At 39.6% G+C, this 72089-nt stretch overlaps 4 protein-coding genes and 1 pseudogene across 5 annotated transcripts; 1 reads left to right on the top strand and 4 right to left on the bottom strand.

Annotated features, from left to right (window-relative positions):
* Positions 1-39134: 39134 nt before the first annotated feature.
* LOC145806061 (uncharacterized) lies at positions 39135-41027 on the bottom strand. Its single transcript, XM_082901718.1, has 2 exons — positions 40824-41027; positions 39135-40742 (listed from the first exon to the last, which is right to left on the bottom strand). The coding sequence occupies exons 1-2, from the start codon at positions 41025-41027 to the stop codon at positions 40089-40091; spliced, it is 858 nt and encodes a 285-aa protein (XP_082757844.1). The 3' UTR covers positions 39135-40088.
* A 77-nt stretch (positions 41028-41104) lies between these two features.
* Positions 41105-41969, bottom strand: LOC145806062 (uncharacterized). The gene is made up of 2 exons (XM_082901719.1): positions 41593-41969; positions 41105-41518 (listed from the first exon to the last, which is right to left on the bottom strand). The coding sequence occupies exons 1-2, from the start codon at positions 41839-41841 to the stop codon at positions 41105-41107; spliced, it is 663 nt and encodes a 220-aa protein (XP_082757845.1). The 5' UTR covers positions 41842-41969.
* A 3676-nt stretch (positions 41970-45645) lies between these two features.
* Positions 45646-49219, bottom strand: LOC145805246 (protein FAR1-RELATED SEQUENCE 5-like). The gene is made up of 3 exons (XM_082900343.1): positions 48830-49219; positions 47030-48553; positions 45646-45799 (listed from the first exon to the last, which is right to left on the bottom strand). The coding sequence occupies exons 1-3, from the start codon at positions 48832-48834 to the stop codon at positions 45646-45648; spliced, it is 1683 nt and encodes a 560-aa protein (XP_082756469.1). The 5' UTR covers positions 48835-49219.
* A 3451-nt stretch (positions 49220-52670) lies between these two features.
* On the top strand, positions 52671-56193 carry LOC145805245 (nuclear poly(A) polymerase 4-like; annotated as a pseudogene). Its single transcript, XR_014347827.1, has 9 exons — positions 52671-52703; positions 52822-52842; positions 52932-53039; positions 53704-53766; positions 53831-53992; positions 54611-54724; positions 54805-54867; positions 54963-55230; positions 55321-56193. The product of XR_014347827.1 is annotated as a nuclear poly(A) polymerase 4-like (transcript).
* Positions 56194-65032: 8839 nt separating this feature from the next.
* LOC114315350 (uncharacterized) lies at positions 65033-69097 on the bottom strand. Its single transcript, XM_028261965.2, has 2 exons — positions 66297-69097; positions 65033-65794 (listed from the first exon to the last, which is right to left on the bottom strand). The coding sequence occupies exons 1-2, from the start codon at positions 68935-68937 to the stop codon at positions 65358-65360; spliced, it is 3078 nt and encodes a 1025-aa protein (XP_028117766.2). The 5' UTR covers positions 68938-69097; the 3' UTR covers positions 65033-65357.
* Positions 69098-72089: the final 2992 nt, after the last annotated feature.

The raw sequence follows: 72089 nt of genomic DNA, 5'->3' as shown, positions 1-72089 counted from the left end.
AGAGTATATAAGCACAAAAGTATAAATGTCATGCCAAAAATTCTTACACAAAAGGAGTAACTTTTCAAAAATGGTGTAAGTATTTTCAGTAAAAAGTGTAAGCTTAATCAAAAGGTGCAAAATTAATGATTTTTTTTTTCACAAAAGGTATAAGTGACTTCCGAAATAGGTTTAAGTTGGGCTTTCACAAAAGGTGTCAGTTCGAAGAAAAAGTCCAAAGTATAAATCTTATGCCAACAATTCTTACACAAAAGCAGTAACTTTTCCAAAATGGTGTAAATATTTTAATGAAGGAGTAACATTTCAAAGCGTTGATAACCAGAAAAGGAGTAACAAAGGGTTCATTTCAAAATGTTCGTAAACACAGAAGGAGTAACATATGTTCATCTCAGAGTGGTAAACACAGAAGGAGTAACATTTCGAATTGTTCATAAACCAATTGAGAGAACCACTGAACAAATCAAAGGGTTCGTGACCCCCGCTGACCACCCAAGCGCGGTGGGCTCCGGTGCTCACAGCCTTCTGAGATCGGCAACTCCACTTGCACCGACGCCGCAAATCAAAGAATTTTTGAAAGATTGGCTATCGATCTTGGACTCTCTGTGTCGATGTCGGTCTCCCTCTGTCGATCCCTGTTTATCTCGGTCTGTCTCCAGCGATCTTGGTCTGTCGGTGTCCATGTGGGTGTCTTCTCTGTCGATCTCTGTCGATCTCGGTCCCTCTCTCGATCAGTGTCCATCTAGGTCTCTATGTCTGTTGATCTCAGTCTATCTCTCTCTCTCTCTCTCTCTGTCCGTTGCTCTATATTAAAAACGGTTCTCTTTTACATTGACATACTTGGTTGGATTTGGACTCGGAGTCGCTATTGGAAGCCTTCCCAGACTCGTCTTGTATGAAACGGAGTTCTACTGGGAGAAAGGCCAAGCCCTCCGAAACGCCCTTCTCTCTCACATTGCCATTATCTGAACAAGACAAATACAGTGTGATTGGATTTTAGGAACTTGCAAAAAAAACGGAACTTGGACGTTTCGCGAAGTTACTTACATCTCTTTGTGGCATAGATCTATACGTTTTCTCCGAACTTACACCTTTTGTGAAAGTCCAACTTAAAGCTTTTTTGGAAGTCAGTTATACCATTTGTGAAAAAATAAATTCATCAAATTTACACCTTTTGCTTAAGCTTATACCTTTTCGTGGAAGTGCTTATATTTTTTTGGAAAAGTTACTCCTTTTGTGTAAGAATTTTTGGCATAAGATTTATACCTTTTCTTCGAACTTACACCGTTTGTGGAAGGCCAACTTAAACCCATTTCGGAAGTCACTTATACCTTTTGTGAAAAGATAAATTCATCAAATTTACACCTTTTGCTTAAGCTTACACCTTTCGTGGAAGTGCTTATATTTTTTTCGAAAAGTTACTCTTTTTGTGTAAGAATTTTTGGCATAAGATTTATACCTTTTTTCGAACTTACACCGTTTGTGGAAGGCCAACTTAAACCTTTTTTGGAAGTCAATTATACCTTTTATGAAAAGATAAATTCATCAAATTTACACCTTTTGCTTAAGCTTACACCTTTCGTGGAAGTGCTTATATTTTTTTCGAAAAGTTACTCCTTTTGTGTAAGAATTTTTGGCATAAGATTTATACCTTTTCTTCGAACTTACACCGTTTGTGGAAGGCCAACTTAAACCCATTTCGGAAGTCACTTATACCTTTTGTGAAAAGATAAATTCATCAAATTTACACCTTTTGCGTAAGCTTACACCTTTCGTGGAAGTGCTTATATTTTTTTCGAAAAGTTACTCTTTTTGTGTAAGAATTTTTGGCATAAGATTTATACCTTTTTTCGAACTTACACCGTTTGTGGAAGGCCAACTTAAACCTTTTTCGGAAGTCAATTATACCTTTTTGTGAAAAGATAAATTCATCAAATTTACACCTTTTGCTTAGGCTTATACCTTTTCGTGGAAGTGCTTATATTTTTTTGAAAAGTTACTCCTTTTGTGTAACAATTTTTGGCATAACTTTTATACCTTTTGTTCGAACTTACACCGTTTGTGGAAGGCCAACTTAAAGCTTTGTCGGAAGTCACTTATACCTTTTGTGAAAAGATAAATTCATCAAATTTACACATTTTGACCCTCTCGTGGAAGTGCTTATATTTTTTTTGAAAAGTTACTCCTTTGTGAAATAATTTTTGTCATAAGATTTATACTTTATCTTCAAACTTACACCTCTTGTGAAAGAGTATATAACCACAATAGTATAAACTTGATGCCACAAATTCTTACACAAAAGGAGTAAATTTAAAAAAAAAATATAAGCACTACCACGAAAAGGAATAAGGTTAAGAAAAAGGTGTAAATTTGATGATTTTTTTTTTCCACAAAAGGTATAAGTGACTTCCGAAATAGGTTTAAGTTGGCCTTTCACAAAAGGTGTAAGTTCGAAGAAAAAGTATAAATCTCATGCCAACAATTCTTACACAAAAGCAGTAACTTTTCAAAAATGGTGTAAACATTTTCACGAAAAGTATGAAGGAGTAACATTTCAAAGCGTTGATAACCAGAAAAGGAGTAACAAAGGGTTCATTTCAAAATGTTCGTAAACACAGAAGGAGTAACATATGTTCATCTCAGAGTAGTAAACACAGAAGGAGTAACATTTCGAAGTGTTCATAAACCCAATTGAGACAACCACTGAACAAATCAAAGGGTCGTGACCACCGCTGACCACCCAAGCGTCGGTGGGCTCCGGTGCTCACACCCTTCTGAGATCGGCACCTCCACTGGCACCGCCGCCGCAAATCAAAGGTTTTTTGAAAGATTGGCTATCGATCTTGGTCTCTCTGTGTCGATGTTGGTCTCTCTCTGTCGATCCCTGTTTATCTCGGTCTGTCTCCAGCGATCTTGGTCTGTCGGTGTCCATGTGGGTCTCTTCTCTGTCGATCTCTGTCGATCTCAGTCCCTCTGTCGATCAGTGTCCATCTAGGTCTCTATGTCTGTCGATCTCAGTCTATCTCTCTCTCTCTCTCTCTCTCTCTCTGTCCGTTGCGCTATATTAAAAACGGTTCTCTTTTACATTGACATACTTGGTTGGATTTGGGGTCGGAGTCGCTATTCCAAGCCCTCACAGACTCGTCTTCTCTGAAACGGAGTTCTACTGGGACAAAGGCCAAGCCCTCCGAAACGCCCTTGTCTCTCACATTGCCATTATCTGAACAAGACAAATACAGTGTGATTGGATTTTAGGAACTTACAAAAAAAACGGAACTTGGACGTTTTGCGAAGTTACTTACATCTCTTTGTGGCATAGATCTATACGTTTTCTCCGAACTTACACCTTTTGTGAAAGTCCAACTTAAAGCTTTTTTGGAAGTCAGTTATACCATTTCTGAAAAAATAAATTCATCAAATTTACACCTTTTGCTTAAGCTTATACCTTTTCGTGGAAGTGCTTATATTTTTTTGGAAAAGTTACTCCTTTTGTGTAAGAATTTTTGGCATAAGATTTATACCTTTTCTTCGAACTTACACCGTTTGTGGAAGGCCAACTTAAACCCTTTTCGGAAGTCACTTATACCTTTTGTGAGAAGATAAATTCATCAAATATATACCTTTTGCTTAAGCTTACACCTTTCGTGGAAGTGCTTATATATTTTTCGAAAAGTTACTCCTTCTGTGTAAGAATTTTTGGCATAAGATTTATACCTTTTCTTCGAACTTACACCTTTTGTGGAAGCCCAACTTAAAGGTTTTTCGGAAGTCAGTTATACCCTTTGTGAAAAAATAAATTCATCAAATTTACACATTTTGCCTAAGCTTATACCTTTTCGTGGAAGTGCTTATATTTTTTTTGAAAAGTTACTCCTTTTGTGTAAGAATTTTTGGCATGAGATTTATACCTTTTCTTCGAACTTACACCGTTTGTGTAAGGCCAACTTAAACCTTTTTCGGAAGTCAATTATACCGTTTGTGAAAAGATAAATTCATCAAATTTACACCTTTTGCTTAAGCTTATACCTTTTCGTGGAAGTGCTTATATTTTTTTGAAAAGTTACTCCTTTTGTGTAACAATTTTTGGCATAACTTTTATACCTTTTGTTCGAACTTACACCGTTTGTGGAAGGCCAACTTAAAGCTTTGTCTGAAGTCACTTATACCTTTTGTGAAAAGATAAATTCATCAAATTTACACATTTTGACCCTCTCGTGGAAGTGCTTATATTTTTTTTGAAAAGTTACTACTTTTGTGAAATAATTTTTGTCATAAGATTTATACTTTTTTTCAAACTTACACCTCTTGTGAAAGAGTATATAACCAGAAAAGTATAAACTTGATGCCAAAAATTCTTACACAAAAGGAGTAACTTTTAAAAAAAAATATAAGCACTTCCACGAAAAGGTATAAGGTTAAGAAAAAGGTGTAAATTTGATGATTTTTTTTTTTCCACAAAAGGTATAAGTGACTTCCGAAATAGGTTTAAGTTGGCCTTTCACAAAAGGTGTAAGTTCGAAGAAAAAGTATAAATCTCATGCCAACAATTCTTACACAAAAGCAGTAACATTTCAAAAATGGTGTAAACATTTTCACGAAAAGTATGAAGGAGTAACATTTCAAAGCGTTGATAACCAGAAAAGGAGTAACAAAGGGTTCATTTCAAAATGTTCGTAAACACAGAAGGAGTAACATATGTTCATCTCAGAGTAGTAAACACAGAAGGAGTAACATTTCGAAGTGTTCATAAACCCAATTGAGACAACCACTGAACAAATGAAAGGGTCGTCACCACCGTTGACCACACAAGCGTCGGTGGGCTCCGGTGCTCACAGCCTTCTGAGATCGGCACCTCCACTGGCACCGCCGCCGCAAATCAAAGGTTTTTTGAAAGATTGGCTATCGATCTTGGTCTCTCTGTGTCGATGTCGGTCTCTCTCTGTCGATCCCTGTTTATCTCGGTCTGTCTCCAGCGATCTTGGTCTGTCGGTGTCCATGTGGGTCTCTTCTCTGTCGATCTCTGTCGATCTCGGTCCCTCTGTCGATCAGTGTCCATCTAGGTCTCTATGTCTGTCGATCTCAGTCTATCTCTCTCTCTCTCTCTCTCTGTCCGTTGCGCTATATTAAAAACGGTTCTCTTTTACATTGACATACTTGGTTGGATTTGGGGTCGGAGTCGCTATTCCAAGCCCTCACAGACTCGTCTTCTCTGAAACGGAGTTCTACTGGGACAAAGGCCAAGCCCTCCGAAACGCCCTTGTCTCTCACATTGCCATTATCTGAACAAGACAAATACAGTGTGATTGGATTTTAGGAACTTACAAAAAAAACGGAACTTGGACGTTTTGCGAAGTTACTTACATCTCTTTGTGGCATAGATCTATACGTTTTCTCCGAACTTACACCTTTTGTGAAAGTCCAACTTAAAGCTTTTTTGGAAGTCAGTTATACCATTTCTGAAAAAATAAATTCATCAAATTTACAACTTTTGCTTAAGCTTATACCTTTTCGTGGAAGTGCTTATATTTTTTTGGAAAAGTTACTCCTTTTGTGTAAGAATTTTTGGCATAAGATTTATACCTTTTCTTCGAGCTTACACCGTTTGTGGAAGGCCAACTTAAACCCATTTCGGAAGTCACTTATACCTTTTGTGAAAAGATAAATTCATCAAATTTACACCTTTTGCTTAAGCTTACACCTTTCGTGGAAGTGCTTATATATTTTTCGAAAAGTTACTCCTTTTGTGTAAGAATTTTTGGCATAAGATTTATACCTTTTCTTCGAACTTACACCTTTTGTGGAAGCCCAACTTAAAGGTTTTTCGGAATTCAGTTATACCGTTTGTGGAAAAATAAAATCATCAAATTTACACCTTTTGCCTAAGCTTATACCTTTTCGTGGAAGTGCTTATAATTTTTTTTGAAAAGTTACTCCTTTTGTGTAAGAATTTTTGGCATAGGATTTATACCTTTTTTCGAACTTACACCGTTTGTGGAAGGCCAACTTAAACCTTTTTCGCAAGTCACTTATACCTTTTCGTGGAAGTGCATATATTTATTTTAAAAAGTTACTCCTTTTCTGTAAAAATATTTGGCATAACTTTTATAGCTTTTCTTCGAACTTACACCTTTGTGGATGCCCAACTTAAAGCTTTTTCGCAAGTCAGTTATACCTTTTGTGAAAAAATAAATTCATCAAATTTACACCTTTTGCATCGGCTTATACCTTTTCATGAAACTGCTTATATTTTTCTTGAAAAGTTACTCCTTTATGAAATAATTTTTCTCATAAGATTTATACTTTTTCTTCAAACTTACACCTTCTGTGAAAGAGTATATAAGCCCAAAAGTATAAATGTTATGCCAAAAATTCTTACACAAAAGGAGTAACTTTTCAAAAATTGTGTAAGTATTTTCAGGAAAAAGTGTAAGCATAAGCAAAAGGTGCAAAATTAATGAATTTTTTTTTTCACAAAAGGTATAAGTGACTTCCGAAATAGGTTTAAGTTCGGCTTTCAGAAAAACTGTCAGTTCGAAGAAAAAGTATAAATCTTATGCCAACAATTCTTACACAAAAGGAGTAACTTTTCCAAAATGGTGTAAATATATTAACGAAGGAGTAACTTTTCAAAGTGTTGATAACCAGAAAAGGAGTAACAAAGGGTTCATTTCAAAATGTTCGTAAACACAGAAGGAGTAACATATGTTCATCTCAAAGTAGTAAACACAAAAGGAGTAACATTTCGAAGTGTTCATAAACCAATTGACACAACCACTGAACAAATCAAAGGGTTCGTGACCCCCGCTGACCACCCAAGCGTCGGTGGGCTCCGGTCCTCACAGCCTTCTGAGATCGGCAACTCCACTTGCACCGCCGCCGCAAAGCAAAGATTTTTTGAAAGATTGCCTATCGATCTTGGACTCTCTGTGTCGATGTCGGTCTGTCTCTGTCGATCCCTGTTTATCTCGGTCTGTCTCCAGCGTGGGTCTCTTCTCTGTCGATCTCTGTCGATTTCGGTCCCTCTGTCGATAAGTGTTCATCTAGGTCTCTATGTCTGTTGACCTCAGTCTATCAACGGTTCTCTTTTACATTGACATACTTGGTTGGATTTGGACTCGGAGTCGCTATTGGAATCCTTCCCAGACTCGTCTTGTATGAAACAGAGTTCTACTGGGAGAAAGGCCAAGCCCTCCGAAACGCCCTTCTCTCTCACATTGCCATTATCTGAAGAAGACAAATACAGTGTGATTCGATTTTAGGAACTTACAGGTTTTCGGGGGAAAAAACCGAACTTAGACGTTTTGCGAAGTTACTGACATTTCTTTGTGGCATAAGATTTATACTTTTTCTTCGAACTTACACCGTTTGTGAAAGCCCAACTTAAACCTTTTGTGTAACAATTTTTTTCATAAGATTTATACTTTTGCTCCGAAGTTACACCTTTTGTGGAAAAAAAAATTCATCAAATTTACACATTTTCCTTAAGCTTTCACCTTTTCGTGGAAGTACTTACACCATTTTTCAAAAGTTACTCAGTTGGTGTAATAACTTTTGGCATAACATTTATACTTTGTCTTCGAACTTACACCTTATGGGAAAGCCCAACTTAGAGCTTCGTCGGAAGTCACTTATACCATTTGTGAAAAAAAAAATTCATAAAATTTAGACATTTTGCTTAAGCTTACACCTTTTTGGGAACATATTTACACCATTTTTGAAAAGGTACTCCTTTTGTGTAAGAATTTTTGGCATAACACTTATACTTTTTCTTCCAACTTACACCTTTTGTGAAAGACCAAGTTAAAGCATCTTCGGAAGTCACTTATACTTTTTCTTCCAACTTACACCTTTTGTGAAAGACCAAGTTAAAGCATCTTCGGAAGTCACTTATACCTTTTGTGAAAAACAAAATTAATGAAATTTACACCTTTTGCTTAAGCTTACACCTTTTTGGGAAGATAGTTACACCATTTTTGAAAATGTACTCCTTTTGTGTAAGAATTTTTGTCATAACATTTACTCTGTGCTTATACAATCTTTCACAGAAGGTGTAAGTTGGAAGAAAAAGTATAAATGTTATGCCAAAAATTCTTACACAAAAGGAGTACGTTTTCAAAAATGGTGTAAGTATTTTCTCGAAAAGGTGTAAGCTTAAGAAAAAGGTGTAAATTTGATGATTTTTTTTTTTCCCAAAAGGTGTAAGTGACTTCCGAATAAAGCTTTAAGTTGGGGTTTCACAAAAGGTGTAAGTTGGAAGTTAAAGTATAAATGTTATGAAAAAAATTCTTACACAAAAGGAGTAACTTTTCAAAAATGGTGTAAGCCCTGCCACGAAAAGGTGTAAGCATAAGCTAAATGTGTAAATTTTTTGTTTTTTTTTATCACAAATGCTATAAGTGACTTCTGACGAAGCTTTAAGTTGCCGCTCACAAACTTAAAGGAGTAACTTTTCAAAAATGGTGTAAGTATTTTCACGAAAAGTATGAAGGAGTAACATTTCAAAGTGTTCAAAACCACAAATGGAGTAACAAAGCGTTCATTTCAAAATATTCGTAAACACAGAAGGAGTAAAATTTCTGTTTATATTTACAAAAATTTAAAAAACTCAAATAAAAACTTGTTTGGCAAAATTTTTGATTTATAAATCAGTGGTCTCAGTTTATAAATTTGGCCAAAAAATAAAAACACAAAAAATGTGTTTCCATTTTGAGCTTTCAGTTTTTTTTTTTTTTACCACCCAACACTAGCCACCACCCGCCACCATTTTCCACCACCGTCTTCCGCCTCCGCCACCACCACCCACCCCCACCCCCACCCCCACCACCACCACTACTGCCCACCACCCACCACCCACCACCTACCTGCCATCCAACCGCCACCACCCACCACTTGCCATTACCATCCACCGCTCGCCACCACCACCTACTTGCCACCACCCACCTGCCACCACTAGCCACCCACCACCACCTGCCACTCACCTGCCACCACCACCACCCACCACCCACCACCACCATCACCTATCACCCACCTGCCACCACCACCCGCCACCACCACCACCCAGTCGTTACCACCTATCACCCGCCACCGTCACCCACCCACCCACCCACCCACCACCACCACCACCACCATCCGTCACCTACCCGCCACCACCCACCACCACCCGCCATCTGCCACCCACATGCCACCACCACCCGCCGCCACCACCACCCGCCACCATCACCGACTCACCCACCATCACCACCCGCCACCACTCGCTATCCGCCACCCACCTGCCACCACCACCCACCACCCGCCACCATCACCACCACCACCTATTCGTTACTACCCACCACCCGCCGCTGTCACCCACCCACCCACCCACCCACCCACCATCACCACTCGCCACCACCTAGCACCTACCACCACCCGCCATCCGCCACCCACCTGCCACCACCACCCACTTGCTACCACCCACCACCCGTCACCGTTACCCATCCACTCACCACCACCACCCGTCACCTACCCGCTACCACCCGCCACCACCCGCCACCACCACCACCACCACCACCACCACCCACTCGCTACCACCTGCCATCATCACCCACCCACCACCACCACCACCACCACCCACCACTCACCGTCACCACTTTCCACCACCGTCTTCCGCTGCCACTTGCCACCACTCGCCATTTCTCACTCTCTTTTATATTTTAAATTTTTTTAAAACATTTTGTCAATTACGAAACGCGTTTGTAGTTTATGTTTTTCAAAAAATAAACAAAAACTAGTTTATAAATTTTTTGTAAATATAAACTGAAAACGTAAACGTTACCAAACACACCAAGAAATTATTTGACAAAAGGTATAACCTTTTCAAATATGGTGTATGTTTGTCCGTAGAAGGTGTAAATGACCATAGAAAAGATGTAAGTTTTGTTTTTCACTAAAGGTGTAACTTGAAATAATAAGTGTAAATTTTACGAAAAAGGTTTTTCCACAAAATGTGTCATTTTTCAAGAAGTTGTAAATATTTCCGAGAGGAGGTGTAAATTTTTAGGAAAGGTGTAAACTTTAGGAATAGTTGTAAACTTTGTGATTTTTTACAAAAGGTACAAGTTCCCAAATAAGAGCAACCATCGAAGCTGAATGTTTCGTTTTTACAAAAGATATAAGTTCCCAAAGAAGACCAATCCGAATTAAAGCTGAATGTTTCGTTTTTGGAAAAGATCCAAGGTGTAACTTTTACTAAGAAAATTAATGTAATGTAAAGATAAAGTTCCAAGGTGTAACTTTTATGAAGAAAATTAATTTATAAATGATGTCAGTTTTCATTAAAAGGTGTAGGTTGTCAGAACAAGTATAAAACTTAAAAAATTGCCGAAGTGTTCAGAAGAGGTGTAAGTTCCGTCGGCCCGTCCGTCTCTCTTCCATCTCGGACCTCTCTCTTTGTTTGTCTTTCTGTCTGCCCGTCTCTCCGTTGTTCCATTTCCCCGTAGCTGTAGGGTTTTACAGAGAACAATATTTGAGTGCTGAGCTTAAGTTCTTGGGAAGGCTAGCCATGGAAGTGGATGCGTAAATACTTTTTTTGAGTTGATTTTTGTCGGTGGAGCACAACCGCAAGGGTTAATCGAGCACCACCGTCGGTTCGTCTGATCCGGTTGGTATTTCCTTTATTTCGTGCTGGTACATTATCTGTCTCCTTGTTTGTCTTCTATCATTCGCATATACCTTCACACCCAACCCGAAATCGACCCAATAGGAACTGTTCTGTACTCCATTTTGGTATTTTGTGCTATTCGAATAGGAACTCTTCCCTCTGCTAACCGAAATGAACCCAATAGGAACTGTTCTGTACTCGATTTTTTGTATTTTCTCCCTTCCGAATAAGAAGTCTTCCCTCTGCTATCAGTGCTGCAAGTTGAACATAGGTATGATAGTAGTTAGCAACAAGCATAAAAGGTGTTCTGCATTTACATGGCGAACTTGTTATGTTGGGTTATATATAACGAAAGAAGACTTTAAAAGAAATTTGTGTAATGTTGGCACGGGAAAAACAATTTTTTTTTTTCTTTTCGAGTAGCCAAAAAAGCAAAAATAAGAAACTCGATAAACAAACAATGACTAATCTTGTTTCCGCAACAGGTAGCACACTCGGTTGAATTGTGCTTTAAATTTTGTTGTACTCGGTGATTTTATATTGCCGGAACTTATGTTTAGAAACAATCTGTGGTACACGGACTCTTCAAAATAGATCAAATACCCGTGTCGGACACCTGAGAGTCGGACAAGGGTATGGGATATGTGTCGGATACTTTTCAACGGACACTTCTTATATAATTGTATAAAACACAATTATTATATGTGCAAATTATTGTGAAATTACTATAAATGTGATTTTGACACCGTGAGTTACATATAGTACCATTTTATGGCACATATTAGATTAAAAATATGATATTTTTTCCCCACACCGTGTACCATTGAATGTAGGGTTAAGATATAATGAGTCGGACCTGTACATGCATACCGCACCTGGGACCCGTACCCGAGTCCGTGTAACACAGTAAACAACTCTTTCTTTCAGTGCTGAAGTTCATGCATAGTTGACGGTATTCAACTTAAAACATAGGAAAGCCAATTGAAAGAGTTGAAATGAGGATGACGATTTCCAAATTTTGTAGAGAGCTATTCGTTCCCACACCCAATTCTGAATCAAGAGTTGAAGCATTCACTTTCATGGCTAGCCTTTCCAACAACTTAAGTGGCCGGAGACGATGGCTGAAAACCAATACCTTCTCCCCACCTGAGTCGGAGAACCCTAACAGATTAAGGAAGAAGTTTGCCTTCAGTCCTTGTCTAATATCCAACTTTTCTAAGATGTGGTCCATCCGGGCATCGTCAATGCCCTCTGTTTCTGTGGTTGACGTGTCTGTAGGTGAAATCTTTAGGAGGGATCTCAACTGTGCGTGCACATACAGTGTGCTCCCATCGCAAGTGATGTTCAACTGCTTAACGAAGTTGTTCAGTTCTTCAACTTCACGAACTGTCGTAAGGGTGAGGTGAAGAAATTCAGAGAAGTCAACAAGCCCAGGCAATTCACGAAGAAAATCTAATTTGTAGAAATGGACAACCTTGCCTGTCATTGCACGCAACTTTTGAATGACGGTTACCTTTCTGTTGAAGTTATCATCTTGCATATATATACAGCAGTTACATTTGAAGAGGAAGGTAGCTGTCATTCATGAGTTGCGGGCTGTTTGAACTTCATTGAGCGTAGAAATGAAATGCGTACTCTCATTTGTCTTTTTTATGACCTTCGTGCAGAATGAGAATGGATGGGTACGTTAGTAATATTTTTTGGCAGGCAGTGGCAGTCTTGCTTGTTTCATTGTCGCATACAATTGATGAAACTTGTTTGTCAACCACAGAAAAGTATTCTTCTCTGATCTGCCCACTGTCTGAGCACCCAAAGGTAATGGAGCACGGGCCACGATGCAGCCACCTCGATTCTCTGCAACCAAGTTGCTCAGTAGGAAATTGAAGCCCTCAACTTGATGGCTGGCCTTGCCAACAACTTAAGTGGCCGGAGACGATGGCTGAAAACCAATACCTTCTCCCCATCTGAGTCGGAGAACCCTAACAGATTAAGGAAGAAGTTTGCCTTCAGTCCTTGTCTAATATCCAACTTTTCTAAGATGTGGTCCATCCGGGCATCGTCAATGCCCTCTGTTTCTGTGGTTGACGTGTCTGTAGGTGAACTCTTTAGGAGGGATCTAAACTGTGCGTGCACATACAGTGTGCACGCACTCTCCGGCCGCTTAAGTTGTTGGCAAGGCCAGCCATCAAGTTGAGGGCTTCAATTTCCTACTGAGCAACTTGGTTGCAGAGAATCGAGGTGGCTGCATCCTGGCCCGTGCTCCATTACCTTCGGGTGCTCAGACAGTGGGCAGATCAGAGAAGAATACTTTTCTGTGGTTGACAAACAAGTTTCATCAATTGTATGCGACAATGAAACAAGCAAGACTGCCACTGCCTGCCAAAAAATATTACTAACGTACCCATCCATTCTCATTCTGCACGAAGGTCATAAAAAAGACAAATGAGAGTACGCATTTCATTTCTACGCTCAATGAAGTTCAAACAGCCCGCAACTCATGAATGACAGCTACCTTCCTCATCAAATGTAACTGCTATATATATATGCAAGATGATAACTTCAACAGAAAGGTAACCGTCATTCAAAAGTTGCGTGCAATGACAGGCAAGGTTGTCCATTTCTACAAATTAGATTTTCTTCGTGAATTGCCTGGGCTTGTTGACTTCTCTGAATTTCTTCACCTCACCCTTACGACAGTCCGTGAAGTTGAAGAACTGAACAACTTCGTTAAGCAGTTGAACATCACCTGCGATGGGAGCACACTGTATGTGCACGCACAGTTGAGATCCCTCCTAAAGATTTCACCTACAGACACGTCAACCACAGAAAAGTATTCTTCTCTGATCTGCCCACTGTCTGACCACCCAAAGGTAATGGAGCACGGGCCACGATGCAGCCACCTCGATTCTCTGCAACCAAGTTGCTCAGTAGGAAATTGAAGCCCTCAACTTGATGGATGGGGTTTCATCTGGTTTTTGTGCCTAGGATGAGCACCAATTTCTGTCACAGAAGAATCGTGTCCTGATTGTTTAACCCCGTCATGAAATAGTTCAGTTGCTTCTTTGTCATTTGTAGGCGGGCCTTCATAAAAGTATGTGCGTGTAGTCCTTCAGCCCTAAATGAAAAACACAATGTAGTCCTTCCTCTTGAATATTTGTGAAATTATGCATTTATCGCTTGTACACATAATTGTTTTAATTGTAAGCTGTGTGAAAGAAATGCAAAATTTCCATGTGTGCCCTTTCTTTTGTCTGTTTCAAAATCTGTATGTGTTGGGAAATTCTGCGTGTTGTTGTCTGTGTTTACGCAAAATTTTAAGGTTAACAGCCACATGTTGCAGCCGTTTGTTTGTGTTCCTGTAAATATTGATTGCAATACTTTGCAGGAGTTGTCGTCATTGCATCTGATGGATATTGGTCACCTCGCACCAACAATGTTAGTTTTCTCCTTAAAGACTTGCTACCAGTTGGTTTCGTACATATGTTTGTAAACAAACGAAATCCATCACCAAGGAATACGCTGATTTTTTTCCGGATCAATTCTTACAGCAGCCCTTGTACTTTTGTGTTTGTGTTATTTGTTTTGCACAAATTTTGAATGGCCTCGCTTTGCACCATCAATTTTGAACTTTTGTTTCAATTACGTCCATTTGATTTCAACTCTTCACTGTTTTGTATCAGAAAATATGCATATACGTGGCAACTGTATTTTTTGTTGTAGTCAACTTATAACTTTACTGAACTTACATAATCTGAATCAATTGACATTACAATCTTTGTTTTAAAAATGAAAAACGGCATTAGCAATTTGACCGAAAATGTCCACGAAATTTGAAATGGACTGTCACAATTTAGGTAGTTTAAAGTGCATCGATCGAAATTAGACGACGGACAAAATGTGTACACCACCCCTGTAATTTTTCCTTCAATCTAATTTGTATGATTTGCTCTTTCATAAGGGGAAGGAAAAGATTGAAGACAATTGCCGAACAACATATCCAAATGTCTGACACTATCGCTGGCTCTTGTCGAAAGCGGCCAGTTGCACCATTCATTTGTTACAGGTACTAGTTCTTTATTTTGACAATCTGGAATTACATATTTCGTACTGAAATTACGCGCCTCGTCGAAGTTCAGTTTGTGATGTTTCAAATTGGTTTTGTTCCGCATGTCTGAAAATGTTTAACTTGGTGTCGATTCAGTCCCGGATGTACGAAAGCTGTCTTATGCCGATTTCAGGGCCAGCGTGACATAAAAACTTGCATATATATATATATATATATGTATTCATATTTCACATTTAGTGATGATAAGCTTGACGATGCTTACATGCAGCCAGCAACAATTCAAGGAAATGCAAGGGCCAGACAACACTCGACGAAAAATGGTGAGTGTTGAAATCTGTATTCTCTATAATACAGTATGATGGAAACACATCGCTGGGTTGCTATCCACACGTTGTATTGAATGGTCGTAGTGGGCTTGTGATTGTTTCGCGTTTGTAGGATTGTAGCATGTAATAATGTCACCTTCCTATTGTTTTTGTAAATTTCAATTCGTTGTAAAAGTCCAACTACGTTTCGTCGCTGACTTTTTGCTGCAACTGTTATTTGTATTTGCAATCTTATTTAATTAGCAACAATGCACACGGATTGCGTTTGGCATAAAGTTGTAGTTACAGTAATTTCGGACTCATAGTTGTTACTTGTCTTGTACGTCTGTCATTTTCTTGGTTAAAGACTAGAAAGGAGATTGGGGAAAGGTGGAAGGCACTCCCCTCTGATGAGAAAAAGAGGTTTGTCGAAATGGCTAAGGCGAGCGCTGAGGAACACGCCAAAGTAGTACCATGTGCACCGAAGTCTGAAAAGGTCATTACGTACTTCATGTTTTCGTAAATGCATTTGCCTAGGTCCTGCTTTGCTGACATTGTTGGTTGTATTTTTTTATTAATTTAAGGGTAAAAAATGTGCAGGGTAAAAGGCAACTCCGCATATCATTGAAGTCAATTGTTAAGCTAGTTAACCGGTTCAACGAAGCACAAAAGCAGGCAGTCATTGACATTGGGTTTGCTGGCCTCCTGGGGATGAAGTGTACACGTATAGATCACGACTTGTGCGCATGGTTGGTACAGAACTTCGATCCTGACAGTAGTTCATTGAATGTCCATGGTTGTCAAGTCAGGCTCACGTGTAAGGCAGTTAATGTTTTATTGGGAATACGGTGTGAAGGCGATGACGTGCAGTTGGCTGGGTCATTGGAAGCATATCCCAATATCTACGATGAGGTTGGAGTTGTTAACGGAGTCATTCCTTTGAACAAGTTGAGACTTTATCTGACCGAGACTGCTGGTGCGGAGGACGAGTTTCGGCGGAAATTTGCGCTGTACGTGTTGGGGGCCATGTTGTGTCCTACCACAATGACCGGGTTGAAGCCATCGTTCATTCATGCCGTGAAGGACGTGAATCGTATGCGAGCTTGTAATTGGGCAAAGTTGACACTGCAATTCCTTCACAACGGTGTTCGCAAGTATAAAGGTCATCGCGGTGCAACTGGATGTGTTTTCCTGCTAATGGTATGCCAATACCTTGAATTTTTTTTCCATTCCCCCCTTCATGTGTTTCATGCATTGTTCTGTCATGGTTCAACAAATTGGCCTTGATTGGGACATACAATGGTACCTGCTTTGTGAGTACGACAAACAGCACTCTTCCTGACCAAGTATGGTACTTGCAGAAATAAATTTTGTGTGACTACCGTCATGAATTTATGAACAAAGAGTACAGGGCAAAAAGTATGCTGAACCTCAATGGAGGAACCAATTAAAACTACGTTGCGAAGAGGGGAACATGTACATAAAAAATTTTTCTTGGTTTCATCAATAAAGTCCTTGGTGTGCTGTACAATTTTTTCCCCAAAAAACATTGCATGATATGTGCCTATAAAGTTGACAGCATCCTCAACAAAATCGGTATGCTATGTACGTCCCACTGCAAAATTGAGAATAATGAATGTCATTGTTACTGAATATAGTTCATTTCTGTGGGAAGAACAACTTAATTATGGTATGCCCCTTAATGTCCACAGCTGTTGTACCTTGATTGTGTTTGTCTGAGCTCGACTACGACGCGGTCCACACCTCGGCTTCATTATTGGGGTGATACCCAACTACGGGAGACGCTGCGACGTATCAGAAGGAAGCAAAATTTCCCAACAATTGCGGTAAGCACTCCTACCACTGTGCACATTTCACACCATCGACCCACTTGTCTTCAACATACAATGTCAGACTTCATTTATGCGTTTCTATGATTAGGTGGAGTTTGATTACAGTAACGCCGATGATGCTGACATGGATGCATGCCATGTCGAGAACCAACAAACAGGACAGTACAATGAAGTCCGTATGAGCAATTTGGAGTCCGACATTCGTGAACTGAAGGAAATGATGAAGCAAGTTCTCCACAACCAAACAGATTTAATGGAGATGTTGCGACATTTCGAAGGCAAGCAAGTTGTTCGCAATGACAAGGTAATCCATCCAAGCATTACGCAATTTTCACACAGTTGAGCCACATCATTTGAAGATGGTTTGTAAGACTAAGTTCACGAATGTGTATGTATAATTAGGTGGAAGGCAATGATGTGTGTATCATTAACCTCTCCTCCAATGTTGCTCAACTGAAGGACATGCTGAAGCAACTGCTTCAACGTTTCAGTTTGGGCTGCAACGAATCGTTCACTGAACAAACCAATTTACGTGAACTGAAGCAAATGCTACACCACCTCATCGAAGGTATATTCTCTACACCGCAACCGGCAGGCGTGGCCAAACAGGGTGTGGACCCTGCTGTTGGAGTCGAGGCGCATGAGGATGGCGTGGTCAAACCATCGGACGAAGTTAACCCAATGGAGTGTAATATTTCAGATGTACAAGGGGTGGATCACCAACAACATATTTTGAAGGGAACCTTGGCAAGGGACAAAAGTCATTTGCATGATGGGCACAAGCTGAACATCGAAGAAGGTGGCGACAACAACAAGAAGGGAGGCCTTCAGTCAGGGGAAACATATGAAACTGAAGATAAATACAGTCCTGACCTTCAGTCAGTGGGCGTGAAGAACGTGGCGTGCGATGTGCATACTTCTCCTACTAAGCTTGGCAAACCATTGGGAGCAACTGGAATCGTTAGAAGAAGTGCAAAGGGAAGACGAAAAGGAAAAGGAAAAGGAAAAATGTGCGGAAGTGGAGTTCAAGCCACTGAGGTCGGGGATATGCAATTGTGCATCGATAGCAAAACAAATAGTGGAGTTGACGACAGCAGTTCACCTGTGGATGTTGATGGTGTGGACAACGTGAACAAGGTACAAATACTGCCTTTAATGCCCCACAAGTTGTGAATACCCAATTCATGCCCACATCAATAATGTGAATCAGTAATTTTACAATCATTTGTGTTGTATTGTACTAGTTGTCAAAGAATTGCATGTTTGCAGTTATGACTGCTGCCATATGTTAGTACACATTTCTAACAAACTCCGCACCAAACATCACAAGTTGGGAAAACTCTGGGGCTCACAGTTTTTACATCATTTCACGTTTTTTTTATGACTACAGACCTTGTAATATAAGCTTCAATACTTTTATGAAATGTGTACTGTTAGTTGGCTGTTTATTTTTGTAGGACTCGTTGACGATGTTGGACAGCGAAGGGTTGTTATCGGCGGAGGAACAAAAACTTCTTCACTATGTATTTGACGATAGCAAAAATGAAATGTATTGTTTCATTTACTACTTGCAAATTTTCAATGACAGTCCACTGTGAAATAACTATCGTTCTAAGGATCATTTATTGCTTGTAGGGACATTGTTGTTTCCATGAATCTTCATGGACGGGCATGTGAAGTTGGCACCCGGCGTGACATGCGCACGCTCAAACCAGGGTCGTGGCTATCCGACACTGTAAGTGTTGGCTGCACAAATATGAATCTGCGTTTTTCAGTACCCCTAACTCAGAAACCTTTCTAATCAACTTGCCTTGTGTCTTGCATACAATATTCCAGCCAATCAACTTGGTGGTGGTGCAATTGACTAATCGACAGAGGGATTTACACAATGACGGGAAGCACACTGATTGGTTCTTTCCCGTATATCTGTCGGTAAGTAAGTGTTTAAAGCTACGTTGTGTATTGTGTATGACATATTTTGACAAATGTTTCCGTCAATGACCTTTACGCATTACACATGCAGACTATGATTCTAAATAAAGATATGCAACCTCTGGACCATGAACATATCGTCACATCATTTTTCGGACATGACAGATACACTGGTGCGATTGATGCATGCCAGAGGGTAATATCAATGTTCATCCCGTTATATTAAAACGAAAATATGAAAGCCATTACATGTTTGCATGGCCTCTAAACAAGGTCTGCCGTTGTGTTTTCGTGTAGATTTACGTGCCTTTCAATTACAGAGGAGTGCATTGGTTGTGCGTTAAAATTGATATGGTGGACCGTGTAGCCTACCTATTCGACTCAGTCCCATCCAACCGACCGAACAAAAGGAAGCTAAATGCAGCTAAAATTTTGGTATGTCCTTCTGGTGCATTTCTGAACACTACAAAAAACTTGAACATCCTTTACGTAAACCAACTTCAACCTTGTGGAACAGGTTGAAACTATGCACGACTTGCTGCAACTACACTTTGGAAATGATTATGTTACAGACGTGCGTACCTTCCACCGCTGCATGTTAGACGAGAGGCCAGTACAACAACTGGACGAGTAATCCACAATCCCTCCCTCACATTAATGTCTAAGCTGCATGACTGACTTAATGAACCTATTACGTATTGACGACAACTTTAATGTGAAATTATTTTTGTAGCACATTTGACTGTGGGATGTTCGTCATCAAATTCATGCAGCAACCTGATTTAAGCCCCGGTCCACACAAGGTACATTCTACTCCTTAATTTCCATTTGTCAATCAAATCCTTCCTCGTACGTCCTCCAATTTTAACTGATTTGTCTTACGATTTTTGTGGACAAAGTTCGCTCCCTCTGTGCGTCATAAGTTGTTGGTTGACATCGTTATGGATGTCAATAATGCAAAGATCGCAGAGTACCGGGACTGCCTTCATATGAGCAATGCCACAAGCTAGGCCAGTGATGGGAATGGGCTGCCAGTACGCCACTAATTTGGGTGGCAATAGGACTTTAACTAATTTTTTATTCTTTGATTTCAATATGGATGTTAATTATGGGTCCCCAGTATTGTTTTTGCTGGACGATGTAAATATGGACCAACTGTAAACATGGATCAAACATGTCGATGTAAACATGGATCAAACATGTCGACGTGGCTGCTGACTTAGTACTGTTTTGTTTACGCATGTTTCTTGTTCGGATGAATGCGACTGTAACTGTATATAATTTACGGCTGCTTTTGTTACCGAAGTTAATTTATAATTTAATTACAAAAAAGGCAAAATTAATTTTCAAAAATGAAAGAAACCACATTATGAATGAAAACTCAATACTCTTCGTAGGTAAGTTATATATCAGCCCATTAGCACATATGACTCCAGCCAAAAAAAAACTTTCATGGCTTACAGGGAAGGATAAAAAAAAAATAAATCAAATCTACATATCTGCTGCATCATCAGCAGCGTCTTCTGAAGAGTTGTCCGTACTGTCTGACTGACTGTCCTCATCCATTGTCTTATCAGACTTCGCTTCGTCCGCCGCCAATTTGTCATCGGTCAGCCAATCAACGTTCTGCTTGATAGCGCCGACTTGCCGCTCCAAACTTGACAACCGTGTGTCCACTTCATTCAGCCTTTCGTAGATAGCTTGCAACTGCTGGAATACAGGAGCAACATGAGCTTCAACAATAGCTTCAATCTTGTTCGAATCGGACATTTTGTAGGAATATGTGTATGGTTTATTTTACTGACTACTTTTTTAAAGGAATGTACAGATTCATAATATTACACAACACTATGCTGTAAGTATTTGTAATATATGGTACATGACTTGTATGTTTGCAGAAGACCTCATGCATTGTGACATACATCGTATTAATTTCTCAAACTGGCCGAATTCATCTTGCAAAAATTCGTTCCTTCTTGCATGCACCAAGTCATCCGTTCAGTACCCCTGATCGTCCATTATTTGGCATTTCCAACACACATGCATTGTACCTTCCATCAGTACTATCCCACTGTCATTGATTTCCATACCCACAGTTCATCATACAGTCACATTCGTCATTTGTATTTGTGCCCCAAGCCAATTACATGTCTACTCATCCATAAAGGTTAGCAAAATTGCTCTTATCAGATACATATGCCGTTCCAATTGCACCGAACCTTTAAATGCAATACCCGCAGTCATTAAGTTGCTTTTACGCAGTTTGGGTAGTTGTTGCCACCAAACAACAATAAGTGTGTTCACGTCTTTAAACCTACCACCAACGTATTAATGACTATGGGTTGAAGGTAATTTAACATTTACAACCAACCACAAAAAGGTTGCAACCAGTGTTGTTTCCTTTGCATTTGGGTTTGTTTTTGCGTCCATATATTCTTCGTGAACCTGCGAAAACAAAGTTGGACTCAATCAAGAAGCTTCACACCTATGGATGCACACCACGGTAAACGTGGTCGTGGACAATCACTTGCAACGGCTGGCAGCTCCCGACCGAAGTCACCAGAATTGGATTATGCAGGTGGGTATATTGATTCCTTCGGTGATCGACGTTTCTTTGAAACAGGGTTCCCACTGTGGAGTTTTGAACCTCTACGGGATTACAACTGCACCCCAATACAAGATGCTTGCCTGGGGAAGTATTTTGGAATTCCAGTTTCACTGTTTGCCAAACGAGTTCAGTGTGAACACCACTGTCGATGTGCTTTCCTGAAGGTCACAAAAGCCCGATCGGTTGAAATGCAGCGACAATTCCCTTATGTCAGCGACTCCCAACTTAGGCATCGTTTGCAAAGTGAGGTTGATCAAATGACTCGTCGACTCATTAGGAACTCACAGATAGAGGACGCAAAGGCAGAGTCGAAGATACATGGATCGAACCCGGCATCTGCGATAAAGGCTATAATGGAGGATCCTGCACTGGTGTCGGACCCTGACCTTTCAGATTACTCAGACTCCGAAGTTGTTGATTTGAGCGAGGATTAGCAGACCTGGACATGTGTATGACATAGTAAGCGTAGTCTTGTGAGATGGCATCGTCGCGCGAAAATAAACGACTTAGAAACTAACAGACCGTCATACTCTGCTAACCATTGCAACGGTGCATGCATTAACGTCTTCATCAAAATGATTTGTTGAAGGTATTTTTTTGGGTCACCGTCCTCGACTAAAATCTGTCTTATGATTTTTGTTGGTACGATGACAAGGTAATATTTTTGTAATGTCAATGACCGATATCAGAAACTATCATTAACCTACGTTTTGTTGATTACTTCATGTTTGTGAATCGTTCAATATGGACAACAAGGTTTAAGTGTCGGAATCATTGCCTGGAATCACAAGCTGTAATTGCAAACAAAAATTGTGCACAACCAGCCAACGGTCTCATACACTCTTACCATCAATATGGGCACAAAATGTTTTGTTTTTTCAAAGACGACGGTTGTGTGGAAGCATACCCCATGGGGTCAACCTGTGCATTACCAATTTTTCTCCCATTGTGTATTGTTATGAACTAATCAGCTCCCCTTCAAACAAAAAAATATACAATAGACCATGCAGAAACAGAGTATTGATATTCATTAATGAAGAAGTCAGCACGATGGTGAAGAAATGTACCACGCATCCTACATCTGCTTTCAACTTGCTAACAGATAATAGTTGAGGCCACAGATAAGTGACAAACAGATACTAGTTGACAGATAACAGATTTGCCAAATCTGTTAATTACAAACAAACCTGCAACACATAACAGAAGTTGTTCATTACAACCAAAATTGATGCACCCAGATAAGAGAACCTGCAACAGAAAACAGGCCACAGATAAGTGACAATGCACCGAAAAAATTCAGTCATCCACAAAGCATCCACAAAATTCATCCACAGAGCATCCACAAAAATGAATCCACATACCATCCACAAAATTCGTCCACAGATCTGCCAAATAGCATCCACAAAGCTCTTACAATGACACCAATGTTTCCCAAAATTCATTACAGACTAACATTATAAGTCACATCATAATAACTTATAAAATTCATTCCGTACATTCATTCCATAATAAAATTCATTCCACAAAGCTATTAAGTAAGTTACATAAGTTACATCATAATAAAATTCATTCCATAAACATTACTTACATAATGAAGTACAATACAACAAAAACTGGTACAAACTTCCATTCAATTTCCCAAAATACAAACAAGTACGAAAGTTACATGATCAAGTACAAAATGATAGAAGGGTTGTGCTACATCCCCCGAAAAATCAGAACAAGGCAAAAAAAAAAACATGCCCAAAACGACGTTGCTTTGGGCATTAGGGGGATTAGGGGGGGCATTTTTAGGGGGACAAATCATTTCTCAATGATAGAAAATAGGAAAATGATTTGTCCCCCTAAAAATGCCCCCCCCCTAATCCCCCTAATGCCCCAAACGACGTGGTTTTGGGCAAATTTTTTTTTTTTTTTTTTTTTTTTTTTTTTTTTACCGTTTTTTTTTTTTTTTGCCTTGGTTTGAAATTTAGGGGGATTAGGGGGCCAAAAATTAGGGGCATGTAGCAAGGCCCTAGAAAAAATAATGAAATACACCATCGCTTTGATTATATTTTCTATCCTTTCAAGCCTTCGACCATGGTCATTTCCCAAGTCATGAAGCCTCGTCCTTACATCGTTGAAGTGTTCTACTGTTAAAGCATCACCAGCTCTAGTGTTGGAAGGGATTGTGGACATAACGCCTTCATCATCTTCAGCCACGAAGTTGAAGTAATTGCAATGGGGAGTGGGAGTGGTACTCTACAATGCATGACAATCAGTTAGTTGAATACGACAAATATTACTGTGACTACTAAAGGATTAAAATTTCCAATACATACTTACATATTTTGATGGGCAAACAAAGCACAAACGCCCTTCATTTCCATTCTTATTGTTCTGACAATACGTATGGCAGCGGTTCTTCCACAATTGCACAGCCTCGTTTGTAATCTTATGTTGCTAATGTTAGAAGAAGAAGCCATTTTTAAAATCCGCATACATGAGAAATTTGTAGTGGTCTGCTATGCTTCTGTTTGATGGGGTTAATAGCAGGTCTAGGTTAATTTGAGGGACAGAGTGTGTCTTTACTGAAAACATCTATTTGTTCAAACTGCCATGTTTAATAGCATTTGCACAGAGGTTACACAGACTAAACTGTTAATAGCATTTGAACAAACATCGCAGCTCAATGTACACACGTAGCATTTTGAAACTGAACAAATACAGCAGTTTCAAACATAGCATTTGTGATTAATTACACACATGTTACACACATAGCATTTTCAATCTGAACAAACATGGCAGTTTTACAAACATATCAGGTCAATGTCAAGTAAATTATCAATCACACATGTTAAACAACTATTATCAACAAATCATGCTGAAGTGAAATGATTAGGGGCAGATTGTTGGAGACTGTGATTCAGTAGTTATCAAACTGAAATAGTTATCAACAAATGACACATGTGATTTTCAACAAAGCACACTGAAATACTTATCAACAAATCAGTAATAGTTATGAACATTTAAGTTCAGTTTGATAATAGTTACCAATGTTGATAATAGTTAATTCAAGTCACGCAGCTAACACATTAGTTGATAGCAGTTCATTACAACAATTCATGCGTGATTGACAACAAATTCAGCAAAATCACATTATCAATCACACATTGAAAATTACACAACTATATGCATTCGTTCAACTAATTATCAATCTGCATAATCATACTATGTTCTGCAAAGATGTGATCCTTTCATTTTATGTTGGATCAGTTTCTGCGTATTCATACTACGTTCTGCAAAATTTATACTTTAACTCTAAAAGGTAAATGCATAAATGTTCGTCACAATATGTGCCGCATTTTTCAAGCATACCATTTATCTATTTGCATAACAGTAATTTTCAAATATATTTTGTGAATCACAACCCTAACTTTTTTATTTCAGCGTTTGGAGGACGAACCTGGTTCATCTATGGCCTAAAAGCCCACGTTATCGTCAACAAATTCCTTCTCTACAGCCGATGGTGGTCGCGGTCGAGCTATGGTTCGCGAAGCAGAGAAAATGAGGGCTACAGCGGTGGGTTGGGTTTACGAGTGGGTGGCCGTCGGGAGTGGTCGCCGGTGAGGCTGGGTTCGGTGGAGGAGGAGTGATTCGGTGGAGGAGGAGTGAGTGTGACAGTGAGGGGGAGTGAGAATGAGATTGAGGTGTATACTCTGTATAACCTGTATAGCAGAGCCGGAAAACGGAAATTTATGTTTGATTTGCATTTGGGAGACGAGTTTTAAAGAAAAAAATTTCTAAAAAATTGTTTGGTTTTAGTTTTTGTAAAAAAAATTTCAAAATCACTTTCTCTCACTTACATATCAATCAATCACTTTTTCTCTCTCCTCTCTCCTTTCCAATCACTTTTTCTCTCACACACATCTACTCAAATTCTCCCAAAATATCAAATCATTCCAAACTCCCAAAAAAACAACTCTCCCAAAATACACAACCATTGTTAACATAAATTTCAGAACATAAACCTTACACTTTTGATCATTTACCATGTGTATTATCAAGAAATCAAGACAAAATGACATACCTGAATCCATTGATGAACGGTTAAACGGAAGCGTGATTATCAATGAACTCTTTGTTATTGATTATGTTATTGCCTTCTAATCCTTTCCCCTTTGGTGCCTTATGTTTTTCCTTGAGAGGATTTAGAAAATAAAATGGCAGTGTTCTTCTTTTTTCACCTTTTTCACTTGGGAAGGAATATGGACCATAACCTTTTAAAGGTTGTAATTGGTTTTCAAAACTGAAAGGTTGTGGAAGTTAAAAATGAATGAAAACCAACTTTAACCATTATTGGTTTTAATTTCTATTTATTGGTTTTCAAAACTGAAAGGTTGTGGAAGTTCAAAAGGAATGAAAACCAATTTTAACCAATATGTTTTAATTTCTATTTCTGCCTGTCATAGAAATAGAAATTATACAACTAGCTAGTATCTACACATTAGGTCCATAACACATATACCCTTAAGCCTATTAACTAAATTGAATCACTTAAATTGTAGGCTTCTTATAAATGATAACACCACATTTAATTATGTGGTCCCATTGAGACATTATCTAACAATCTCCCACTGGACCACATATGTATCCTGAAAAATGTGCTTAACTTTACTGAGCTCAGAAATTTGTTATCATAACTTGAGGGTATCCAAACAATCTTGTCCATTAACTATATTAATATAGGATCAAAGCGGTCTTCATTACATCAATCGTAACTCGACCCACCAATGGTCACGTATACTAATACAGCTAAATGACATAGATCAATCATGGATGCGTAGCATGGAAATTACATGTGATGTGATCCATACATGCCTATTTCCAACTGGTCCTACTTAACTTTATTGAGATCAATACTTCACAATACGTAACAGAGCGTAATAAACAGAATATTTCATTTCTGCAGAAATTAATCCAATTACATAGATAAAACTCGAGGCTGACATAAAGCAGTAATATAAATACAAACTCCCACTAAACCAGAATGTTCTCAAATAGAACAACACCCATCTGAGCAGTGTGCTCATGAAAAACCTTGGGTGGTAGTCCCTTCGTAAGTGGATCCGCTATCATGGAGTTTGTCCCAATGTGCTCTATGGAAATCTGTTCACTCTGCACTCTTTCTTTTACAACTAGGAACTTGATATCAATATGCTTTGATTTTGTCGAGCTCCTGTTGTTATTTAAAAGAACAAACCTAAAAATTTTTAAACTCTCTCCCCAAATTTTTTTTCAAAAACAACTCTCCCAAAAACAAACCAAACAGTCTTCATTTTAATTTTTAGTCCATAAGCCAAAAAATCACTAACAAAAGACAGAATGAATTAAGACTGGGACCCCCTTTCCCCGTACAAGGATCCTCTCCTTGCAAGCCCCTCCTTGTGCCCGTCCTTGCAGAGCCGTCGGGCCTACTTTTAGGCCCAATTTTGATAATCCAAACCGTTCAAATTTTCTGATTTATTCAGTATATCATACCTGTAAAAAATCAAGTTGATTTATTCACTGTAACGCCCTAAAAATTTACCCATTATATATATATCAATGACAAGCATTATTTAAAGAAAACACTTCAATAATTCATTATAATATTCATCAGAGTCTTACTAAACAAAAACATTACATGTAACATCAAATTTAATGCCCTAACGGCTTACATCTTTCCAAGCCAACACTTGGACACAAAAGTATGAGTTCTAACTCAAATATAAATAAAGCCCTAGGCTTGAGTGTTTACATGTACTAACAATAAAATAAAACAAATAACTAGAAATAGTCTTCAAAGTCCAAGTCCTTCCAAGCTAAGTCCTTGGAGGTAGCTTATCACCTGAACCTGAAAATGATGTTCCCATAAAGGGTGAGCCACAGCCCAGTAGAAATATACTAAACCACATATAAGCAATGAATAAAGCAATAGCGTTCAACAGATGGTTAACCAAGATAATCAATTACTTCATTTTACAGTCTCATGACACTATTGTCTAAGATACGTTTTACTTTCCAACTTTATCAACATGGCTCAGAACCTGGCCAAACTTACAACAGTGAATTATATATATCATATTCACATTCTTCCAATATCAACAAACAAATGAGACTCAAGCTCAAATCAAAACACTTCATACTTCCAGATTGATACACATTTTAGTGTTGTATCAATAAAACACTTCTATATAAATAAGCACACATAAAAGTGATGCTAATGGAGTCCATCCCTTATCTCCTCCCAAACAAAATCCGGTTTAGAGGTCCATCCCCTATCTTCCCCTAAACCGTGGAGTACATCCCCTATCTCCTCCCACACAAAACAATGTATGCAAATGCAATGCTCAATCAATACACGTATTTTCTGTATCAATGCAATAGTCAAAAATTAATGACTTAACCAATGTGATTAGTTTCAGTTATTCCTAATCCACATGCAATGTCTACAACAATCACGACTATCCTCCACCGATAGCCCAAAACAGTTATTTCTAGACTGCAAATAAATATATCAATATCAACAATTCAATAGGTGAGTGATTTAAATTACACAACTACTCCATTTAATCAATGAATTCCTGAATTTCATGAATTTAACAAAATTCCCCAATCTCCTGAAATTAATTATACAAATTAATTTATTATTACAACTAGGGTTTTTCCCAAAATTACCAAAGCATTTCCAACATATCAAAATACCAAAACTTAGAACAAAACTTATAAGATGGAGTAGGAAATCCCTACCCTTGAAGAAAATAACTGGAATGAAAAAGATGACGAAAACCAAGGTGCTCCAAACCCACGATTGTTCAGATTAAACGGAAGCCCTTGACCCTCTCTATCTTTTTAACAAAGGACTTAGGGTAGAAATACACTCTAAGTAGATCAAACCTAAGAGAGAAGGTGTGTAGGGAGAGGGAGAAGACGGTTCTAGGGTTTTAAAATCAAAAAGGAGATGAAAAATGATACAGAAAGTCAGATCTCGGATTTTTATACCAGTCGCCCCGCTCGAGCGTGGAAACCCCCGCTCGAGCGCCACTCACAGACTCCCGCTCGAGCGGCCAAACTCCCGCTCGAGCGGCGAATGCACACTCGCAGAAGTTTTTGCAGACATGTCCCCGCTCGAGCTCCCAACTCCCCGCTCGAGCGTTATTCACGACTTCCCGCTCGAGCGTCTAATCCCCCACTCGAGCGGCCAACACTACACAGGACATACTGGATGGGTGTATTCCCCGCTCGAGCGTCCAAACCCCCGCTCGAGCGGACAAGCCAAAATCTGGGCAACCAGACTGGGTTCCTAAGCTCAACCAACCTACTCCAAATCTTCCCAACACAACCCAAGACTGAAAATAAGGATTAAAGGGTGCAAACAACATACTCTCAACAATCAGCTCCACAGAACCTAAGTCTATATATAACAAGTAAAGAAAAGGGAAACCGGGATCGCTATATTCACTCTCTCTGCTTCCAAGTCCCTATGGAGCCTCCCTTTCTCTTCCCTGCCTTGGCGCGCTCGCCCTCCAATTCCCTCTAGAGATCGCCTACTCTGCTATCCACCTCGTCCTTCTGCCTGACCAGCTCCTCATTATTGCTCATAGCCTCTTCATGTCGCTCGACCGCGGCGGCACAGGCTCTTTGGGCCTCGTCGATCTTCTTCTGCTCGCCAGCAAGTTGGAACTCGAGCGACACAACCTGGTGGCGTGTGTCCTCCAGCTCCGCCTGAACCGTTTGCAGCTCAGTGTGGGCACTCTCCCAACTTGCACTCTTCTCCTTCAACTTTGCAAGCTGGGCCTTGGCTTCATCTGCCTTGAGTTTGCCACCCCCCGCCTTCCTCAGCAGGGCCCCTGCTAAGGTGGTTACCTCCATTTGAGCGAAGTATAACCCCCTTAGCAGCTCAGCCTTGTTGAATCTGGAGGCCGAGCGCAAGGCTGCCTCTTCTACAATCCCTACAAGGCGATCTGCCCCTGCTCTGGCTGGGCCTTCTTCTCCCTCCAGCCGCCCTGCGGTCCTACCGACTCCTCCTTCTTGAGGTAGAAGACCCCCCTGAGGCTGTCCCTCCCTCCTTGGCCCAGGGCCAACAGCCTCATCCTCCACTTGCCTTTCGGGGACGACCTTTGCGCCCCCTACGGCGATCGCCGCCACCACTGGCACCACCTCCATGACCTTTGAGGCAAGCATTTATTACGACAACACCTCTCCGTCGGAACAGGACCCCCTTACCCTGAGCAAGGTAAGGTACAACATAGGCTTTCGGCAAGGAGAGCAGGTCGGAAGGGACAACGAAATGATGAGAAAAGGATATAAGCAAATGTTGTAGACAAGAAAAAGGTTAAGTTCTCTATTTGGAATCCTCTCCCATATACTCTGCTTCTTTCCAACAACTTGCTCGTCCGAGAGTTCGCTGGGGGACTACTCCGTTCCCCGTTGAACTTGCCTGCAGGTTATCTGGTGGGCTTGATCATTTGGACACGGCCTGGAGGAGCTTAGACCTGTCTGATCCATACACTGGGACGAACAACATTAACACATAATCAGTGCAAATTTCCTGTCACAAACATCATATCCAAGTACAACAAAATCTATTACTTTGAAAACACAAAAAATTAAATTTAAAAAATATGAAAATACTAAAATAACATAAAAATAGCAACTTCCTAACCACCTTTTAGGGCTGGTTTGGCATGTTTACAAAAAGCCAAAAGTCAAAAAGTCAATATTTTTACTTTGATCACATTATTTTAAGTCACATCACCTGTCACACACATCATTTCAACCCCTAACCCAAACGGAACTCATATTTCACAAAAAGTGAAAAAATACATTTATTTATATTTAAAAAGTGAGGAAAAAATTGGACTAAAAAAGTGCAATTTTTGTCTTTGTGGATGAAAAAAATGTGGATGTTTGGGTTAACTTTTTGACTTTTATAAAAAAATGTGTATTAAAAAATTGTATAAATTAATGTGTAAGGCAAAATTAGAATTCGGAATTGTGTAGGCCTAATTTTTGACTTCCTGTGAATAGTAATAACTTTTTGACTTTTTGGTTTTTTTTCCCAACTTGCCAAACTTGGCCTTAATATGTAGTGTCACGTACGTTTCCGTTTCCCTCCCAAATTTGGAACAAAAACCAAAGTCGGCAGACAGCGCTTTTGAAATCCCACAGACGCAGTACTTTTCATGATGACACACATGCCGTAGCCTTTCTAATCTCACCAACTCATTTCCATTTCCCATACAAATTTCGGCTACTTTGCTGTCCCTCCTTCTCTCTCCATTTCGGTTTTGCTGTCCACCTCCAGTAACACACTCTCTCTCTGTGTCTCCATTTCGACTGCGCCAGGTCGCCGACGGTAACAGTCACCATTTTCTCCGGCATGTGTGAGTCTGTCTATTTTTTATTTCGGAGCACATTATTATTATGACCTACTGTGTTCCACTCGCACGACATTACCATTTATGAACTATGAAACTGTTCCTCCTTAGGTAATTGAAACCATACGTACGATTAGGTATACAACCTACACGGGTGACAAACTGATATTGCCATTGAGGAGTTCCAAACTGACAGACGGTCTTCGTTGAGCAGTGTAGTCGGGTTTTTATTTCTCTGCATGAAGGTAAGTTGCGTATGGGTGCTGTTGGGTTGAATGTCCGATGTGGCCCTGTTTCAAGTGTGCGCATTGGTTGTTGATTCGGGCTTCAAGTCGTAAATACTATAAAACGAGTACAACATATGGCCAATTAATTTTCGTAAAACAGTGGCATGCCATATCTGCATAAATTAACGACAACATATCGTAGTTGAAAATAAACGAAAAGTACCACTCGTACAATGCACGTACGACTCAATGGTCCGTTGATTGTAAGTTGTTAACAGTCAATTTCGTTTTGTTACAATGTGGGAGTAACGTTCTTTCTGCATCCTTATGAATATTGCATGCAATTCTTTGCAGGAATTATCGTAATTGGATATGGGCGACATGTCAGACAATGCGAAGCAACTGTGAGTTTATGTCGTTCAGTATTTGATACATTTAGGTTTGCAAGGTTATGTTTCCTGTACCTACTAAATACCACGGTCTGTTCGTGTATGGCATATTGTGCCGTTATGTACTGCCATCAGGAGGTTGTGCGATTTGAGTTTGACACATTTGCGATAGCCTCAAATTGCACCATGAATTTCGTGTAATGGATTAAAACTGTGTCGATTTCTTACCAGAATATGTGCACATACGGCACATGTCGCGTATTCTGCGGAGAGCATTTGTGAAATCCATAATTCACTGAGTTATACTAAACCACTTCGGTTCATCATTTTCGGTGACAACGGAAAACGACGTTACCAATTTCACGAAAATGGCACAACTTTTGAAATGGGAAGGCAAGATTGACTAACTTGAAAGTTAACCGACGAAGATGATAGGATGCACAAAACGTACATACCACCGATGTAATTTGGCCTTGAACAAAATTTCATTTACGCTGATATTTGTTACAGGCAAAGGAAAACATTGAAGGCAAGTGGCAAAGGTTCAGGAATGGAAAGGGTTGACATTACCGAGCCCCCTCGTCGAAAGCGGCCACTTGGGCCATTTATTTTTTACAGGTTCGATCCGTGTCCTTCAAAGCGGCTCACAGTACGAATCCCTCTCGTCAGAAACATGTGACAGTATTTTTGCACAATTCTGCATTACATATTTTGAACTCATAGCTTGCGCCTGTGCAGATTTCAGTTTGTACTCACAAGAAATTAAGATTTTAGAGACCAAAAGTAAGGGCCAAAATAATTTGGACCATTTATAATTTTTGTTGCAGAAATGATGTGGTTATTATATTTTTAGCAACCAAAATTGGACATTACGGATGCATTATTATGTAGTTGGGACCAAATTTGTTTGTGTCACAAATTGTGTACGTATATGTATATATATCCATCCATATCTAACATATACTTGCGCCGAAATTGACAATGGTTGCAGCCAGGAACAATTCAAGGAAAGACGAGAAGCAGACAACCCCGGACCGAATATGGTTAGTGTGCAGACATGTAGTAAGTAGAGTACCGTGATGGAAACACGTGACTGCTGTGATAGCAAAGTATGGACTTCTATTCCATGCGCGCACCAGTCATGTGCTTCCATTGTGTCGCATTCAGCGATTTCCAGCAGTCATAGAAGCCATATTGCATGTTCTTATAAACTCCGATTATTTGTAAAATTCCATGTCCGTTTTTATTTCAACTGTGTGCGAAATAGTAATTTGTATGTGCAAACATATGTAAATACCAGAAAATGTGCACACATTGCGAGTGATACAACTTTTGCTGACAATTATTTTGGACTTACAGCTCCTATTTGTCCTGTATGTGCGTCACGTTGGTGTAACACTTACAGAGCCGAAAGGATATTGGGGAAAGGTGGAAGGAACTCCCCTGTGATGAGAAGAAGAGGTTTCAGGACATGGCTAAGGCAAGTGCCAAGGAACTGGGCGAAGAAGTTGCAAAGAAATCTGCAAAGGTACTTACGTGCTTAGTGTTTTCGTAACTGCATTTGGGGAGGACCTGCTATCGACACAATGTTGGTTACTTTTTTGTATTAATGTTCACGTTAATCACATTGCAGAGTAAAATGCAAGTCCGCATATCATTGAAGGCAATTTTTGATATCGTGAACCGGTGTAACGAAGCACAAAAGCAGGCAGTCATTGATATTGGGTTCGGTGGCCTCCTGGGGTTAAAGTGTACCCGTATAGATCACAACATGTGCCAATGGTTGGTACAGAACTTCGATCCCGACACGTGTTCGTTGACTGTTCATGGCCGTCACCTGAGGCTCACCTGTGAGGAAGTGCATGTCTTATTGGGTATACGGTCAGACGGCAATGACGTGCAGTTCACTGGTTCAATAGACGCATATCCCAATATCTACGAAGAGGTTGGAGCTGTTAAAGGAATCATTCCTTTGAACCAGTTGAGAGTTTATCTGACTGAGAGTGATGGTGCGGATGACGAGTTTCGGCGGAAGTTTGCGCTGTACGTGTTGGGGGCCATGTTGTGTCCTACCACAATGACCGCGTTGAGCCTGTCGTTCGTTCATGCCGTGAAGGACGTGACCGGTATGGGGGCATGTAATTGGGCAAAGGTGACACTGCAATTCCTTGTGAAAGGTGTTCGGAAGTATAAGATGAAACTTCAGCGCCAGGCAACTGGATGTGTTTTCCTTCTAATGGTAACGTAATCGACCGTTGTTTGTTTGTACCATGCCGATTACATATTTCATCCATTGCTGTGCATATGGTTCAATAAAATGGCAGTCGTTGCGAAATACAAACTTACCTGTTATTGAACAGCATGACAAATATACCTGTACGGGCCACATTTTTTGTAACCACGAAAAGCTTATCTTTTGAACCGGAAAGCTGCATGGGGATTCTGCCATCGAGACACATAAACACATACATATGGTTGTGTTGTAAGTTGTATGCATTGTTAGCGAATACGGATTACTTTGCTCGGAAGTGTATAGTAAATATCTTTTCCCCCTTACAATGTAGCTATTTTACTTGGATCGTTTTGCCCCTCCCTGCAAGAGTACGTCGGCTACTACACGCTCCATCCCTCGGCTAAATGATTGGGGTGATGCCGAAATACGGGAGACGAGGCGACTTATGGGAAGGAAGCAAATGTTGCAGCAACATGAGGTAATCAACCCATTCGTTCTGCACATTTGACAGCATTGCCCCACCTGTGTTATGGATAACGGTGACAGACAGAATATGTGTTCCTATGACTAGGTGACAAGCACCGACAAACAGTGACCCATTCCTTAGCGTACGTCATATTTTCAGTTTGTCCCTCCCTATTTACTCTGAAATACTCGAACTTTTGGGGGGAAAACATGAAGTTTCCATGTGGACGATGTTGTAGCCTTACAAATTCAATTTTATGTACTACTTCTGTTACGAAATGAATTTTCGTTAAGCCCTGAAGTCAGATTTTTGGAAAAGCTTGAAGATTTTGGTTTTTTAACCTTGTAAAAAGGTCAAAACATTGTCGTTCAGTTATTGTTAGTTAGTTTGTAATTGAAAGTTTCTCTTAGTTTATGTAATTGGGAAAAGGTAAAGTGGTAAACATGGGATCGACTGTGAAGTTTTTATCCACACCAGATGAGCATCATTTACAACAACATTTTTTTTCCATTTCAGACGAATGGAGTAATTAATTTTTATTAGATATATTTAATATGTAAAGTGTGTACACATATGTTGTGTGCAACTTAAGAAAGCAGACGGAAACTTTACGATTCACAGTTGAGCTCGATTAACGATTCAGTGCATTACCATTTTCATTTATGATTTGAATCCCGATTTGACATGTTAGGTGGAGTTTCATCCAACAAAAGCGGAAAGCAACGACATTGATGACGCAATTGACACACACCATGTCAATAACAAACAGAAACCACGGATTGATGATGTTCGTTTGAGCAAGGTTGAGACTGACATTGGTGAACTGAAGGAAACCATGAAGCAAGTGCTTCACAGCAATGTGGAAATAAGGGAGATGTTGCTCAATTTCCGAGGGAAGGAAGCTGTTCACAATGCAAAGGTAAGCAAAAGCAATCAGTACACATGCTTCACACAGTTCACAGAGGTTACTTGAAGATGAAATATCGTACCAGGTTAATGTATGTGTTTGTGTGATTAGGTGGAGTCCACTGAAAGAAATTGTAACATTAACATATCCTCCAGCATTGGTGAACTGAAAGGAATGCTGAACGAACTGGTTGCAGCTATATTGTCTGGGAAACAACCGTTTACTGAACAGACACACATTGCTGAAATGAAGCAAATGATGCAGCAAGTGCTGGCAGGTTTATCGGAAACAGCACAATTGGCTCGCTCAGAGGAAAAGAGTGTTGACCCTACCATGGGAGTCGAGTTGCATGATGGCGGCGTGGTCTTCCCAAATTATTATGGTAGCCCAAATGAGGGTAATGTTCAAGATTTACAGGGGGTGGATTGGGAGGACAATTATGTGAATGGAATGTTGTCCAATGAGATAATTGATATGCACGTTGGACAGTTGCGTACCGTCCAAGAAGTTGGGGACATGCACAACAACCGTCGCCTTGTGTTGGAGGAAACATACGCAAGCGAAGAAAGCAAATCTCTTTCAGTTCAGTTTCTGTCCATGAGGAACGTTGCAAAACAGAGTTTATCTTCGTTTGATGATTTGCAAACCTTGCCACCAATGCGAGGAGAAGCAGACAATGTGCATCCTTCTGCTGGTAAGGTTGCCCAAACATTGGGAGCGGGACAAATTGTAACAGCCACACGAAAGGGAAGAGGAAGAGGAAGAGGAAGAGGAAGAGGTGTTGAAGCGACAGACGTAGGGGATATGCATTCGTGCAACGATAGCAAAATAAGTACTCGACTTACTGCCGAAAAATTCCCAAGTCGCCACATCACTTCACCTTTCGTATGTTTCATTACCAATTGATGCCGACAGCATTACTGATCATAATAGAACCATTATTTGTGTTGTATTTTAATATTTGTCATTCTACTGCAAGTTTGCAGTAACAAATGTTGTACAATTGTCTTACAGATTTCGGACAAACTCCTGTCCAAACTGCACAGGTTGGACAAGCGGTTCCGTTCAGAGGTTAGACATCGCTTCACCAATTTTAGATGCATAAGGATGTGTTATGTACTTTGCAAATCACATTTCTGAACAGTGGTGAGTTAGTTAATTGTTTATATTAATAGGAGGAGTTGATGTTACTTGATTGTTTATATTGATAGAAGGACTTGATAACACTGGAGAGCAGAGAGGTTTTATCAGCGGCCCAAGACGAAGTTGTTGACTCTGTACTTGACGACAGAAACAATGAAAGGTACGGATGAGTTTAGTACTCGCAATTAACCTGTTCCGTAGTATTTGTGAAATAAGTTTGAATTCCACAATTTTCATGTGTCGTGCTATGTTTATTTGATTCTTGTAGGTATCAGTTCTTTAATTTTTCATTCTCTATGATTTTGATGGGTTTATGATGGGTTTATGATGGGTTTATCCATGTCGTATGTAGGATTCTCTTTGAATTTAATGCAGTGGGCTACGGAAAGATCAGTGGCTAAATTTCCTGTCTGAAGTTTTCTTCTTTTGGTCTTATCCTGCACACATGTACCTATTGGGAAAATTGCAAACCACTGATATTTTCACAAAAATATTTACACATTCATGGAAACCTTTATAATTTTAATTATGAAACTTAATAAAGTTTACCAATGATTTGCAAATTTTTTTGAGAACTTATAATGAAGTGCAATTTTCCCTACCTATTTTCTTCTACTCTGCTTACATTTTCCATTTTGATCATTTTGGGATATTGTTGGCTCCAGTTTGTAAAAAACGTGTTTCTTTTTTTTTAACTTGCTGACCTGTAAATGAGCATTTCAATTTTCACATATTATTTTAGTAAATACTATTGGACATGTCATGAGTTGTAATATCTAAAACTTTGTCTTTTCATTTTGTTTTTTAAAAACTTAAAACTAATCTTCATTGGATTGGAGCCTAGTAGAATCAGGAATATCTGCCATAGTTGTACAACAGGAAAAACTAATCTTATGTTGTAGAGTTAAGCCAGATACGTTTAAGTTTTACTAGGCTGTAGGTTGCTTCTTACTGATTGATGTATACGTTTTATGTAGGGACATTGTCGTGTCTATGAATCTGCATGAAATGCCTTGCGAATGTGCTACGCGACGTGACATGCGCACGCTGAAACCAGGGGCATGGCTATCCGACACTGTAAGTCGTGGCATCTGACAATGTTATTTCCACTATATTTGCATGATGGACATATCCATGTAGGGACATTGTTATTTCGTATTACATTTAAACAAATGGCAAACCTTATTTCGCAAGTTGCCTGGTCTGTTACAATGTTCCAGCCAATCAACTTGGTCGCGGTTCAATTGACTAACGGACAACGGCAAGTACACAAAGACGGTAGGCATACTGCGTGGTTCTTTCCAGTATATTTGTCGGTAAGTAAGTGTTTTAGGTCGGTTGTGTATTGCAGAAGACATATTTTCAGAAAACTTTGGCTGACTGAACTTTACACACTAAACATGCAGACTTTGATACTAAATCAAAAAACTCAACCTCTGAACCATGAAAATATGGTCAAATCATATTTTGGACATGACAGATATACTGGGGTGCTTGATGCATGTGAGAAGGTAATATGAATGTCCATCCCATTGAAGCGAGTAGATTTAATATGGACGTCGGTAATATGAATGTCGATCCCATTTACTTGAATGTCAATGTAAATATGAAAGTGCGTACATGTTCGCATGCCCTCTAAACAATGTCTTCGCTTGTGTTTATGTTTATGTGTAGATTTACATGCCTTTCAATTATCGAGGAGTACATTGGGTGTGCCTAAAAATAGATATGGTAGACCGTGTGGCGTACCTATTTGACTCATTGGCATCCGCCACACTGGACACCAACAAGCTGAACACAGCAAAAATGTTGGTATGTCGTGCTGAATTTCACAAATCTACTTCCACACTGTCACATCCTTCACATAAACTAACCGTCTCATTCTGCAACAGGTTCAAACAATGCATGCCTTACTGCAACTACAGTTTGGAAATGAATATGCTGTAGACATGCGTACCTTTGAGGTGCGCATGTTAGAACAAAGGCCATTACAACAGCTGGACGAGTAATCCACAAACCCTGCGTCACATTGACTTCACTCTTGAATCACTCATTTAACGAACCTGCTTATATTTTACGAGAGACTGAATGTTACATTTCATTTGTAGCACTTTCGACTGTGGGATGTTTGTGATCAAGTACATGCAGCGGCCTGATATACCCAGCGGTCCACACAAGGTACATTGTACCGCTTAATTTCCAATTGCGAAATAAATCCGTTTATTCCCTACCGCTGTAACCGTACCTGATTTGTGTTATTCGCTTTCTGTACATAGTTTCATCCTTCTGTGCGCCGGAAGTTGGTGCTTGACTTCGTTATGGATGTGAACAATACAAAGATGGGCGAGTATCGTTCGTGCATGTGATTGATTGCAATTACAACAAATAGTGCAGCGATTTTATCATGGCCTGCCAGTACGAGTGTAATTTCGATGCCCAACCACAACTGGATTACTGCATCAGCTTGTCGTGACAACTTTTTAGGTCGCAGCTGTGATAATACTAATTTCCCACGCGTATTGATTGTACACATAATTCCAATGTTTGGGACTCGAACAAACGAGGGAAAGTAGTCATGTTTGTTTGGTTTTATCGTGGCCTGTACGTAATGTGATACACATAATTCCAATGTTATGGGTACAGTACAGAACAAACAATGCAATGTCATATTTGCCCAAATGACTATACTAATGTTTGTCCAGTGCAATGTGATATTTGTCCAACAAACAATGCAAGTTGAAAGTAGTAATGTTTGTTCGCTTTTACCACATGAATTATGTTTGTTCGATTTTTTTTAATGCCATGATTTTGTCCAAAACAAAGCAAAAAAAAGCCCACAGAAGAAACAAATGGCGGTGACTATAATGCACTTTGAAGGGGAATTGATTACTTCATAAAAATGCACAAACGGTGAAAAATTGCACAAAAAATAAAAACAACCATACAACAGACCATTAAAAACACAGATTATTGATATTCAATTTTTTTTTTTGTTCAGCAAAACAAAAAACTGTATTGATGGAAAAGCACATACAAGGTGTTAATGATACATCAACAAAGAGGAGGTTGGAGACCAACGAAGAGAAACAAAAACAGAAGGAAAACAATAACAATGTAACTCCAAGCCCATCCTCACAAAACCACATAACAGGGCAACCAGATGAAACTCCAAGGCAGCATGAACAAACTTCAGACCATACAGCCACCATTGAGACTTGAGCCTGAACCTTCAACCTCCATTGAGACTTGAGCCTGATCCTTCAACCTCCAAAAAAAAAAAATTAGTACAGCAGCAGACCAACAATTACAACAAGGCCCGCAGCAGACCTCCAATAACTTTCCCCAATCCAACAGCAGACTTCCAATACAGCACACCAAAACATCATTCAAACAATTGCAAAAAGGCCAATATGCAGCAGCAGACTTAAGCCTATTCGTTGATCCCATATAGCAGCAGCAGAGTACATATATAGCAGAGCAGATTTGAAGCACAGCAGAGCAGCAACCAGAAATGAGCATGCTTGACCCCATAAACTAAGCCAGAGCAACAAGCCAAAAATAAGGCAAAGCATAGCAACATTGAAGCACAGCAGAGCAAAAGTAGCCACCAAGAAGATATGGTAATACCACAGACTGACCAAAATCCTGCATACCACAGCTTGACCAAACTCCTGCACCCCAGTTTCAAAAAACACCAAACACCACCCCCTAAATGAGACTTTGATACTATCCAGAATACAATATATGTCGTCCACTGAATACTGTAGGCCTCTATAACTTTGCTTACAGCAAAGTGCAACCCTCACTTTCACCATCTCAGCCAATTCAGGACCATCAACAATCTTATCATTAAAAAGGCAATCATTCCTACCTTTCCAAATCATTCCTAGGTGTGCAATACAAAAGAATACATATATAAACTAGCCTAGGATTTGGGGAACAGAACGCCTAGAACACCCCACTCTGATTGAGCATCTGCCAGCATGGCTTGGGCTTGGTCCAACTCAGCTTTAGTTGTCTGAATGGATGCAGAACGATGTCTAATTTGGGAGAGCATCATCCTTGCTTCTTGATTAAGCTGGTCGTGTTGCTGCTGCAGATGAGCCTTTCTTTGCCGGACAGAGGCAAGTTCTGCCATGAGTTTGGCTTCCTCAAGTTCAAGTGCTGAGTGTTGCTGAAGAATGGCTGCAGAGGTCTGCTGGCTGAGTTTGAGTGAAGTAGATATGGTGTGGGCTTCGTTTAGGAAATCCTTATTGGTTTGAATATCCTTCGAGCAAGTCTGAACCATCTCTGAAAGGGTTGGCCATTCTGTGATGATCTTGGCCAATTGCTTTAGTTGAATGGGGTTGAAAGGATTAGGGGAGAGGTTTACAACAGCAGAAAGACAGGCCAAGGTTTCATCAGGTTTGTGGAGAATGATTTCTTCAACTGGGGTGTTAATGAGGTTGATGAAGGTGGTTAAGGTTTGTTGAGTTTCAGCATCAAACAGATGTAGCCTTTGAGGCAATGGGGATATTTCGTCTAGATCTTGTTGAAGAATAGAAACTTCGGCCCAAATATCCTGGCATGGACCGACGGCCTGTGAACATTAATAGTTTGGTGAGAATATATGCTTGCAAGTAATAAAGAGTAAATAGGATGAGGTTGGAAATGGTAGTACCTGTCCTGATAACGTGCACGCAGACGGTTGGCCTTGTTCAGCTGTGGTTGTCGCATGAGGACGAGTTGTTTCTGGTACTGATGAGATGGCAGCATCAGCGCCTTGAGGGTGTTTCTCTGGTTCTGCTAGCAGGGGAAAGTCATGAGGACCTTCAAGTTCTGTCTCGCCCATTGGTCGTGGAGATGAGTCCTGTATTATGTCCATCCCTGTAAATTGGAGAACAATACCAGTTACTTAAAGAGAAGTTTTTTTTTCCCAAACGAACAGTAACATTTGTATTTCTATTTACCTTGGTTTTGGTGAACTTCTGGTTGAGGGGATTTTGTGTTGTCATCTGTTGGAGAGGATTGGCTGTTGATTGAAATGTCAAATTCAATCCTCTGTGATTCTTTGTTTGACGTTTGGGAATTGGAGGGGTTGGATGGTGATGGTTGAGGGCTAGAGACAGAAGGGACAATGTGTTGAGGAGAAGTGGAAGGATGTTGTGATGCAGACTGTGTGGATTGCTGTGGCGAAGACTGTGAAGCAGGTTGTAAGGAAGTTTGTTGCGATGCTTCAGGTGGTGGTGGAGTTGGTTGTACAGTGGGTTCTGTGGGTACATTACTGATTGGACTGGGAATTTGATGAATGTGTTGAGGAGAAGTGGAAGCATCGTCATCATCAGCAGCAGCAAGGAGTAATCTCCTTCTTTTTCTCTGCACAAAAGTAAGTGATCAGTCGGGCGTGAATGCAAATTCAGATGCTGTAAATATGTAAAGTGAAGGCTTACTTGGTAGAGCTGCCCTGAAGGATTTGATGTTGTTTCGCCAACCATTTGGCTGAGAGGGATATCCCACTCACTTAGGTCTGTGCTTAGAGCAGGAGCAGTGGAAGGCTCTTCTCTCTTCTTCGCCGTGACCTCTGTCTCAGCAGGGGTACGGGTGGAAGCTCCTCTCTGTGCTTGTGTCTGCGCGGCTGCGAAAGAGTCTGCCATTAATTTCGGAACTGAGGGGGTGTTTGTCTGAGTAGTTGCATCCATTGGATCCTTGCCTTTACGTTGGTCCCTAACCAATGGTTCAGCAGCAGGCACAATTTTGGCTGTCAAGGGTTAAACAAGTTAGTGTTGTAGAGAAAAAAACAAAACAAATTGCATGACACAGTCAGGGATATGAAGTATATGAAGGAAGGATACCTGTAGCCTTAAACTTGGAAGGCGAGGATATGCGGCCCTGAATATGAATACAAGTATCGTTAAGGCAGCTTTCAAGTGGCTTGCAGAAAATAATGGCAGTCATAAGTCCCCACCAATGGTCAAAAGCAGCCGAGCAGTCCGAAGCAGGTTTGAAGAAGAAGGGGCCAAAATCTTGGAAAAGTTTGGTGTTCTCTGTCAGAATGGATTCAGCTTGTGTAGGATCTTTCAAGTGGATTCTGGACCCAATCTCCTCATGGATGGTTGGGTGGAAATAAGGATAAGGGATAGCCTGGGAAAGACCAAATTGCCTGGACCATTGATTGGGACAGTATGTCTCAAAACTGCAGCTGGATAGCTTGGCGGAGGATATGGAACAGCCAACCAAGACATGTCTACAGGTGAGAATGTGTCTCCAACTCTCATTTTGTTCTTGGACTTGCTCATTGTGTAAATCAGAAGGGTCTGTGAAGAGGAAGCGAAGTCTACTGGAGGAGAATTCAAAGTTTTGAAATGGCATGTACAGGTTGGAAGGTCTCTGGGAAGGAAGGTTGTAAAACATGGTAAGATGATTTGTGAAAGTGAGTTTTGAATGGCTGTTATAAGTGAGCAGTTGCTCAGCATAGGAGTGGCAAACAGGTTTCAAGGTGTTAGGTGGTGGGGGTCGTGCCTCAGGGAAATAGGCATACAACCAGGCCTGGAAGAGCCAGAAGGGGCCACCACAGTTGCCAGAAATCTTCTTGTCGACAAAGGAAAATAGGGCCTTGTAAAGGGTGGCAAGAAGATAAGGGGCTAAAGCCATAAGTTGGCCGTCTTGCATACACAAGGCAAGGGGGAGGTATTCTTTCGTGATCTTGTACCCAGGGACACAAAAAAGAAACTCACAAAGCCAAAGTAAGTAAAAAGCAGTTCTTTCTTTGTCATCGACAGGGGAACCACGCTTGCCTTGGTATTTTTTGGCAAAATCTGTATAGCACATGTCAGTGTTTAAAGTAAATGTCACTTTTGGAGGCTCAAGGAGAGCATGAATTGGATTGCCCAAGATTGGCAGACCAGTCAAGTGAGCTACATCTAAGATGGTAGGGGAAATCATACCAAAATTGAGGAGTAGGGAGTTACTAGACTGCGACCAAAAGCATGCAGCAGCAGCAATCAGCCCTTTCTCCACGTCATAAATTTTAGTCGACAGTCTAATTGCTTCAGCAATGCCCTGGTGCTTCCATACTTCGGCGTCGTGACCTTCAATTCTCCTGGCCCAGCTTCGCCAATCAGAGTCTGGTGACCTCCACCCTCTGAGTGGGTTTTTGCTGACATTCCAGTTAGTCCACTTGAGTCCAGCTTGGTTGAGAAGAAGGTTCTCACCATTACCAAGGGGATAGTATGGAGCTAGCTCGTCTGGGAAGTAAGACGCGAAGGTAGGGCCTAGAGTAGCCTTAGCGACAGAGCTTGGGCTGGGCAATAGGGTTGCAGCAAATTTTAGAGGAGCGATAAGTGCTCTAATAGGGTCCGGGAAGCGGAGTAGGTCTTCATTGTTCTCCTCAGATGGAGATGGTTGAGATTTTTTCGGTGCCATGGCTTAGGGTTTTGTGGTGCTCTGGTTTTGAACGGCAATGGTTGAGAAGAAGGAGTACAGTCTGGGGAGTTCGAATCAGAGGGAAATGAAGTGGTTTGAAGTTGAAAGGGTGGGTCTTTTATAGCTTATGATGGGGCCAGTATATTTAAAAGCTCTTATATTGGGCTGTACTTTATGCTTGTTTTGGGCCCAAACAATGGCCCCCTCGTTGAAGTTAAATATCATATGACTTGGACCCCCATGACCCCCTCTCTCTCTGATTGGCCACTTTTTTTTTTTTTTTTCAATTTCTTATTTTTTTTCCTTCTCCAAACAGCAGCCCCCACGTGTGTGTGTGGGGGGGGGGGGTGGTGGTGATTGAGGGGGTCTCAATCACTTCCGCAATATTTAACTTGAACATGGGGGCCATTGTTTGCACCAAGTTTTGCCAGTCTCTGTCGACAGATGGTCCACTTAATCGAGGGCATGTGGCCAAGTCTGAAGGAATGTCCACGACCTGAAAGTGGGCTCTCTGCATGTGGGTCACCTAGAAGTGATAGGGGAAGTTTTTACCACCAGTCACGGAGTTAGCGGGCACACTTTCAGGAGGAAGCATGAGACAAAGCAGGAGCCTTGCTCTGTCGACAGAAGTTTAAAACAGTTGGTGGCCATGAAATAAACACAAGAAAAGGGAGCTCGACAGATAGAAGTGGAGGTTTAGTATTGATATCCGTATACTGTTTTTGTGGCCCATCATTGCATGATCCTACACGTCTACACCATAACTGCCACTGTAACTGCCCCGACTTCGAATCTTCAAGTCCACTCTGCCAAATATTGACTCTTCCCTGTCGACCTTCCTTTTCACCATTGTGGGGCATGTCCCTCATCATTATGAGACAAAAATCGCAGTATATTGTCCACTAAACACAACCACAGTCCTTGCAAACTGGGTCAATGAACCGCAACACTTGGCCACTCACAGTTACTGCCCCTGACTATGAATCATCAAACTCTGCCAAATATTGAATTTTCCCTGTAATTTAATCAAAATATATTCAATGTCGGTAAACTTGAAAATACGTTTGAAATAACCTTTTTCTGTATTGTAATGACTTAAACACAATTGTTGTCCTACATTTTACGTAACGAAAATACACAACTTGTTTATATCAAAAACAAAATATACATCTCGGGTTTATAATCCAAAAAATGGGAACTACTTTTTTTTAAAAAAAAGTTCACTCATATTTTCACCTACATTCTGATTGGATATTAGATTAAAAATTCCTCTTTGCACCTATTTTTCCCACATCCTCCCAACAGCTGCTCCATTCAACTAACATTGAATCTTGCATGCCACCTGACTTACACGCTGGAGCAGTTACTGGCAGTGCTCATGGATTTAGTGGCCACCCTCCAACAGGAAACATGAACGAATTGGGAGTCTGTATCTGTCGAGGAAAGGCTAAAAGGACCTGGGCACAGGTGGTAACTTCAATTATATGCACTTCGACAGGTGGCAACTTACTTTCTACATTGTAACTTCTGTGTAGTTTTTTCCCTTCTACTTTCTACTTTGTTACAAACAACACAACAACACAACAACTTACTTTCTACTTTCTACTTTCTACTTTGTTACTTTCTACTTTGTTACCATCACTTCATCGAAAGAAGTCTTCATCCATTTCAGGCATTTGAACCAATACCACAATTGCTTGATTTTCTTCTTGAACTTGTCAACTTTAAATTACTGCTTCGCTGCTGTCCATATAGGCCCACCATAATTTTACTAACAATAAACCCATAGTAAACATTAAATAATTTCACAACTCCTGTTCGTAACTCGTAATTCATATACCGATCGGCATGGAGATAAAGTAACGAGTTCGTTGGGTTACTTTCTCCAAGTAACACCCAAAATTAACTGCCACTTGGATTATATACAAAATGCATGTGCTGGTATGTAATTTTGCAAACCCACTTGGACAAAATTCGTATTTTACTCGAAATATAATACTAATTTACAGACACAAGTCATAACAAATCAATACGAAGCGAAACACATCGTTAGTTGATAAACCACACCGCAAAAAAACCCTTCAGTTAGATCCAACCAAATATGGAACAGAAACAAGCAACCCGCAATAGGAATCTTGGAATACAGACATAAGCCAATTTCCCACCCAAAACAACACACAGACAACCCATATATATCTCACCTCACCTTCAGTTAGTTTTGAAAATGACAAGTCACTGCAAACACAAATGACAACATCACTCTAAACAATATGGGAAATTTACAACTCGTGGCCTTGTACATAAGTAACGTTGTGCCATTTCCTAGCATTGTACATAACCAATTATTTACACGTTACGTACAGCAATCCGTGCAAAATGAAAACTACATACATTATTTCCATGTGTTTTCAATAGCTAAGGGAATAAGTAAATCATACAAATTATACAATTACCTGATTCACCTCATCAATTGTGTTCGAATCATTTTTCCACACTGCTGCTTCAACACTACCGTATTGGCCCACAGGCTGCTTGGAATCAGGAGAAACATCAAAAAATAGTCGCCGTTGCTTAATGTGCGGTGTACTTGGATCCACCAACCCAGTTTTGCAGCGAACGGGCAATGACTCCGCATTGTACTCACGGTCAGTTATGTGGGGTGTATCTGCATCTGAGTTATTACCCACTGTTCGGCTAAACCGAACCTTAGGACACGTTCGCTTTGTGTGCCCAATGCATTTGCAATTCCCACATTTTCTTGGTCTTCGACAGTTGGACGAGGCCCGTCCTGGGTTCCCTTTTGTCTTCACAACATCAGGATCTTCTACTCCAAATTGTCGACAGAATGAATGTTTCCCTTTGTCTCCATTCCCACCGTTCAAATTCCTCTCATATAACTCCTTCATCCGGGTCGTCATTGGAAGACATGCATCCCTAGCATCCTTGAAACCTTCCGTTGATTGCGAGGCATAGAAACACATTTCGTTGTAGGAAGAACACAATATCCCATACCGGGCCGTCTGTGTTGTAGTGCTATCAATTGAGGGTTGAGGCCATTGCTGGCCATCCTTGCTTGCAGCCCTTGTCCATCTATGCAGCACACAAGTTGGGGGAATTTGCGTTAAATTTTCAGCTTTCATAACACATATCATGTGGCAGCAAGGTAGCCCCAACGACTCAAACTTCATGCAAGAACATCTCATTGCAGCATCCATTGGACTGTGTGTTACTATCCATGATCTGTCCTTCACTCTGTACTTATGAATATAGTAGCATTTCTGACCATCCGGCAAAGGGAACACATCCTTCACATTCAACTTCCCCTCTTCTAAGATTTCATCACGGAACATTCTAAATATATTTCGGGTGAATAGCTCAGCTCCATGTCTCTCTATATCTCGCAATGGAGTAATCAATACCGGAAAAGTGTTATTTGTTTCAGCATCATCTCCAGCCTCGTTATACCTTATCCTTGCAAGAGCCCGATCATAGTGCCTAACAAATTCATATAGCTTTAATTTGTGTTGGAGGAAGGGATTGAAATAAGCATTCATACACTCCGAGCGCTGAGTGCTCTTCATCCCAGCAAAGAAATGTCCACGCATATATGCCTCAGCCCACATATGACGCTTCTCATATGTCTCCAACACCCAACTGTTGGTTTGAAGTCCAAATTCTTCGACCATTGTCGTCCAGCCATGCTCAAACTTTGTCTCATCCGTTTCCATGTCCATGCACTGCTTGAAAGCATGTGCAAAGCCACTTATGTGAACATTTGAAACAGCATTTTTCCCAAGATGCCAATTACATAATCGATGTCTTGCATCTGGAAATACTCTTCTGATTGCCTCTCGCATCGACTTATCCCCATCTGTCAGTACGGACACAGGTGCTTTATTGCCCATCGCCTCCATAAATGTTTCCAAAACCCATGTGTATGTCTCAATTGTCTCATTAGCTAGCAAAACACATGCAAATATCGTGGTCCTAAAGTGGCTAGTCACACCAGCCAACATGACAAACGGTTTCTTGTATGCATTGGTTCTGTAAGTTGAGTCAAATATCAACACATCACCAAACTTTGCGTAGTCGGCCCGCAATTTCGAATCTGCCCAGAACAGATTTTGTAACTTGTTATCGTTACACACATCATACTTGTAAAAAAAACGTGCATCAACATCAAGTTTTGCGCATAGGTAAACCAACGCACCCTGCGCATCACCATCCTCAACTTCTGCTCTACGTTCGGCTTGAATATGGTTGTGCAGATCCGTGCGGATGAAACCAACATTCTCATAAGACCCGGACTGATTTACCATATAGTCCATGATTTGGCTAGTCTTCACACCGACATTGCGCATAGCCATTGCTTGAGCTTTGTCACCGCTGTTTAAACTGCGATGTGACCTCAGATACATCACACAGTGTTGTTCCGCCAATTCATGGTTGTGGTCTGCGACGAAGTGAGTCACAACATACTTTCCCCCTTCACCAGCATCCGCATCGTACCGTATGCGAAATTGGGCTTTGCAACCTACTCTTGTTAGTGCCTTGGGAGCTCTACTCTTCTCAGCAACACGGTCCAAGTATTTTGGTAATCTCTGACCTTCCCTTGAACACAACCACAGCCTACTAACGACCTTTCCCTCTTTATTTGTGTTAAATCTGGATTTTCGTATACTAAATCCCTTGGCTTTAGCATACGCATTGTAGAAATCTTCTCCATCTTCGACCGAATCAAATTTCTGTTCCAGAATAGCACGTTCAACATCACCAACCATGTCATTGCGATGAGCATCGTCAACCATTTCTTTTTTCACATCGGCTCCGCCATCTTCAACGTTCATGTTGGTTGCTTCTTCATTGCTCGGACCAGCTTCGCAACCATGATCAGGTTCTGCCCGACTTTCATTCATCAAACGGATGTCATCTGCTTCATTTGGAATGTCATAATCATCACCTTCCCTTTTAACTTCCGCTGGGGCCATACTGCACATGACATTACTACCAACAATTACTTGATGACCGAAAATTGTTAACACAAACACAAACATGACATTTTCACACGGGTTACCTGTTTGTGCAAACACAAACACTCGCTTGAGAAACAGAAAGAGAAAGGTTAGCTGCTAATGGAGGGGTTTCCGTTGGAGCGAAGCGTAGAGCGGTTGAAGTTAGGATGGGGGTTTAGTTGAGGGAAAATAGCTGAAGTGAACGGGCCAGAGAGACAGAGAGGGAGACAGAGAGAGGGACACAGCTCCATACCTCATATCTAGTTCGAGAGAAGGGCTTCACTTCAGCAATGGAACCAACACAGCCTTCTAGTTACGTTGTTGTTGGAAATCGCCCGTTATACTGTTCCCTACAGAGCTTCGTCAATGGAACGAACCCAACAGGGGCTTCTCCCTGTAATGGAAATCAACGGTTACACTGACTCAACCTTACACAGAGAGGAGAACAGAGAGAGATAGAGACGAAATACAGAGAGTGAGTGGGATGCAATCATGCAAATACAAGCATTAACCGGTTGCCCCGGTTTCAACTTTTTCAGGATTAAACAATTCAATGGTCTTGATCAATTATTGTAATCTAACGGCTAACAATTGGGTTGCATATGGTGTGCAACCTTAAGGGGGTTGCACACTTAAGCATGACCCTTTGGGCTATTGTTCTATTAGTGCCTAGCCACTATAAATAGGTTCCAAAACACTTTCCTCTCACTACTTTTGTTTTTCTTTTCCTCTCAAACCGTGACTTCTCTCTTCTCTCTCTAAACTTAACTTTTTCACACTTAGATACCTAGCACCATCTTTTCACCTTGGTTCTTTGGGAAAGGTTATAGATCTTGTCAAGGGCTTTTTATTGATCTGAGAAGTTCATGGTTTCGTCGACGTTGGATTTTCTGAGTTTTTCTCTTCATAACTTGAGGTAGGGATACTTTTGCTCTAGTATTTCTTTATTTTGAAGAGATTTCATGGTATCGTTGTGACTTATGAGCTAATTTGAGGATCTTGTTGGATTAAACCCTTGTCTTACATAAATATACCATTTTGCTTGAAATTTCTTAATTCTTTTTTTTTTTTTTTTTTTAAACATGTATATAAATGTTGTTAAAATCTATATCTATGATGAAGGAGAAAAACCCCTAAATTTGGTAAAGCCCTAAATTCTCAACTTGAGTAGAAAATACTAAATTGAATGGAATTTGCTTTGATTCATGGAATATTGTGAATAATAAAGAGATAAAGATGCGGATGTTGATATGGTAAAGGATTTGTGGCTCGGATGTTATTTTTCTTTGAATGTTGTGTTATATCCCATTCTTTTGTAATGTTGGATGCTTGTTGATGGAATAAAATGTGATTGAATTGTTAATTATGCATGAGTCCAGGTAAGAGTCGGTTTTGGAAATCCGGTGTTGTGTTGGTGCACAAAACTTTATTATCATAAGACTTACATTATTCAAGCCTTACCAATTTTCATATGTAACTTTATATTAGCTGCATTTTTATCAGTAAGTGCGGAAAGCTCATCAACATGAAATGCATAATTCATATACATACACCAAAAAACAATAGCAACATGTTCTTTTCAATTTTGTGAAATTAAGAACTGGAATACTATTCAAAATCACAGATATAGAAGTTGCATTCACTTTATATAAAACAGAATAAATCTTACAATTAATAAATGTCCCATTTGACTTAATGCATTGATAAAAATATAACCATAATTATTATTATCATGCAAAAAATTAGTCTAATTGTAGGGGTAATTAATTAGACTATAGGGTATTAACTTTAATAATAAAAATTAAATCTGTAATAATGGGCCCTGACGAGAAACCTAACGCATCATTACAATTAAGTCTTTGGATAAGTATTATAACATGGAAGTGGTCTTCTCCCAATAAGGCTAAATAATATGAATAATGTAAAAATAGGTCTGTTCAAACAATAAATCTTCCTTCGGGCCGACTATTGAATGCATAGATTAATCCTATAATTATATCACTCATATTATTTACCTTATATCGTCTATACCTGGCCAAAATAATAACCTTCCTTTGGGCCGATCAATACTCGCAAAGATCTAGACGTAACAATATGCAATTCAATAGTTTTACCTCAAATTCAAGAAAATTTACATGATACAGACCACTTAGGCGGTATGTCACTTCAATTTTCCTAAATTCTAGGTATGAATTGCTAAAAAAACTTTATGTCCCAATAATTCAACTTAATTAAAACTTTATTAACACCATGCTATGGCCATGGAACAAAAACAGCAAAATAGACAGGGTGATACCGAAAAATAAATCAATCCGTATACATGGTCCGTAATACATATGATTATCAGATTCAATATATGCATACTCTAAACCTAAATATATATAAAGTATATCTTTAAAAGTAATAAAAATATTATTTAACCAAAAGAATCTAACATATGTGCACAATCATGTAAAATATAGAAAAATCATAAACCATAACATATGTATGCGCTAAACATACAGATCAGACATGAGCCACAATTCATTGACGTTAATTAGTGCGGAAGCAAAAATAGAAGATATACAATTGACTCCAACAATCCTCACAAAATAAATAATTATTGCAATCATAGTTGCGTATCATGGTCAAGCATTAACAAAATTAATTAGAGTGAAAAACTTTATATTTTCCTCAATGATCTCACAAGAAGTTTTGATACTATTTTTGGGATTTCAAAAGAAATCTAAACCCCAAAATTTCAAGTCAAATCAATAGAAAAAAATAATAATAGTTGCGTACCTGACGCCATTGATAATAGTTGTGTACCTGATGCCATTAATAATAGTTGATCTAAGCGGTAGACTTCTTAATGATTATTGTCTTCCGTTTCAAAATCTTACTCTTGTTTGCTCTCACACACCGATGCGAAAATATGAGATGGAAGTTAGGGTTGGAGTGGTGACCTTAACCACATATTTATAAATCCCCAATTCCATATTAGCCCATCATAAATAATGGAATTATAAGTGGGCCTAAACTGGTCTCTGATTTAGCTCATACTCCTTTTAGTGCCCACAGCATGATCGAAAATATGTGCTATTAGAGATGTGTCCATGACCTGATCATGTTTCTGTATGGATAATAATTTAATGAGTCTAACCGATACCACTTATACTTCATTTAACGGAATACAATGTATAATTATTTGATCCATATAGGCCCACCTACAGAAAATTCCTTATAATCTAGACTCAACAGATTCGACAGGTTACCGATTTTTGCTGGAAACGTACCGGTGAACTGGTTGCCGTAGAGGTACAAGTACTGTTGCTCTGGTAATCAGCATATGGCCGGTAGGATATCGCAGGAGAATTTGCTGTGGGTGAATTTCGCCGCCGGTGCAGTGAATATCCGACTAGTCACACAGCGAGGACATGGAGGTCCACGACACTGTCCATAGAGGATTGCCCCGATGCTATTTAAGGTTGAGTAGGATAGTCCGGTCGGTGGCTGTTGGAGACTCTGAAATTACCTGAAAGGGCATTGTTAAAGTGAGGAACAAGTAAAAGAAAGAGAGTAGAAATTTTAAGAACGGTGAGGACATTTTGGCAGATTAAGCTCCCCTTAATTCTTTTGGTAGAACTCTCCGAATACTAATTTTACAAAGGCATGACTAGATTAAGAAGAAGATGGTTCATTTCTCTTTAAATTTTCCTAATATCTTATTCCGAATTTTATTTATTTCAAATCTACTCGTGATGAAGCATAATGGATTTTTGACTTGACATTGTCTACATTATGGTAAAATTGCACACAGAAAAAATAATTTCATATAATTTCTTTGACCAATTGGAAAGTGAAATAAAGTACGAGCTCCATTCTCTTGTTGGAAAATGCAAAAAACAAATTAGAAGAGAGATGGGAATTATTGATATAAAATGTGGGGTTCACTAAATGAATATCTATTGGTAATATATTTGATGGTGTCCAAAATTTTGTAGTCAATTTTGATGATGATAGCATTATTATTACATAAAATAAGAAATTTGGAAAAAGGAAGAAGAAAGATGTGGTGGGTTGTGAGGAGAAGAAATATGTGCATTGTGTAAAACATGGAAAAGATCATATCATGGAAAATTGAGTCAGTATGTTGTTTTGTTTCAAGTTCTACTTCTGATATCTGGTGATGCAATTGCCTTCACCCCTATACTCAGTCAATATATTAGTTCAAGTTCTTTGTCACACTATGTGTTGTTTTTCTAGGTTATCAGGATATTTGGCTTTGTATATCCTAATTGATGATTTTGTAGCCTTTTTCAATAAGTTTATTATTTGTTAATGAATTGATTGTCACAAGAACTATAATATTGAAGGTTGTGAAATGTTGGGTGAAGCAATTAACCAGTCAGAGAGGTTACACAAATAAAATGGTAGAAGATGCAAATGCTATCATATTTACTTTTGGGTCATACTGGCTGGGGGTAAGTATAGGACTGCAGTAAGTTCTTTGTATGGTGTAGGACCATTCTGTCTTCCCTATATATTTCTTCAGTGGACCTTACAATGGTTTGGAATTTTGGCTCATTCATGTTGCCAAAATTTGCAAGAGTTTCTGGAATAATTTAGATGAAAAATGATAAAGATAATTTTTTTGTAGAATGAAATTGCTCTTTGTTCATCTCTGAGGGGATGGTTCTGTCATTTGGTGGTTGAGAGTAATCACTCAGCTAGTCTTGTCAAAGAACTGTATAATATGTTGAATAGGAGCTTATGTGTTGGATGTGGCATTAACATTTGGAATTCCAGGTTGTCTTAGGGAACAATAAGTCATATTATCCATGTTCAAGTGTTTGATTGGGCTTGACAGACTTGTCTACAGCAATTCTATGAGCAAGGGGGCACCCACATACACTATAAGAAAAGTAAAACAAAACATCTAAAACTCCCATATATATCTGTTTACTCAGAAGTCTCTACATAGTCCCTGCAGCAATTCAATGAGCAAAAACTGTACACGAATTTCTGACTTCTGTTGTTTGTAAGAAATATTTTGTTAATTTTCTTTATCCTTTTTTGAATGTCATCTTTGGTTAGTGAGTGTATTTAGATTACAAGGGGATGTGGAAAAATGTTTTATGTTGACAGGTTCATGGGCCTGGGGCTGACATGGATACCTTGTGTGTTGGGCCATCTCACGTAAATAGAGAGGTTGGTTATAGTTTGCAAATCCAGAAGCTTTATATTTAAAGGTTGATATGATGTTTGTCTGCAGGAAGATTTCTTTATTATATTACATGATATGCTGGCTGAAATGGAAGAAGTTACTGAGCTTCAACCAGTTCCAGATGCTCATGTCCCAGCAATGAAGTTTAAGTATCAGGGAATATCAATTGATCTCCTTTATGCAAGTATATCGCAATTGATTGTACCAGAAGTGAGTGCAGAAGACCTCTCTTTCTTGTTACATGGTTGTTAACTATATTGTCTGCTATTTTCTCTCATTTTGAGGCCTTCCCTTCTCACTTATTATCTTCATTTGCCCTTTTCCAATCCCTGCCCTGAAATGATTTCTGGCAGTTCTATTGATACACTTTTCTACTTTTGAATGTATCATTAGATAGAATTTTTTTTCAATAAAATAAATTATTATATTTTAGTTTTGATAAATCAAGCCTTGGGATAGATTGGCTATCTAAACTTCGTTTTGAAGTTTACTTGCTTCGTTTTTATGCAGATTGTAAAATGAAAACTTGTCTGGACTATGCACTCCTTAAATAACAGATCCTTAACCATTGCATGTTTCCAACATATTGGATTCACCCTTTTTTGACATTACCATTACAAAACTGTAGTGTGCATTAATTGTTGCTAATTGGAACTATTTCTAAGATTTATATCCGTATATGCTTTTGATACTTTTTCTGGTTGATACCTTTCCTGCATTTAATTTTCCATTTTTTATAAACTGAAACTCATTGATACAGAGTTTGCGTTTCTTGTTGGCCTCTACGCAGTTTTTGTCATCAGTACTCTGAAACTAACATCTTAACAGGACTTGGACATCTCAGATGGCTCTGTGCTCGACAATATTGACGAGCAAACTGTTTGAAGTCTAAATGGATGCAGGGTTGCAGATCAAATTCTAAAACTTGTTCCAAATGTCGAGGTGAACATATTGTCTTCTTTACTTTGATTGATTTAATAATAATTGGCTTAACAGTCTTGTAATCCTTTTGAAAATTGTAGCACTTTCGCACGACACACAGATGCTTGAAGTTTTGGGCTAAAAGGAGTGGTGTTTATTCAGATGTGAGATAGCATCCTGAAGTTCCAGCTTTTGTCATTACCATTTCACCTTTAGGTAAAGCTTCTCATTTTATTTCTTCTTTACCTTTTGTACATAGGTTGCTGGATTTCTTGGTGGTGTAAATTGGGCTCTTTTAGTTGCTCGGGTCTGCCAGCTTTAACCCAATGCAATCCCGAGTATGCTGGTCTCACGATTCTTCAGAGTTTATACACAGTGGCGTTGGCCAAACCTTGTGATGCTATGCCCAATAGAAGAGGATGAGCTTGGCTTCCCTATATGGGATCCTCGTAAAAACCCTCGGGATCGAACCCATCATATGCCAATTATAATCCCTGCATACCCTTGGCAGCAACAGTATCTGTGAGGTAAGGGACATAGAAGGCAATTTCTTATTTTCTCTGCCATTTCTGACTCCATATGACTAATGGTGTGCGTGCCTTTCTGCCATTTTTTAGGAGATTGAACTGAACAAAGCCCAGTGGAGTGCTTTGTTTGATCATTATCTATTTTTCGAGGCATACAAAAACTATTTGCAAATTGACATAATTGCAGTGTTGAATATTGGCTACAGATTCTTGCCGAACCATGGAAAGTGGCAGCCAGCTACATGGTAGGGAAGCCATGAGGCCATGTGAGTTGGCCATGAGGCCATGAGAAGCCATGTGAAACATCAATCTGGAAAGCCACCGAAAGCACAACAATGGGCTGGCAGCCAGCTCATTTCAAAGGCTTTCTCTTGCATTTGTAATCTCTATATATAGAGAAGCTAAGGAGAGTTGAGATATACAGCTGAGATAACAGAGGTGTGAGCTTAGAGAGCAAAGAGAGAGAGAATTACAGAGAGTGTTGTAATTCTTACCATTTTATTCAATATAGTGAATCCGCTGCCCGTGGACGTAGGCGACTTGCCGAACCACGTTAAATCTTGTGTGTTATTGCTTGTTTGAGTTCCCTAGTGTGCCCCCGATCCACAACAATTGGTATCAGAGCTCGGGTTGCGAAAAATCGAATTTTTCCCGAAAGTGCCCAGATTTCGAAGTGCTCAAAATCCACTTTTGACCATACCAGGAGGAAGAACTCCCCGAGAGGAGTCCAGAACAGCAAAAACAGAGCCCAAAGGAGCTTCGACGCGCCGTCACGCGCCAGGAGAAGACTGCGCGTAGAACCCACGCGCCACACGCGCCCCACGCGCCGCTCAGTGAAGAAGACGACCTAGTCAGCCACGTGTCAGCCACGTGTCAGCCGCGTGTCAGCCCAGTCAGCCTGAGCCGCTGACCAAGCCGCGTTGACCAGCCGTCAAGCCGAGTTGATTGCGCCGTCAAGCCGCGTTGACCGCGCCGCCGATCCTCCATTGACCGTGCCGCCTGCGCCGTTGACCGAGCCGTTGACCGGAGAAATTATCCGGTGCATCTCAGCGCACCAGATTCTGCAGATATGACCCGTCCAAAGTGTTTTTGCCAGATCGGAGCCATTCGGAGTCCGTTTTTGATGATCCAATAGTGCTTCCCAACTATTTGGAGTATTCCGGACACATCTGTACGGTCATTTTTTTGAATTGAAGTTTCTAAAAAATGGCAGAATCTAGATCAACCGAGTCCGTAAGTAATTCAGCCAGTGCAAGCACTTCTAGGCATTGGACCCCGGTGTCCCATGCCAAGTTCGAGGTAGAGAAGTTCGATGGAAGCAGCAACTTCGGCATGTGGAGATGCGAAGTTAAGGATATGCTTGTCCAAATGAACTTGCACTTCACTCTGGGAGACAAACCAGATGACCTGGACGAGATAGAATGGGAGAGGGTGAATCTCCTGGCCTGCAGTTCCATCCGACTTTGCCTTGCAAAAGAGGAGAAGTATGCCTTTACAGAATATGATATTGCGAAGAAGCTTTGGAAGGCGCTGGAAGATAAGTTCATGACAAAGAGCATTGAGAACCAGCTCTACTTGAGGAAGAGGTTGTTTCGTTTCGACTACATTAAAGGTATTTCGATGAACGAACACCTAAATAACTTCAACAAAATTATTATGGATTTGAAGAATTTGGATGATCAAGTTGGTGATGAAGACAAAGCACTGTTATTGTTAAATTCCTTGCCTGACTCGTATGATCATCTCACTACTACTTTACTGTACGGTAAAGAGAAGATCAAGTATATTGATGTTGCAAACGCCTTGGTGAACAATGAGTTCAGAAGGAAAGATAAGTCTGCAAACAGGGACTCAACATCCGAGGCATTAACAGTCAGAGGCAGAGCAAATAACAGAAGAAATACAGGGCGAGGAAAGTCTCGCTCAAAATCCAGGGGGAAACCTTTAGACAAAAGACGTCTTGCAAAAGACGAGTGTGCAGCTTGTCGCCAGAAGGGGCATTGGGCAAAAGATTGTCCAAATAAAGACAAGACAGAAGAGAAGGTGAATATTGCACAAGATGGAGATAATGATGAAGGAGGAGCCTTCACAGTTTCATCATATGGCCAGTCTGATGAATGGATAATAGATTCCGGATGTTCATTCCATATGTGTCCTAACAAGCAGTGGTTCTCGAGCTTACGAGAGTTCGATGGAGGAGTTGTGCTGATAGGCAACGACTAAGCTTGCCAGACAAAGGGGATTGGAACAATTAAACTGAAGATCCATGATGGAACAATCAGAATTCTTGAAGATGTACGGTATGTACCAGATCTAACCAAGAATCTCATCTCAGTGGGAGTTTTAGACTCCAAAGGTTACAGAGTAACCATGGAAGGTGGAGTCCTTAAAGTTGTTCGAGGAGCATTGGTTGCAATGAAGGGTACTCGACAGGGAAATTTATATTTCCTAGATGGCTCTACAGTCACAGGGAGAGTGGCTGTCTCCACCAGTTCCAGCTCAGAAGATGATGCATCAGACACTTCCAAACTTTGGCACATGCGCCTAGGGCATGTCGGTGAGAAGGCTTTACAAGGGTTGGTAAAGCAAGGCCTGTTGAAAGGCGCCAAGACGGGGAAGCTTGAGTTCTGCGAGCATTGTGTATTGGGCAAGCAAACAAGAATCAAGTTTGGTACTGCAATTCACCGTACCAAAGGGATTCTAGCCTACGTCCACACCGACGTATGGGGTCCTTCCAAGAATGCTTCGTTGAGAGGTAAACACTACTTTGTGTCGTTCATTGATGATTTCTCTAGAAGAGTTTGGATTTATACAATGAAACACAAAGATGAAGTCTTAGACATCTTTCTTACGTGGAAGAAGATGATTGAGACCCAGATAGGCAGACGGATCAAGAAGCTCAGATCTGACAATGGTGGAGAATATACATCAGATCCCTTCTTTGAGGTTTGCCAAAATGCAGGGATAGTGAGACATTTCACAGTTCCTAGAACACCGCAGCAGAATGGAGTTGCAGAACGCATGAACCACACTTTGGTGGAGAAAGTCCGGTGTATGCTGTCACAGTCTGGATTGAGCAAGGCATTTTGGGGCGAGGCATTGAACTATGCTCGTCATCTTGTCAACAGACTACCTACTGCAGCATTAGATGGGAAGACTCCCATGGAGGTATGGTCAGGAGTCCCAGTTACTGATTATGATCAGTTACGTATCTTTGGATGTCCAGCATATTTTCATGTTACAGAATCTAAGTTGGATCCAAGAGCCAAGAAAGCCATCTTCTTAGGCTTCGGTGACGGTGTCAAGGGATACAGACTGTGGTACCCTGAATCAAAGAAAGTTCTCATCAGAAGAGACGTTACCTTTGATGAGTCTGCAATGCTGAAGCAACCAGATCCTCAACAGAATGAGGAAGCATTGAAGAAGTCAGTGCAGGTGGAGTTTGAGACTCCAGCAAAGACTAGTCAGCCAATCAACCATCCTGAAGAAGTCTCAGAGGATAGCTCTGAAGAGAGTTCAGATGAAAATGAAGATCCAGAGGCTCCGCAACAATCAGAACCCATTGCAATCAGGAAAGGAAAAAGGGTTACTAAGCAACCCAGTTGGATGACCGATATGGTAGCCAATGCACTTCCAATCATTGAAGACAATGTTCCTTGCACTTTCAAAGAAGCCGTGCATAATGCAGAAAGTGTCAAATGGAAGGAGGCTATGGATGAAGAGATCGGGTCACTTCACAAGAACCAGACTTGGGAGTTGGTGCAACTTCCAAAAGGCAAGAAAGCAATTGGGTGTAAGTGGGTTTACACCAAGAAGGAAGGCATTCCAGGCAGAGACAACATCAGATTCAAAGCTAGATTGGTAGCTAAAGGCTATGCTCAGAAGGAAGGAATAGACTACAATGAGGTATTCTCACCTATTGTGAAGCACACGTCTATTCGCATCTTGTTAGCTTTGGTTGCACAGTTTGATCTCGAGCTCGCCCAACTCGACGTCAAAACTGCCTTCTTACATGGAGATCTTGAAGAGGAGATATACATGTCCTAGCCAGATGGTTTCAAAATTGCTGGAAAAGAGAATTGGGCCTGTAAGCTGAACAAATCGTTGTACGGATTGAAGCAATCCCCGAGACAGTGGTACAAGCGATTTGATCGGTTCATGATGGAGACAGAATACACAAGAAGTCAATTTGATCATTGTGTATATTTCCGTAAGCTTCCCGACGGTTCCTTCATCTATTTGCTCTTATATGTAGATGATATGCTGATTGCATCTACGAGCAAGGTGGAGATTGACAAACTCAAGGCACAGTTAGCAAGGGAGTTTGAAATGAAGGATTTGGGAGCAGCAAATAAAGTTCTTGGCATGGAGATCAAGAGAGACAGAAAGAAGGGCACGATTTGTCTGACACAAACCCAGTATCTGAAAAAGGTGTTAGACAGATTTGGCATCAATGGGAAAACCAAAGCTGTAAGTACACCATTGGCCCCTCATTTCAAGCTTAGTGCTTCGTTGTCTCCACGCACAGAAGAAGAACGGAAGCATATGGCACAGGTTCCATATGCAAATGCAGTTGGTGCATGAATGTATGCTATGGTTTGTACACGGCTTGACATCTCGCATGCTGTGAGTATGGTAAGCAGGTATATACATGATCCTGGAAAAGATCACTGGCAGGCAGTGAAATGGATCCTAAGGTACATACATGGCACGGCCAATCTGGGATTGAAGTTCGAGAGAGATAATCGACTCGGGCAGAATTTGGAAGGATATGTGGACTCAGATTATGCTGGTGACTTAGACAAACGCCGGTCAACAACAGGGTATTTATTTACACTTGCTAAAGGGCCGGTAAGTTGGAGGTCAACGCTTCAGTCAACGGTGGCTTTGTCTACTACAGAGGCAGAGTACATGGCAGTGACGGAAGCCTTTAAGGAAGCTATTTGGCTACATGGGTTGATTGAAGACTTGGGAATTGTTCAGAAGCACGTTGAGGTGTTTTGTGACAGTCAGAGTACCATTTGTTTGGCAAAGAACCAGGTTCATCATGCCCGCACCAAGCACATTGATGTCCGTTTCCATTTTATCTGAGAAATTGTGAATGAAGGGGATATTCTGCTTCAAAAGATTGGTACTGCAGATAATCCGGCCGATATGCTCACAAAGGTAGTTTCTGGGATCAAGTTCCAACATTGTTTGGACTTGGTCAACATCTCTCGGAACTGAGCACCTTCGGGTGCATGGCAGTGTTGATCGATCACTATGTTGGATAAGAGAATCCTCGCCAAGGTGGAGATTTGTTGAATATTGGCTACAGATTCTTGCCGAACCATGGAAAGTGGCAGCCAGCTACATGGTGGGGAAGCCATGAGGCCATGTGAGTTGGCCATGAGGCCATGAGAAGCCATGTGAAGCATCAATCTGGAAAGCCACCGAAAGCACAACAATGGGCTGGCAGCCAGCTCATTTCAAAGGCTTTCTCTTGCATTTGTAATCTCTATATATAGAGAAGCTAAGGAGAGTTGAGATGTACAGCTGAGATAACAGAGGTGTGAGCTTAGAGAGCAGAGAGAGAGAGAATTACAGAGTGTTGTAATTCTTACCATTTTATTCAATATAGTGAATCCGCTGCCCGTGGACGTAGGCGACTTGCCGAACCACGTTAAATCTTGTGTGTTATTACTTGTTTGAGTTCCCTGGTGTGCCCCCGATCCACAACATGCAGCAAATGCCGATGATTTGCTAGCTTGGAAAGGCTGGGTGGAATCTCGACTTAGGCAACTTACTCTGAAGGTAAGTTTCATTCTTCTTTTCTAGTACCAAATCCGTCTATGATTATTGATCTTATGGACTTGATCATGATAGTTTTCCTTTCTAATCTTTGCTTTCTATGTCACATTGCAGATAGAACGGGACACATATGGCATGTTGCAGTGCCATCCTTAGCCAAATGAATATGTAGACATATCCAAACCGTGCCCCCATTGTGCATTTTTGATATACGTGGAACAGTTGATGAGTTTAAGCAACATGTCAACATGTACATGTTTTGGAAACTGGGGATGGATATTTATGTTTCTCATGTTCGTAGGAAGCAAATTCGTAGCTATGTATTTCCTGATGGGTATAAATGGTCTCAACTGTCAAGGCACGCAAACCAGCAATCTGAAAGAACTTCTGAAAAGATGCCGAAGGCTGCAGATCTCACTCTGCCGAAAAGCAGCTCAAGAGGAAAAGAGATTCCGAAATGGTAAATTCAAAGACAGAAAAACCAGAGAAACGAGCTTCTATTAGCCCGCTGAGGCCATGGTCTGTTTCTCCAGAAAGTTGTACAAGTAGGTCTAGTGTAACATCTCGAGCCAGTTGCTCTGGGGAGGTTAAATTAGAGCCTTTGGTAGCTGGGGATGTAGATAGTAATCCTGAAGTAAGGCCATCGACCATTGTGGATTATTCTGAGACTGGATATACTAAGAGAGTGTTGAATTGGAAAGAAGGTGCTGATGATGATAATGGAGAGCTAGTGAAACCATGTAAGCACTTTGCACTTGCAGAAAATGATAAAAGTGCACTGGGATCGAATATCTGCGTTCAGAACCTCAGTTGCGAGGTGAGTTCCTGCATTTCAGGATTTTGGGTTAGCGATTGGGTATAAGCAAGGTTCTGAAAAGCGGTTGCGGTCACTGTAACGGTGGCGGTGACGCGGTTGCGGTTGCGGGGTGTAAAGGCTGTAGTGTAACGGTTGCGGTAACCGGAACCGTGAATTTTTTTATTTTTCGCATAATTTGAAAAAAACTTACCGATATACATATTTTTTTTCCATGATCATATTTATTGGGTTAAAAATAAATATTGATCAATTTTTGTAAATTTTTAAGTATGATCCAATATATTTTATATTTTTAAATCACTATAAACTGAGTTTTTTACATTTTATTTTAATAATTAATGACTTTATATTATACAAAAAATCAATCACTAACTATTATATATAAGATAAACAATAACAAAAGTAAGAGAATAAATAAGAGCCCCAATATATATATATATATATATACACATATTTTAACCAACCCAAATAGATAATGACCACTCTTATTATTATTATTATTATTATTATTATTATTATTATTATTATTATTATTATTATTATTATTATTATTATTATTTTCAAACAATATATCTAGATAGACACACACAAACAAAATGGTTTAGTGATAGCAGTTGAATAGAATAGCATAGGTCATACAGCTTAAACAAATCAATAACATGTTCTTCATCTTCCCGCCTCTCTCTCTATCTCTTGATCCTCCATTTTCTCTTTTTATCTTCCCTCTTCTCTCCCTCTTCTCCCATTTTCAGTTTTTTTTGTGTGTTTTTTCGAAAGAAACAATTTGGAACCGTTATGTAGCGGTGCGTAACAGGTCGTTACGATTGTTACGGCGCCGTTACAACCACTACAGCAGCCGCTACAGCCAACACACCTGTGAATCTCAATCACACTGCAAAAGCGGCCGTAACAGGTGGCGGTAACCGCCAAAACCGTTACGTAACGGCGTTACGTAACGGTTGCGGCCGCTTTTTCAAACCTTGGGTATAAGAATACTGGAAGTTGTGAAGATAGTGAGAGCTGGATCCTTGCAGTAGGGTAATGTATGCGCAGCAGATCTTGACTCGCATTTGGAAAATGGGTGCTTAAATGGGAGCAGATTATTTGAAAACAGCGTGGCAGAAACATTAGAGGTTGTGAATCTAAAGCTTCTGATTTTCTCTTCCCCTATTTAATTCATTTTTTGGTTCCCATTCTATTTTGCATTCTTTTAACATGTATCATTGTCGAGCTGTTAGCAGGCTCGGTTTGGCTGAGCTCAACTTGGTAAGGGCTCGGCTCTGTTTGTTAAGTAAATAAACGAGCTTGAGCTAGAGACTTCTAGGCTCATTTAATAATGAGCTGAACTCGAGCTCTACTTAACTCGGCTTGTTTATATTTTGTTTAAATAATAGGATAAATATATTATTTATATATCAAATACTGTATCTATATTATTTATGTATTTAAATAATAATAAAATAAAAAAAATTCGTTATTGAGCTTTGAGCCAAGCTTGAGCTTGATTTGTAATGAGCCAAGCCGAGCTCGAGCCCTACCAAGCTCAGCTCATTTGCTGCCCTATTGTTTATGCCGCAAATAGAAGATTTTTATGTCAAGCCTTTTTTCATGGGTTGCAAATAGAAGATTAGGATCAAATAGTCAGTTTGTCCCTCCAGACACTGATTTTTTCCCCTTCCTACTTATTAGATTTTTTCATAATCATCATTTGATCATTCTAATTTTTTGCACAGACAATCTTCTAACTGGTGTACATGTGGTGGTTGATCTTGCACCACAGCATGTGCTACATCTCCAGTTACTGTGCTTAAGAGCCTAATTCATGTTCTTTGTCCGAGGCTTGGGTACCAAACTCACTTCTTATTTCCCACTTGATTTGTATTGTAGCCGGCTACTGCACTTGGAATGCCGGCGGAATCCCAGAATCGGGCTAGTTCTGAATCAATGCAGAAGCCAGTGATGAGGCATGTTTTTTGAAACCGTAAATTTTGTGACGTGAATTCATGTTATCTTTGTACTGTCCTGTTTGGTTGTTTCTGTGTCATTTTTTCCTAGCAGGTTGAGTCTGAAATCAACAGCATAAAATTTGGGAGCCAAGTCCTTCTATAAATCATTGGTATGCAAGGAGAAGAGGGCAGGAAAGGAATACCACCCTCCTGCAACTTGGGAATGACTGCTTAAATCAAAAGGGAAAAAAAGAAAAAAAATGCTTTGAGCAGTGGAAGTTTCTTTTGGAACAGAGCTTGGGGCTTTACCAAACTTGGCAGCCTGTTATTTGATCAGCTTTGCTACTTTCTTTGTTTGGTATTGAAAATCTTATGCCTTTCTGTTTAGACGATATGGAACAGCTTGTTTAGTAAGGGTTAGTTTTGTGGCCTTCATGTCTCTGCTAGGCCCTGTGACTTTAATTATACCTTTGTGTTATGTTTACTTGTGCTTTTGCAATACAATTTCTAGTATGGCATCTCTCTCTCTCTCTCTCTCTCTCTCCACCAACATTGTTAATTTTTCTATATGAAGGAGAAAAAAAAGTGTCTTGATGGTGTTTTGATGCAACGAGGGTGGTTTTAGCCGTTTCTATTTTCTTTGGATTGCGTTTACAAAACAGAGTGCAGGAGGAGACGGTAGGTTGCTTTACATACGATGGAGAAACGGGAAAACGGCAAAAATAGTGCCTAGATGTTTGCAAGTATGAACGTTTAGTGTGGTGAAAAAGGATGTAATCAATTTGATTCAAGTCTGGGTTACCACCAAACTGAATTTTTTGGTTTTGTTATGTTTCGGTTTTATCAGTTTAGTGTGAATGAGTGATTTAAAGTAGACTTTCAAGACTGCATTTGGATCATGAATATGATTAGGGATTTAGAAATGGAAAGAAAAAATGTGAAGATAATAATATGAATAAAATATAAATTATTATTTTTTTGTTTCTCTTTCGATTTTTAAATTTTTATTTAAATTTATGATCTTAACCTTATTGATAGAAATCTACATATCTAATAAATGAAGAGAAAGGGTAGAGCTATTCTATAAATATCTTTCTTCTTAACCTACTCACTTATTTTTTTAATGCTTAAAAAATTAAAATATAAAAAATATTAAAGTAATATAATAATTTTGATCGGTCTCAGTGTAAAAGTTCGAAAAGAAACTGAATTTTCTGAATTGTTATTGCAATTGGGACAAGGTTGCTTGTTTTATTCTTAATCAGAAGGGGAAATCATCTTATTCCAAAATTTACTTTTGGTACTAGCGAGAAATTTTACATACTTTGCATGCTAAAAAAAAAAAAAAAAAAAAAAAAAAAAAAAACTACACTAATACCTATGACTAATTTCAACCTCAAAAGCTGCAAATTTAACTAAAACTATCCTAATCTTCATCTAATCCCTCTATTATGATTATATGGATTTGATTTGTCAAGTGATTTTTGAAAGGAGTGTTGTCCCTCGAATTCTGGTTTTGATGCAGATGATACTGATGAGACTACTTATTAACTATTCTACACCCAATTCCAACATCACACAATGCATGCTACACTGTCATCATCTTCATCTGAACGCCTGTAGCTAGAAAGGTATGTGGCGCTGTCAAGGAGTGGGGCAACATCATACTCACGCTGCGCCTTCTTTCCTTCGCTGCCCTCTATAGGACCACAACGACGTAGAATCTGCGAAACCTCCTTCATGGAAGGCCTACTAGAAGGTTGTGTCATTGTGCATGCGAGGCCCAGTTTATAGACAGTGGTCATTTCTTCCAAGTAATGTGGTTCCTTGATGTCCTTATCAAATGTGTGGGCAATTGAGTTTCCTTCTCCGTATTGGCGCCATGCCCATTCTGCGAGGCTCGTGTGCTCATCTCCGTCGTTGGGTTCTCTTCCCGTCACTAGTTCCAAGAGTACAACTCCGAAACTGTAAACATCGATCTTCTCATTCACTTTTCTTGTGTAGGCGTATTCTATAACCAAAGCAACATTTTCAGTTCAAGCGGAAAAGGGAGAAAAAGGGGTAGTGTCTTTTTGTTTTAGCTGAAATTTTTTCCCAAGAAAAGTTTTTTTCACAAAAAAGACATTTTAGAAAACATATTTTGGTTAAAATATTTACCTATATTTGATTGCGGCCCTAAAAATGATGGTGTTAAATATTTTTAGTGAAAAAGATTCTTTGGAAAAAGTTTTTATATTTCTATTACGATCTTGAAAAATGATGATTGTGGTGGATTTGATAGTAGTAGCAATGACAACAATAATAATGATAATTTTGATAAGACTTTCACTTGTCTAGTAGGTTTAAAAAATGTTTTTTTTTTCCCTTCAAAAAGTGAAAAATATTTTTCATCAAAATCAATCTCTAGTTGGCTTTTGTTTAATATTATACCAATAGTCATAAAGTACGAAATGTTTTTTGCTGAAACAAGCAAACTAATAAGAGTTAAGAGATGATGCCTCAAGTGGTCTTACCTGGAGCAAAGTACCCAATTGAACCAGCAACAGCAGACATGGTATTAGGCACATCAGACTTGGCCAAAATCTTGGCAAGTCCAAAATCAGCAATCTTTGCCTTGAACTCAGAATCCAGCAAAATATTGCTAGACTTCACGTCGCGGTGAATGATCGGCGGAGAGCAATCATGGTGCATATAACATAGTCCTTGAGCAGCCCCAACTGCAATCTGCAGCCTCGTCGGCCAATTCAACTCCGCGTGGTGGACCAAACTACTCAACACGGTGGCAGAGCTAGTCCTCTTCTTCCCATGTAACCACTTGTCCAAACTCTGCTTCTCCATATACTCATACACAAGCAATTTTGAGTCATCACTCGAAATACAACACAGCAATTTCACTATATTCGAATGCCTAATTGTGCCCAATATCTCCACTTCTGCCAGAAACTCTTTCTCGAGCTTGTGATCTGACTTCCCATTGCTCCAAATCTTCTTGACAGCGACACAATCGCCTAAATTGTTGACAGCGATGTTATATATCTTCCCCGACCCACCACTTCCGATCAAATTGTTTTCAGTCAAACCCGACAAAATTATTTTCTTTGTGAAATCAAACCTCTGGAATGAGGTCAGTTTCCACACCGCAAGGTCTCGCTTGATCTTTTTCCTCCGGTAGTCTCTGGCCGCGAAGACGGTTAATATAACAGTAGCTATGAATAGAATTACAGCGAAAACAAGAATCACTGCGAGAATTGTGGGCGATAAGCCGTTGGATTCACTGCTTTTGGTGAGACAATTGGGGAGGTTTGAAATCGGGGTTTTAGCACAAAGTTTTGGATTGTTTAAGAAACTGGTTTCATAGGCCAAGTTATCAAACTCATCTGGGATTTTCCCTGAAAATTGGTTGGAAGAAAGGTTTAAATTGGTTAGCTTCAAATGGCCTAATTCGGGCGGAATTTGACCGGAAAATTGATTTTCCGACAAATCGAGAATGAGAAGGTCAGGCAGAGAACCAAAAAACGCCGGAATTTGACCCCAAAGCTTGTTCCGAGCAAGATTCAAACTAGTCAGCGACTTCCATGACATTATTGTCGATGGCAATTCACCGGAAAGTGAATTTCCATCAAGAAGAAGGTTGCTTAGCTGAGAAAGAGCGGTTATCTGCACCGGAATTGGACCAGTAAATTGATTGTTACTAGCCTTGAACTCAACCAGACTCGCCCAAGAACCGATTCCGGTAGGAATCGGACCGGAAAACTGGTTGTTACTGATCTCAACCAGGGACAAATTCCAAGCTAATTGACTCGGAAGTGTACCAGACAAAGAATTGTTGCTCAGCATTAAACTCGATAAATTGCGCGATGTCCAGAGGCCTAATGGAACCTCACCGGAAAAATTGTTGTTGAATAGCTGAACACTACGCAAAGCTTGGCAATTTCCAAGCGATTCAGGCACGGTCCCGGTGAGAGAATTTGAAGAAGCCGCCACGCCGAATAAAGTCTTCCCGGCGCATAAATTTTGAGGCAAATCTCCGGTGAACTGGTTGTCGGAAATCTCGAAATACTGGAGTTTCGAATGAAGACCGAATTCCTGCGGCAAAGTACCATTGAGTTTGTTTGTGAACACCCGGAAGGTCTCTAGGGCTGGGATTTGGCCGATGCTGGGTGGTAATTCGCCGGAAAGTTGGTTCGAATACAGAATCATGACTTTCAATTGATTCAATTTTCCGAAATCAGATGGTATCGAACCTGTCAAATTGTTCATCGACATGTCCAATCCGATCAAGTTTGACTCGATTGGACTTGGAATTTCACCAGACAAACTGTTATTATACAAATACACTACACTCAAGTTTTTCAATTGGAACAGTCCTTGAGGAAGTGGACCATCCAGATTGTTTCTAGCGAGATCCAAGTGTTGAAGACTGGACAAATTCCCAAAATTTTCCGGTATTTTCCCGATCAAGTTCGTCATCGTCATCCACAAGAACTCCAGCTTTTTCAAATTCCCAAACTCTATAGGAATTATCGATGGCAAAAGCATAGTATTGTAAGCCATACCCAGATTCACTAGATTCGCTAAATTTCCGATTTCGATCGGAACCGTGCCGTTGAACTGGTTTTGGTACAGGTACAATGTCCGGAGCTCCGGTAACCGGCTGATCGCGGGCGGGATCTCGCCGGAGAAGTTGTTTCCGCCGACGTTGATGAACTGGAGAGAGGATAACTGGTCGATGTCGGAGGGAATTGGGCCGACGAAGAAGTTCTGAGAGAGGTCTAGGTGTTGGAGACCGAAGCAATTGTAGAGAACCTTAGGGAAGTCGCCCTGGAGGTAATTGTACGAGAGGTCGAGCATGGTGAGGTTTTTGAGGTCGCAGACCGACGGTGGGATTGTGTCCATGATGTTTTTGTCATGGAGGAGAAGTCCGGTGACTGTGCCGTCGGTGCACTGAATCTCCGGCCAGGTGCACGGCGAGGATGAGGAGTTCCAGGAGGCTGTCCACGGCGGACTCTGCCACAGCTTTTTGAGGTTGAGTAGGGTTGTCTGGTCGGCGGTAGTGGCCGGGGACTGTGAAATTACGTGGAAGGGCATGAGAGTGATGAAGACGTAGAAGAAAGAGAGTGGGAGTTTTGAGAATGGTGAGGTCATTTTGGACATTTTGTGCGGTTTCAGTTAGTTAGTGACCCGATCGGTCTGTTATTTTTATTTCCCGCGAAAACAAGGTCTGACTCTCAGAGTTGGTGAGCTCTAATGGGCGTTTTGGATTGTTACTTATAAGTGTTGCAGTAATCGCTTTCTTTATTTGGACCCCACATTTTAATAGTTTTTGGCTCTGTTTATTTGGGATTATAAGGAGAGAATTGAAATTACTAATTTCTTGATAGGGTTGCAAACGAATCGAGCCAAGCCGAGCTTTGCTGAGTTTGAACTCGGCTCGTTTACTTATCGAACTCGTTTATTGAGCTCGAGCTTGGGCTCGGCTCGACTCGTTAATTTTAATAAAGCTCGAGCTCAGTTCGACTCGATAATTTTTTTTTAATATTATTTATATTATTTAATATATAAAAATTGTATTTATATTATTATTTATATATTATTTAATATATACATAATATATTAATTATATAATCTAAATAAAGATAAACGAGCCGAGCTTATGCGAGCTCGAGCTCAACTCGTTTACTAAACGAGCTTAATATTCGAGCCCGAGTTCGGCTCGTTTACTAAACGAGCCGAGCTGAGTCGAGCCCTTAACAAGTCGAGCCGAGTTTGTTCATAAACAGCTCGGTTCGTTTGCAGCCCTATCCCTTGGTATTACTAATGGGGTGTTTGTTTTGAGAGATGGGGAGGGGACTATTAATCCTTTGGTATTAATAGTCCCCTTGGAAGGGGGATTGGTAAGGAGGAGATAGAGATGATATTAGAAAAATAGTGAGGGGATTAGAAATTTTTTATTTTTTTATTTTTTATATATTGGGAATTTTTTATATTTTTTTATTTGTTTCATTATTTTATATAAAAATAATTTAACAATTCCTCACTATTAATCCTCTCACTATTAATCCCCTCACTATCAATCCCCTCACTATTAATCCCCTCCATTCTATCTCTGAAAATAAACGGGACCTTTAAATAAATTTACTTATAAATCCTACCTTGAGGAATCTGATTCATTTAGTCTCATTAAGAATTTTTTTTAGAGACTAATAAGTCTCATTAATTTTGAAAAGATAGATTTAATATATTATTTAAAAATTAGATTTACAATTATATACTTATTTCTATTATGTTCGTTCTCTTTTTTTTTTTCCTTTTCTTTTGTGTTTGAAAAGTAAGGTACCCAATATATGTTAATCAAATTTGAGATAAATTTTTATATAAAAATCTTTTTTATTTGGAAAACATTTCAAAAAGAATACAAAAATGATTTAAAATATAAATTTTTTTAAACATTTCAAAAGGATGTGAGATTTTTTAAACATTTCAAAATGAGTACAAAATCTATTTGATAAGTTTTGGCGAAATGTATAATTTCAAACTGTAATACTTCAATGTAACACTCAAACGTAACATTCCAATGTAATACTAAAAAAAAAAAAATCTTAATGTAAGACCTTAATGTAACACATAAAAAAAAAATCATTACTGTATTTTTTCTAAACGTAACACTCCAAAAAAAATCTTAGTATAACACTCTAATGTAACACCAAAAAAAAAAATCCTTATTATAACATTCTAATATAACACACAAAAAAACTCTTTAGTGTATTTTTCTAAACGTAACACTCTAATATATCACTACAAAAAAACTTTTAAGTGTAACACTCTAATGTAACACACAAAAAACTTCTTAGTGTACTTTTTCAAATGTAACATTTTAATGTAATACTCTAAAAAAATTGTAGCGATCCTAATTTTCTTAAGTCATTATTTATTATTGTCATTATTATTTTATTTTATTTTTGACTTTACTAATTGTGTGGTTACATGAGAATTTAATGTGGTGTTTAATTAATTTAATGTGTTATTTAATTAATTTAATGTGCTATTTAATTATATATAATTAATCTGAATAATTATATATATAGATAGATATATATTTATATTATATATATATATATATGTATTGATCATGTATAATATATTTATATATATTGTATTTATATTGTATTTGTATAAAATAATATAATATAAAAAAATAAAAATAAAAATAAAAATAAAGGGGTGTTATATTATAAGGGGATGTCAATTAGGTTATAAGTGCTAGGGAGGGCTTTGGGGTGTGGCAGGAGAGAGAGAGAGAGAGAGAGAGAGAGAGAGAGTGATCATCAAAGAAAGCCGCAGGAAGAAAAGGAAAAAAAGAGAGGCAACGGGGAGAGAAAGAGGAGAGGGAAAAAAAATAGATTAGGATTTTATTTTGGTAGTTCTATTAATTTTTTAAATATTTTTTGGATCCTTAAAAAAATATTATAAGTACAAAATTCACTTCTCTTGATTTATATTTAATTTGTTATTTTTACTTTTTTATTTTTATTTATTTGATGTTGGTTTGATTTTATATTTACATGAAGATGATTAATTGATTTTAATTATTTTGATTAATTGTGTATGTAAGATTTAGAATTTTTAGATGATTGATTGATTTTAATTATTTTGATTAGTTGTGTATGTAAGGTTTAGAATTTTTAGATGATTGATTGATTTTAATTATTTTGACTAGTTGTATATGTAAAGTTTAGGATTTTTACATGGATTTATTTTATGATTGTAATCACACACATGAATATATAAAATTAAAATAAACTTGGAACTCATAGATAAATTCCTTATACTCCACCATGACTCCACCATGACTCCATGGATTGTTGTTTTATTTTAGTATTGGTGAGAAAAAGTGTATAAAAAAATGTGAGGATTATGAAATTTATTTGAATGCCTTAGGCTTAACATTATTATGTTTGTTCTCATAAGTGGATGAGAGATTGTGTATATATATTGTTGTCCTGTTCTCATAAGTAAACGAGTGTTTTGATTTACGCGCGTACGTATATGCTAACCATCCAAAGAATGTGAGTCAAACTCGGGACGATATCTCCGTGCAAGTTTGGCTTCAGAGCGGTGTTAGGTATACAGGAGGCACATGGGATATTTGTGTAGGTTGGAAGTGGAGGCCGAAGTAGTGGAGTTAAGGTACAAAGAATTTAATTATGAGTTTATTAGTATAGTGTGAATTGTACTGATTTATATATCTTGAAAAATAATAAATGACCTTGGTAAATTATGAAATTTGAGCAGAGGCATGTATACAT

The sequence above is a fragment of the Camellia sinensis genome, chromosome 13, assembly GCF_055761805.1.
Source record: "Camellia sinensis isolate YWXY chromosome 13, ASM5576180v1, whole genome shotgun sequence".
Taxonomy (NCBI): Eukaryota; Viridiplantae; Streptophyta; class Magnoliopsida; order Ericales; family Theaceae; genus Camellia; species Camellia sinensis.
The sequence above is the reverse complement of the archived record's forward strand: the minus strand, read 5'-3'. Positions and strand labels throughout refer to the sequence as shown.

What these genes read in the sequence shown, in the direction of transcription:
- LOC145806061 (XM_082901718.1), bottom strand. Translation starts at nt 41,027, where the DNA reads ATGGACATAATACAGGACTCATCTCCACGACCAATGGGCGAGACAGAA. An exon ending in CGTGCACGTTATCAGGACAG is followed by an intron (nt 40,743 to 40,823) that starts GTACTACCATTT and finishes TAATGTTCACAG; the next exon opens with GCCGTCGGTCCATGCCAGGA.
- LOC145806062 (XM_082901719.1), bottom strand. Translation starts at nt 41,841, where the DNA reads ATGGATGCAACTACTCAGACAAACACCCCCTCAGTTCCGAAATTAATG. An exon ending in CTTCAGGGCAGCTCTACCAA is followed by an intron (nt 41,519 to 41,592) that starts GTAAGCCTTCAC and finishes ACTTTTGTGCAG; the next exon opens with AGAAAAAGAAGGAGATTACT.
- LOC145805246 (XM_082900343.1), bottom strand. An exon ending in CGGGCTCTTGCAAGGATAAG is followed by an intron (nt 45,800 to 47,029) that starts GTATAACGAGGC and finishes TTGTGTTTGCAG; the next exon opens with TGACTTGTCATTTTCAAAAC.
- LOC114315350 (XM_028261965.2), bottom strand. Translation starts at nt 68,937, where the DNA reads ATGTCCAAAATGACCTCACCATTCTCAAAACTCCCACTCTCTTTCTTC. An exon ending in AATTGGGTACTTTGCTCCAG is followed by an intron (nt 65,795 to 66,296) that starts GTAAGACCACTT and finishes CTTTGGTTATAG; the next exon opens with AATACGCCTACACAAGAAAA.